This window comes from Lathyrus oleraceus, unplaced genomic scaffold (assembly GCF_024323335.1).
Source record: "Lathyrus oleraceus cultivar Zhongwan6 unplaced genomic scaffold, CAAS_Psat_ZW6_1.0 chrUn0482, whole genome shotgun sequence".
In the NCBI taxonomy this organism is placed as follows: Eukaryota; Viridiplantae; Streptophyta; class Magnoliopsida; order Fabales; family Fabaceae; genus Lathyrus; species Lathyrus oleraceus.
In genome coordinates, this window is record NW_026112873.1 from 1 (window position 1) to 56,099 (window position 56,099).

The window sequence follows — 56,099 nt, forward strand, 5'->3', positions numbered from 1 at the left end:
TGGCTGATGATATTATGAAAACATGTTCCTCTTTTGTGTCTCCAAATTGCTTATGATATTTTGGTTTCTCGGCTTTTCTACTTCGTCCTTAAGCCCCTTCATGTGCCCCTCATTATTGCGCAGGTGTTGGTAAGTATTCATTCATCATATATTTCTTTCTTTCTTTTGCCAGTAATTTGAATCATCAATACACATGATAGTTAGTCACATTGAATTTTCAACATAAAAACATATAAAAGTTTATACATTAAGACTGCCATAAAAACATAAAAGTTCATACATTAAGACTTCCATAAAAACATATAAAGTTCATACATTAAGACTGCGTTTCATAAATGAAGATAAAAAATATAATAATTCCTGAATTTTATATAATGCAGGCTGGTTTACTCTGAGTCCAAGTCTCTTGGGAAATTTTGAATGGGTATTTTCCTTGTTTTATAGTCAATATGGAATCCTAGCCGTTGAAACCTTTGCAAACTTAGGAATAATGTACTATGTGTTCCTAAGTGGTTTAGAAATGAATTCAGACACCATCTTAAGATCAAGGAAGAAAGGTACAAGCATAGCAATTGCCGGCATTGTGACGCCAATGTTATTTGGTGTTGGATTTCTAGCTCTACAACAAAAACTTATAGATAAAAATGAGTGTTTTCGCACAAACACCAAAAGAAAATCAAGGCGAAGCATATTTATTCTGGTGTTTAGCACTTTCTGTAACAGGTTTCCCTGTCCTTGCAAGAATCTTAGCTAATCTTAAACTTTTATATACAAAGCTTGGAAAAGATGCATTGACAGCAGCTATGTTAACCGATGCATATGGTTGGGTTATGTTTACCTTGTTGATTCCTTATTCGACTAGAGGTGGAAAGCCTTATCTCTCAGTAATCTCTACTTTGATGTTCATAGTTTTTTGCTTTGCTGTGGTGAGACCTTACTAAAATATCCTTACTCCAATCATTGAACACAGAACAAGTATGAACACGTGGCGAAAATCACACTTGTTGGACGTGTTGACGGGAGTGTGTATTTGTTCGTACATTACGGATTCTCTCGGTACACATCCTATTGTTGGAGCTTTTGTGTTTGGATTAATTTTGCCTCATGGAAAGTTTGCTGATGTGGTTTTGGAATTGTCGGCCGATTTTGTTTCTGGGATTTGTGTCCTGTTTACTTTGCTGGATTTGGTTTTAGACTCAACTTGCCTTTCCTTTTGAAGCAAAAGAATGCGGGTTTAATGTTTTTGGTTATGCTTTTGTTATGCATACCTAAAGTTTTGAGCTCTGTGATTGTCACTTTCTTCTTCGGTATGCCTGCCCGAGATGGAGTTGCCATTGGATTGCTTCTCAACACCAAGGGTATCATGGCTGTCATACTACTGAATATTGCTTGGGACAAAAGGGTAATTTTAAACTACCATTTTTCTATTATTGCATGATTTAAATCAAACAGCCTTTTAACCAACTTACTTTTTTTTCTTTTTTCTTTACAGATTTTGGATCCATATACTTTCATGGTTATGATGCTTGCTATTATAGTAATGACTGTAATGGTTTCTCCCTTGATCAATGCAATATACAAACCAAAATTCCGATTCATGCAATCGCAATTAAGGACCGTGCAAAAACTGAGGTTCGATGTGGAGCTTCGAATCGTCGCTTGTGTCCACAATGCTAAACATGCCAATAACATGATCCATGTCATTGAAGCCACAAATGCTACTAGACTTTCACCTATACATGTATCAGTAGCTCACTTAGTTCAACTCACTAGACATGGCACAGCTATTCTTGTTTCACAAATGGATAATTCAAACAGCACGATTGGTGGCGCAGAAGCAACCAACTATGGATCACAATTAGAGTTTGAGAGCATAACTAATGCATTTGAAAAACTCGTAGAACAATACAATGCGATTAGGTTTGACATATCAAGTGTTGTCTCGTCCTACACAACTATCCATGAGGACATTTACAATGTTGCCGAAGAGAAACGCGCCAGCCTAATTCTCCTTCCCTTTCACAAAGACTACTCAACAATAGAAGATGCTCCAGAAATAATCCACAATGAACATTGTGAGATAAACAAAAATGTTCTACAAAAAGCACCTTGTTCGGTAGGGATCTTTGTGGATCGCGGTTTAGGATCGTTGTTAGAAATAAAATTACGCATTATAATGATTTTCATCGGTGGACCTGACGACCGTGAAGCCTTGTCTATTGCATGGAGAATGGCGGGGCATCCAGGAACACAATTACATGTTGTGAGGATCAATCTGTTAGGTAAGGCTGCAGAAGAAACAAAACTAAAAATGGAAAAAAGCAAGTCTCGTCATGGAATGTTGTCGACGGTTATAGACAATGTGATGCAAAAAGAGTTGGATGAAGAGTGTATAATTTCCTTTAGGCACAAAGCAGTGAACAATAACGATTCAATTCTTTACTCAGAGAAGGAAGTCCATTCGAATACGGGCGAAGAGATTCCAACGCTTCTTAACGATATTGATAAACCTGGATATGATTTGTACATTGTTGGACAAGGAAGCGGTAAGAACTCGGTGATTTTTTCGAGGTTGTTGGAATGGTGCGACCATCCTGAACTTGGTGTTATAGGTGACATATTGGCTTCAACTAGCTTTGGTACGCAATCTTCTGTGCTTATTGTGCAACAATATTTGGTTGGAAGAAAACGCGTTATGAGAAAATGTCATGAAGTGAAAACTGGTACTGAAAATTTGTAAAAGATCGATCGACGATACAAAGTTTTGGATTAATTAATATTTTGTATAGTTAGAATGATTTGTTTTCATTTTTTTATAAATTAAGTGGTTATAGTTCATCAGGTAAAGCCATTTATTTGTTATACCATATTTCAATTTTTTTTAATAGTTAAATCATGTTATGGTCTCCTAGTACCTGCATTACATGTTTTAATTTTTTAAATGATAATTCATTTAATATAATATATTAAAATAGAATAGTATGGTTTTGAGCCGTACATTTAGAGCTGTTAAAATGACTAGCTCATAAGGATCACTCTGTCTGGCTCGAAAAATCATAGAGTTAAAGCTTTAAAATTAGAGCTTGTATTTTTTTGAAGCATTTAATTCGACACTCCCTCACTTAGACCTGACACCCTCCATCACGTATGAAAAGACGACATTGCCCTTGTAAAATCATTTTCAAAATTTTCACAATTTATAGTGCAAGAGTGTGAATTATATATTTTACTTAAATTAGATATTTAATATATTTTATTAAATTAATATATATATATATATATATATATATATATATATATATATATATATATATATATATATATATATATTATATATATATATATATATATAATTTTTATTAATATGTAATTTTAAATTTAGAGTAATAACAAAAAATTAAATATTTATTATTTTCATTATTGAATTTAATTTGTGAACAACTTTAAATATATTAGTGGTTCTCCAAAAAAGAAAAAAATTAATTGTAGTTTATTGTAAATATTTTATCAAGATTCAGTTTATTTATTAGTATCATAAATAAACATTTTTTTGATAGACTAGATTAATTTTTTATGATTCAAATGAATTTTATTTTAATACTTTAATTAATGGCCTTCATATAGTATAATATATGCTACATGGTGATGCATTATTTTTAATAAATATTGATTATAGTCATCTAATATCTACGTTTATTATTTGTAATTTACCAACAATATGAAGAATATTATTTTGATTATAAAAAGAATAAATATAATTATTTGTAAATATGAATAAAATTTTGTACAAAATGATCTTTTTTATATTGATTATTTCCTATGTTATATTTAAAAAAAATTGATATGAATATTTATAAAATAATAATATTAATAATAATAATAATATAAGTAAACCATGTATATTGATTATAAATTGCAAATTATAATGTAATTGGAATCCAATGAACCGTTAATTATCATAAAATAATTATTAAACGTGTAAAATATGGTTGTCATAATATTAAATGAATATTAACTCTTAATTATGATAAAATTAAATTAGTCAATTACTTAATATATGTAAGTAAACAACCATATCAATCCGTTTTAAACGGTATGAGTTGTGAGTGATAATAAATCTTAAACCATTATAAAATTTTATTATTATATTCACCAAAATGTGTAACTCAGGTCCATCAATTCATCAATTTTCTTTCATGATTTAAAAATAGTCTCTTATATTTATTGTCCTTATTTCATGAGTTTTTTTTAAATGATATAAATGTTTATAATAATGTTAATATCCATCTTTATTAAATTATTTACAAAAATAAAATATTTTGTTTGTGTAACATTTTATTATGTGCTATTAATATTTAAAATAAAATTTTATATGTATTAATTTTGTTAATATTTAGAAATAAAGTAATATATTTATTATTCATATGCATCATTCAGTTAAGAATAATAACGTGAATTATATTTTTTTTAGTTATTTATGATATTCATTATTTAATTTTTAAAATGACATTATATTCATTATTTATACTTTTTGATAAATAATAATATTAATGGTTAAATGAAAATGTAGAGAAATTGTTTTATTATAATTTGATTAAATTTTTTATTAAATTTTTATTGTTAATAAATATTTCAATTTAGTTCACATATGAATGTTATAATTTTATATTGTCATTAGGAAATAAATAGTTGTAAATTTGATGTGAATAAAAATTAAAAATTAAATTAAATTACAGATGATTAGTCAAAAGTAAAATGTAATAGACGTCAATTAGTTTTTCAATTTTTAGTTGTAATGGTAATAATAAAAAATTTAAATATTTTTTATATTCATTACTGCATTTAATTGGGAACAACTTTACATATAATTTTTTATAAATATTCTATCAGCATTCAGTTTTTTTAATGATGACATTAAATTTTATGACATTAATGTTTTGAATAACTTTTTACAGTGATTTATGACGTTTTGTCTTTAAAATAGTTTCCCTTCTTCTATTATTAGTGTCAAATAAAATTTATTTTTTTAAAAGACTAAAATTAACTTTTTTTATTATAGATTAAAATTTAAATTTTGTTGATTTAAATTAAATTGTGATAGATCAATTTAATAACTATTAATTATGAATAATTTCGAGACTAATATTTGTTTTTATTGAATATTTATCTTAGTAACTTTTTTATACCGTGTAATTCTATTAATGTTAGAGACAGTGATTAATATATATAATACATTGTACATATTTCCTATGCCTCTAATTGTAAAGGTGTAAAATTTAATTCTCATAATAATATAAAATGTTCAGTTTTTGTTGAATATAATATAATATATATGTTTACTATTTATAATTTAGTTCTTATAATAATATAAAATTTTATATCTATGTTTATTATTTCTAATTTAAATAAAATTAATTATATTATTAAAAATAATAAATATAATTAACTATTAACATGAATAAAATAATATATAAAAATGACCGCTTTTATTTATTTTCATATTGATTGTATCCTATGTTATATTAAAAAAATTATATGAATATTCATAATAATATTAATATATAAGTAAATGTTGTACTTTGGTAATTTTTTGTTATGCTCCTTTGTAATGCTATTAATATTTGAGATAAAAATCTTATATGTATATTTTTTTAAAATTGAGTAAAGTAAAAATAGTATATTTATTATTTGTACAAAAATAATATTGACCAAAAAATGTATAAAACTATATTTTCCTATAATATTTATAATACAAATTAAATAAATTATGATTCATCATACCAACTAAAAACAATGAGTCAATGACTTTAAAAATACTTAAAAGCGAGTTCTTATTTTAGTTAATAAATTATGATTCAATATTCATTATAATGTGGTATTGGAGAATTAGGGAAAGTGAAAAAGGGGTTTGGGTAGAAAAAGAGTCAAAGAATGGGTGTTGAAAGATAATGGTGTTTTGATTAGTGGTTTAGTAAAAGGTATTCACATAAGCTAATAGGATGATGTGGACTATTTTTTAGGAAGTCAGTGTTAAGTGTTGCAAAATTATTTGAAGCATTAAATTTAATATATATAAATAGATAGAGAAAGAGTCAAAGAATGGGTGTTGGAAGATAATGGTGTTTTGATTAGTGGTTTAGTAGAAGGTATACACATAAGCTAATAGGATGATGTGGACTATTTTTTAGGACTTCAGTGTTAACTGTCGCAAAATTATTTGAAGCATTAGATTTAATATATATAAATAGATTAGTGAAACTAAAATACTTATACAAACGATCAAAGTCATTCCATCCCCTACGGTCCAAAGATTTAAATCTTGTTAATATTCAGAACTATTCATGAACATCACAGCAAATATGATTAAAATGTTAGTAGCTCCCACGTAAATAAGTAGCTATGGCACAGCTACAACATGCGAGTTTGCTAAAATATATAAACCAGAACCAGTCCCAACAAAAAGCAGAAAAAATGGGGTTGGTATGTAATACTACTCCTAAACTTTCTAATATAAGACCTGATCCCACAAAGACTATAAGGAAATCATGCAGCGGTTTAGACAGATCCATTATATGTAATAAAAAAAGACAAAGAAATAGAAATATCATGACCTTATTGATATGACCAAGATTTTTTTTTATATACTTCAATTTTTTTTTTGCATTGAAAAACCTAAGTAGTTTAAATTGTTGTCCAATAATACTTGGTTAGCTCGTAGAATCTGTACTATCAATTTCAGTGATCTCTTTTAGTGATCTAGCTTGCTAGAAGGATCAATTTCAATGTGATAGATATAGCAAGGTGTATAGGAGGACACATAGGAAGAGAGAGTTGGGGAATAATTCCACTCCCACTCAAAATTAATTATGTTAGCAGCACATGGGAGAGGTGGCAGAAGAGAGAGAATCAGGGAATGTTCCCTTGTCAGTATGCATGATTTAAGTCTCAATTCCCTAGGAGAGATAAGGATGGGAGGAAGAAGTGCTAGCAGATCCTAGTAGCCAAACTGGTTTTCAGCTCAAAGGTGGTAGGTTGTATCATGAAGGCAGAATAGTGGTTCCAAAGCAATCACCCAGATTTGCTTGGATCTTACATGAGTTCCATGATACTGTTGTGGAAGGGAACTCAGGATACCTAAGGACTTACAAAAAAAATTCTAGTGTGGTGTATTGGGAGGGTATGAGAAAGAGGATATAAGAGTATGTGCAGGCTTGTGAAGTGTGTCAAAGGAATAAGTATCAAACCTTGAGCCATGGAGGATTGCTACAACATTTGCGTATACCAACACAGACATGGAGTAACATTTCTATGGACTTCATGTGTGAGGGTTGCCTAAGGTGTATGGAGTGGATATTGTGATGATAGTGGTGGATAGATTGACAAAATATGCTCATTTCCTTCATATGAGCCATCCTTATACTGCTAAGAACATTACTGACTTATTCATAAAATAAGTGGTCAGGCTACATGGTTTCCCTATCTCCATAGTCTCTGATAGAGATAAGGTTTTTTTAAAGTAATTTCTGGTCTTAATTGTTTAAACAGGCAGGTAATGGATTGAAGTACAATAGTGCTTACCGTCCTCAGTCAGATGGGAAAATTGAGGTGGCAATAGGTGTTTAGAGACTTATTTGAGATGTGCGACTGAGCTTAAACCAAAATAGTGGCCAAAATGGTTGGCTTGGGCAGTTTAGTACAATACCAATTACCATGCATCCTTGAATGCCACTCCTTTTGAAGTCTTATATGGAAGAACCCCACCAATGTTAGTAAGAGGGGATACTCCATTTTCGGTAGTAGATGAAGTCAACAAGTTGACTGCTGAGAGGAATGTTATGCTCAGAGAGTTGCAGGAGTAGTTGCTGAAGGCACAAGATTTGATTATAAAAAGAATAAATATAATTATTTATAAATATGAATAAAATTTTGTACAAAATGATTTTTTTATATTGATTGTTTCCCATGTTATATTTAAAAAAGTTGATATGAATATTAATAATAATAGTAATAGTAATAATAAGAATATATAAGTAAACCATGTATATTGATTATAAATTGCAAATTATAATGCAATTGGAATCCAATGAACGGTTAATTATAATAAAATTAATTATTAAACATGTAAAACATGCTTGTAATAATAATAAATGAATATTAATTCTTAATTATGATAAAATTAAATTAGTCAATTACTTAATATGTAAGTAAACAACCATATCAATCCGTTTTAAATGGTATAAGTTGTGAGTGATAATAAATCTTAGACCATTATAAAGTTTTATTATTATATTCACCAAAATGTGTAACTCAGGTCCATTAATTCATCCGTTTTCTTTAATGATTTAAAAAATAGTCTATTATATTTATTGTCATTATTTCATGAGTTTTTCTTAAATGATATAAATGTTTATAATAATGTTAATATCCATCTTTATTAAATTATTTATAAAAGTAAAATATTTTGTTTGCGTAACATTTTATTATGTGCTATTAACATTTAGGTACAATATATTAAGTAAAATAGAAATAGAAAAGGGGAAAACAGAATTCTAGGAGGGATAATTTATCTTTTCCTAGAGTGATTCTTTATTGTTTATGTCAAAATAGATACGTAGTGAAGGAATGACCAAATAAAAAAGGGTGGGAATTGAATTCACCAAATACAAGTTTCTTAATTAACTTTAAAAAAAAAGAATTGAATCATGAGTCTATATTAGAAATATATTTCTATTAAGATTATATTTTCATTCACATCCTAAAAAAGGAAATGGAATTTTTTGAAACATAGAATAAAGTTATGTATTGACTCACTTTCAAAAATATTCTGATTATTAAAAACTCAACGGGACCCACTCGAATTCATCAAAGAAAGAGTGGATCACTGTAGAGTTCTTATGCTTTCATTTTGAAAAAGAAATTCATCTCATTATTAGAGGGATGATCCCAATCCGGAATATGAACCTTAAAAGAAAATACCAGTTAAACCAATCACAATAATAGCGGTTATAGTACCTAGTATCCAAAGAGGAATTCTTCCAGTAGTATTGGCCATTTATCCTACTTTCCTCCATATTTGATCAAGTAGTTATTCATACTAGAGACCTAAACAACCATATATATAATTATGAAATGATATCCTTCCGAATAGGATAAGAGAATTCCTAGTATGTATATATATATATATATATATATAATTCTCATTTCTTATATTAATTGATGAATTAATTGAAGAAATAAATTGAGAATAAAAAAGAAAGTACAAAAATGAGTAATAAACCCCAGTAGAGAGTGATACGATTCAATTCAACATTTTGTTCATTTGGGTTTGATTGTGTCATAGTTCTGTAATTCAGATTAGGTTTATCGTTGGATGAATATGGAGGGTATAGTAATGCTATGGCTAACCTAATATCTAATATTGGTAATAATATCAGAAAAAGAACATTCTCATGTGCTTCCAGACATGTGGAGCTCCACATATTCTTATATAGTTAAAAATAAGTGACGATTAGTGACGAGATCAAGTACTACAAAATAGTTTTTCTTTTTTTTTCTGGTTTTTTGTTTCAAGGTACTGAATCAAAAATTCCTCAAAGTTTAAGACTATAGTAAGATTAGGGTTCTTTCCATTGATTATTAGCTTCAGACAAAATCTTGATTTCTATTATTAGTTCTATAAAGATTTCTTACTCGAGAGCTACGACAATTGCACATATCAAAGAAACTAAAATAATTATTGAAATTAGTTCAAATGGAAGAAAAAAATTTGTTGATAAATGAATTCCAATTTGCTGACTAGTACTTATCAAATCTTGCTCAATAATCTGATTTGGTCTTGTAGTCCAAATAACTTTGTACCATGATGTATATGAAATAATAGTTACTAGAATAGGACCCGCGTGATGCACCGGTGGTTTAGAAGACCGTGCGGGTAGTAAATAGAAGTTGTTGAAATAAAATAATACTTTATTTATGGTAGATATTATTTATTATAAAAACTCTATAATATAGATAATAAGATTATCATAACAAAAGAAAATAGTCTAATTTTAATTGAAAACTAATACATTTATAAATAATGGAAATGAAGGCGAAACATGAAATTAAATTTTAAAACATAAAAGGAATCTTCAAAATTGGAATCAATTTTTATGGTTTTTGTTATTTTTTTTCTTGGATGAGATTTTGTTGTTTCTTTGTTTTGCTTTAATAGATTTTCGACTCTTTAATTTGTGTATGAGAAGTGACTCGTCGTCACAGGATAATATATGAAGATCATTGTTGCTATTATTATTTTTAGAATTCCCTTTGATATATGTTTCATCATCTGATGATGTTATGATTAGCCTTCGCTCAGCACTAAGTTGTTGTTGTTGTTGTTCCTCTTCTTCTTATTCTTCTTGGTGATCTTCTTTATTTTAAATCATTGTGGTGATATGGACTCCTATATGTGATAAGTATATTGTTGTATTCATAAAATTAGTAGTATATTTGTATGATTGTAGTACAAATTTAATTACATGTTAAAATGTATTTTCAGAATTGATTCTTGTAAAATAGCGGTTGGTACAAAAGTTCGTGATATTGTGTAAATTTGCAATCCTTCTTTTAAGTTTTTTATAGACAATTTTATTTCAAAAATAAGAGTACAATGACAGAGGTTATGTAGAATTGATGGTGTAAACATGTTAGGTTGTTGTTGCAAGAGCATTTGAGCTGTTGTATTTAGTAGCTTTTGGGTCTCTTGATCAAAAATGTCAAAGTCGCTTTAGCGGTTTCATCGGACATTTTCAGCATTATTTTGAACTTGTGATTACATGCTTTTTTTATATTATATTACTAATAATAATTTTGATAAAATGGTTTATGATTGCAAATGTCTAACCTTGTTTTGGATACTTAGAAGGTGTTTCACACAAAGTAAATTTCAATTTATGGGCTTTTTGTTAAACTTCTTCATACTGTTTGCACATTCAATATAATGCCATCCAAACGTATCATCAATTTCATTTATAGTTGATAAAACTATGAAGAAAACCTCTCATGTTTAGAAGTTTAGAAAAATTTGGAAGTAAAATAACTTTAGAATTGTATTTTCAAAAGAGTTGTTTAAATAAAATTTATAGTGTACTTGTGTATCTGACTCTAGTGTCATTGCCATTATGACAATAAAAGTTGAGTTGATGAAGTATTCATCTGTGGAATAAAAATTTAGATTTATTTATGAAAATGGTAATATTTTGAGTGAATAAAATATCTATAACGTTTAAATATATAGTTACCTCTAAACATATTCACTGTTGTAGAGGTGATTGCAACAATGGCGCTTCTTTCTGGTTGACTTGTCATCAAATTTTCAAAGTTTTACACAATGTGACCTTAACAATTATGTTTAGAATATAAGATTAATTTTAATTTAGTATACTTAATTTATATATGAATATATGAATAGGAAAATATGTGTAGTTGAAATCTTACTCTTGTAGCCTCAATTTAAGTCTGGGAATTTTTGTAGGTTTTTCTTGTAAGTAAACATTTTCTTCATGTCCAAGGGCATGAAGCACTCCATTTATGTCTAAAAAGAAACATAAACGTAGTTGTATAATATAATTTATATTATTGTAGGGTAACTTGTGTATAACACTACCAGAGAGAACATTGTTGTCTCCAACTCTTTTTGAAATTATTTCTATGACAACAAATTCAAAATAATGGTGTGAAATTGTGGATTTTGAGTATTGAATACTTGTTAACAGTAGTCATTTGTAAAAACCATGATGTTTTTAAGTCTTTGACTCTTTTGTATGTTTCATTTTCCCGAACTATTTCTATACTTTTCATGGTATATAAGTTTTCTTCTTGTATCAATTAGTGGTATAAAATATTTGTTTATCATTGCATCTCTGAAGGAAAAAATATATAGCAATAAAATATTGAAATCAATTATTTTTTAAAGAAAAAATAATAATATTTAATATTTAGAATATAAAAGTATATTTTGTTAAGAACAAATACAATATTTGGGATAAAGAGTTAATACCTTCTCATCTAACAAAATCATTTTTATGAATGTTAAGATCTAAGATTAAATTTTCAATTGCTGATTGTATGGTAATATGAATATATAGTGAATCTGATAGTTGTTATGGTGAGGTATTAAAAAAAATTAACAGATTGTTATTTATATAAAACAGTGTGTTTATGACTTTTCTTATGACAGTAACGTATTAAAAATTAAATGCAATTGTGATAATAATAAATGAATATTTTTATTATCATTATTTCATGGTGATGTGATGTCTTCTTCATTCATTCACTAATAAGTATAACAATGGATAGTTTGTTGTAAGCCGACATCAGGGTCGCCCATGTGCATGTGCTGCAGCACAGGGCCATAAATATTAGAGGGCCCAAATTTTTGAAAATTTCAATTTTTTTTAATAAATATCAATAAAAATGAATAAAATGTTATTAAAAAAACTCAATAATCGAAAAAAATATTACGATAAAAACTCAATACATAGAAAAATCAAGATTGATCAAAACTCAAAATAAATATAATTAAATTTATTTTTAATTTATATATAAATGTATTTTTAATATATTTTTTTTAATTATTATAATTATGTTTTAAAAAAATGGGCCCATTTTTGTAATTAAAACGGGGCCTCCGATATAATTGGGTCGACCCTGGCCGTCATCAAACATGAGTTGTATCATCAGAGAATACTGTGTTTTTTACTTTACTAGATCATCAGAGTGTATTGTTATTACACAATGTGATGTTTACAAAACAAAAGACACCCTTATTGCATTCTGAAACCTTTACTGTGTGTTATAGTACCAAATCTTGTGGCATATATTCTAAGTATTATTTCTTGACTTTCTTATTGAAATTCTGAATTTGTTATATACCTCTGGATTTTATGAACATTTGCAGCATCTAGAAAGTGTAAGATTCAGACTCAGTTCGACCAAGGGCTTTATATATATGTGACTATAGAAGCTGACTGAAGGTTTTGTTGACTAAGCCTTATATGTGTTTAAAATAGTTACATATTAATTTAATCAGTTATGTGCTCAACTTTAAAGGTGCTTGAGATAAAAGTTGCATATTTCTATAGTTAAAATATTAATATGCTTATTTTTTGGGTATGTTATATTAAAATTTCTCAATAAATTATTATTTTTATAAATAAAGCGATCTTATTCTTATTATTCTTTATGAACGGTTGATAATTAAATAGACCGAATAATGATTTTATCTTAGATAATGTAAAATAATTTTTTTTTTAAGTTCAGAATTTTAATTTGGTATTTATACATTTCTCTTTTATAATTCTATTTATCTGACTTAATGTCTCATTAGTTTTTTTATACTTTTATTTATCTGACTTAATGTCACATTAGTTTTTTTAAACAATTTTAAAAACAAATTTAATATTTTCAGAAATAAAAGAAGACATTCGGAAAGCGGTAACGAACATTCTGATATCGTCATCAGTTAGTTTTCATCCATTTGAATTTGTTTTAAGTAACTAATAGAGGTTCAATGTCTAAATTTAGTGTATGGCGGAAGCGGATATACGTAATGTTTATTACACAAAAAAACTATCATCAAAAAGCAACCATAATGTCAGCATAGATCATGAAAAATAGAGCATTCTGTAAAATAGTAGCAACAAACAATGTAAACTGCATTTGCCAGCTCTAATACATCATTGTTCATCATAACTTGCATGTTATTCACGTAAAAGAAAAAACATAGTATTTAAATGAGAAGAAAAAAAATACATTAACATAAGAAACTAATCAAGAGAAGAAATAACAGTAAAAGAAAAGATGGAGATGGCAAATTATGCATGTTATAATGTATCATTTAGTCCTTCAAACAATATCTGGATGGCTGATGATATTATGATAAAACATGTTCCTCTTTTGTGTCTCCAAATTGCTTATGATATTTTGGTTTCTCGGCTTTTCTACTTCGTCCTTAAGCCCCTTCATGTGCCCCTCATTATTGCGCAGGTGTTGGTAAGTATTCATTCATCATATATTTCTTTCTTTCTTTTGCCAGTAAATTTGAATCATCAATACACATGATAGTTAGTCACATTGAATTTTCAACATAAAAACATATAAAAGTTTATACATTAAGACTGCCATAAAAACATATAAAAGTTCATACATTAAGACTTCCATAAAAACATATAAAAGTTCATACATTAAGACTGCGTTTCATAAATGAGAGATAAAAAAATATAATAATTCCTGAATTTTATATAATGCAGGCTGGTTTTACTCTGAGTCCAAGTCTCTTGGGAAATTTTGAATGGGTATTTTCCTTGTTTTATAGTCAATATGGAATCCTAGCCGTTGAAACCTTTGCAAACTTAGGAATAATGTACTATGTGTTCCTAAGTGGTTTAGAAATGAATTCAGACACCATCTTAAGATCAAGGAAGAAAGGTACAAGCATAGCAATTGCCGGCATTGTGACGCCAATGTTATTTGGTGTTGGATTTCTAGCTCTACAACAAAAACTTATAGATAAAAATGATGTTTTCGCACAAACACCAAAAGAAAATCAAGGCGAAGCATATTTATTCTGGTGTTTAGCACTTTCTGTAACAGGTTTCCCTGTCCTTGCAAGAATCTTAGCTAATCTTAAACTTTTATATACAAAGCTTGGAAAAGATGCATTGACAGCAGCTATGTTAACCGATGCATATGGTTGGGTTATGTTTACCTTGTTGATTCCTTATTCGACTAGAGGTGGAAAGCCTTATCTCTCAGTAATCTCTACTTTGATGTTCATAGTTTTTTGCTTTGCTGTGGTGAGACCTATCCTTACTCCAATCATTGAACACAAACAAGTATGAACACGTGGCGAAAATCACACCTGTTGGACGTGTTGACGGGAGTGTGTATTTGTTCGTACATTACGGATTCTCTCGGTACACATCCTATTGTTGGAGCTTTTGTGTTTGGATTAATTTTGCCTCATGGAAAGTTTGCTGATGTGGTTTTGGAATTGTCGGCCGATTTTGTTTCTGAGATTCTGTGTCCTGTTTACTTTGCTGGATTTGGTTTTAGACTCAACTTGCCTTTCCTTTTGAAGCAAAAGAATGCGGGTTTAATGTTTTTGGTTATGCTTTTGTTATGCATACCTAAAGTTTTGAGCTCTGTGATTGTCACTTTCTTCTTCGGTATGCCTGCCCGAGATGGAGTTGCCATTGGATTGCTTCTCAACACCAAGGGTATCATGGCTGTCATACTACTGAATATTGCTTGGGACAAAAGGGTAATTTTAAACTACCATTTTTCTATTATTGCATGATTTAAATCAAACAGCCTTTTAACCAACTTACTTTTTTTTCTTTTTTCTTTACAGATTTTGGATCCATATACTTTCATGGTTATGATGCTTGCTATTATAGTAATGACTGTAATGGTTTCTCCCTTGATCAATGCAATATACAAACCAAAATTCCGATTCATGCAATCGCAATTAAGGACCGTGCAAAAACTGAGGTTCGATGTGGAGCTTCGAATCGTCGCTTGTGTCCACAATGCTAAACATGCCAATAACATGATCCATGTCATTGAAGCCACAAATGCTACTAGACTTTCACCTATACATGTATCAGTAGCTCACTTAGTTCAACTCACTAGACATGGCACAGCTATTCTTGTTTCACAAATGGATAATTCAAACAGCACGATTGGTGGCGCAGAAGCAACCAACTATGGATCACAATTAGAGTTTGAGAGCATAACTAATGCATTTGAAAAACTCGTAGAACAATACAATGCGATTAGGTTTGACATATCAAGTGTTGTCTCGTCCTACACAACTATCCATGAGGACATTTACAATGTTGCCGAAGAGAAACGCGCCAGCCTAATTCTCCTTCCCTTTCACAAAGACTACTCAACAATAGAAGATGCTCCAGAAATAATCCACAATGAACATTGTGAGATAAACAAAAATGTTCTACAAAAAGCACCTTGTTCGGTAGGGATCTTTGTGGATCGCGGTTTAGGATCGTTGTTAGAAATAAAATTACGCATTATAATGATTTTCATCGGTGGACCTGACGACCGTGAAGCCTTGTCTATTGCATGGAGAATGGCGGGGCATCCAGGAACACAATTACATGTTGTGAGGATCAATCTGTTAGGTAAGGCTGCAGAAGAAACAAAACTAAAAATGGAAAAAAGCAAGTCTCGTCATGGAATGTTGTCGACGGTTATAGACAATGTGATGCAAAAAGAGTTGGATGAAGAGTGTATAATTTCCTTTAGGCACAAAGCAGTGAACAATAACGATTCAATTCTTTACTCAGAGAAGGAAGTCCATTCGAATACGGGCGAAGAGATTCCAACGCTTCTTAACGATATTGATAAACCTGGATATGATTTGTACATTGTTGGACAAGGAAGCGGTAAGAACTCGGTGATTTTTTCGAGGTTGTTGGAATGGTGCGACCATCCTGAACTTGGTGTTATAGGTGACATATTGGCTTCAACTAGCTTTGGTACGCAATCTTCTGTGCTTATTGTGCAACAATATTTGGTTGGAAGAAAACGCGTTATGAGAAAATGTCATGAAGTGAAAACTGGTACTGAAAATTTGTAAAAGATCGATCGACGATACAAAGTTTTGGATTAATTAATATTTTGTATAGTTAGAATGATTTGTTTTCATTTTTTTATAAATTAAGTGGTTATAGTTCATCAGGTAAAGCCATTTATTTGTTATACCATATTTCAATTTTTTTTAATAGTTAAATCATGTTATGGTCTCCTAGTACCTGCATTACATGTTTTAATTTTTTAAATGATAATTCATTTAATATAATATATTAAAATAGAATAGTATGGTTTTGAGCCGTACATTTAGAGCTGTTAAAATGACTAGCTCATAAGGATCACTCTGTCTGGCTCGAAAAATCATAGAGTTAAAGCTTTAAAATTAGAGCTTGTATTTTTTTGAAGCATTTAATTCGACACTCCCTCACTTAGACCTGACACCCTCCATCACGTATGAAAAGACGACATTGCCCTTGTAAAATCATTTTCAAAATTTTCACAATTTATAGTGCAAGAGTGTGAATTATATATTTTACTTAAATTAGATATTTAATATATTTTATTAAAATTATATATATATATATATATATATAAAAATTTTTATTAATATGTAATTTTAAATTTAGAGTAATAACAAAAAAATTAAATATTTATTATTTTCATTATTGAATTTAATTTGTGAACAACTTTAAATATATTAGTGGTTCTCCAAAAAAGAAAAAAAATTAATTGTAGTTTATTGTAAATATTTTATCAAGATTCAGTTTATTTATTAGTATCATAAATAAACATTTTTTTTGATAGACTAGATTAATTTTTTATGATTCAAATGAATTTTATTTTAATACTTTAATTAATGGCCTTCATATAGTATAATATATGCTACATGGTGATGCATTATTTTTAATAAATATTGATTATAGTCATCTAATATCTACGTTTATTATTTGTAATTTACCAACAATATGAAGAATATTATTTTGATTATAAAAAGAATAAATATAATTATTTGTAAATATGAATAAAATTTTGTACAAAATGATCTTTTTTATATTGATTATTTCCTATGTTATATTTAAAAAAAATTGATATGAATATTTATAAAATAATAATATTAATAATAATAATAATATAAGTAAACCATGTATATTGATTATAAATTGCAAATTATAATGTAATTGGAATCCAATGAACCGTTAATTATCATAAAAATAATTATTAAACGTGTAAAATATGGTTGTCATAATATTAAATGAATATTAACTCTTAATTATGATAAAATTAAATTAGTCAATTACTTAATATATGTAAGTAAACAACCATATCAATCCGTTTTAAACGGTATGAGTTGTGAGTGATAATAAATCTTAAACCATTATAAAATTTTATTATTATATTCACCAAAATGTGTAACTCAGGTCCATCAATTCATCAATTTTCTTTCATGATTTAAAAAATAGTCTCTTATATTTATTGTCCTTATTTCATGAGTTTTTTTTAAATGATATAAATGTTTATAATAATGTTAATATCCATCTTTATTAAATTATTTACAAAAATAAAATATTTTGTTTGTGTAACATTTTATTATGTGCTATTAATATTTAAAATAAAATTTTATATGTATTAATTTTGTTAATATTTAGAAATAAAGTAATATATTTATTATTCATATGCATCATTCAGTTAAGAATAATAACGTGAATTATATTTTTTTTAGTTATTTATGATATTCATTATTTAATTTTTAAAATGACATTATATTCATTATTTATACTTTTTTGATAAATAATAATATTAATGGTTAAATGAAAATGTAGAGAAATTGTTTTATTATAATTTGATTAAATTTTTTATTAAATTTTTATTGTTAATAAATATTTCAATTTAGTTCACATATGAATGTTATAATTTTATATTGTCATTAGGAAATAAATAGTTGTAAATTTGATGTGAATAAAAATTAAAAATTAAATTAAATTACAGATGATTAGTCAAAAGTAAAATGTAATAGACGTCAATTAGTTTTTCAATTTTTAGTTGTAATGGTAATAATAAAAAATTTAAATATTTTTTATATTCATTACTGCATTTAATTGGGAACAACTTTACATATAATTTTTTATAAATATTCTATCAGCATTCAGTTTTTTTAATGATGACATTAAATTTTATGACATTAATGTTTTGAATAACTTTTTACAGTGATTTATGACGTTTTGTCTTTAAAATAGTTTCCCTTCTTCTATTATTAGTGTCAAATAAAATTTATTTTTTTAAAAGACTAAAATTAACTTTTTTTATTATAGATTAAAATTTAAATTTTGTTGATTTAAATTAAATTGTGATAGATCAATTTAATAACTATTAATTATGAATAATTTCGAGACTAATATTTGTTTTTATTGAATATTTATCTTAGTAACTTTTTTATACCGTGTAATTCTATTAATGTTAGAGACAGTGATTAATATATATAATACATTGTACATATTTCCTATGCCTCTAATTGTAAAGGTGTAAAATTTAATTCTCATAATAATATAAAATGTTCAGTTTTTGTTGAATATAATATAATATATATGTTTACTATTTATAATTTAGTTCTTATAATAATATAAAATTTTATATCTATGTTTATTATTTCTAATTTAAATAAAATTAATTATATTATTAAAAATAATAAATATAATTAACTATTAACATGAATAAAATAATATATAAAAATGACCGCTTTTATTTATTTTCATATTGATTGTATCCTATGTTATATTAAAAAAAATTATATGAATATTCATAATAATATTAATATATAAGTAAATGTTGTACTTTGGTAATTTTTTGTTATGCTCCTTTGTAATGCTATTAATATTTGAGATAAAAATCTTATATGTATATTTTTTTAAAATTGAGTAAAGTAAAAATAGTATATTTATTATTTGTACAAAAATAATATTGACCAAAAAATGTATAAAACTATATTTTCCTATAATATTTATAATACAAATTAAATAAATTATGATTCATCATACCAACTAAAAACAATGAGTCAATGACTTTAAAAATACTTAAAAGCGAGTTCTTATTTTAGTTAATAAATTATGATTCAATATTCATTATAATGTGGTATTGGAGAATTAGGGAAAGTGAAAAAGGGGTTTGGGTAGAAAAAGAGTCAAAGAATGGGTGTTGAAAGATAATGGTGTTTTGATTAGTGGTTTAGTAAAAGGTATTCACATAAGCTAATAGGATGATGTGGACTATTTTTTAGGAAGTCAGTGTTAAGTGTTGCAAAATTATTTGAAGCATTAAATTTAATATATATAAATAGATAGAGAAAGAGTCAAAGAATGGGTGTTGGAAGATAATGGTGTTTTGATTAGTGGTTTAGTAGAAGGTATACACATAAGCTAATAGGATGATGTGGACTATTTTTTAGGAATTCAGTGTTAACTGTCGCAAAATTATTTGAAGCATTAGATTTAATATATATAAATAGATTAGTGAAACTAAAATACTTATACAAACGATCAAAGTCATTCCATCCCCTACGGTCCAAAGATTTAAATCTTGTTAATATTCAGAACTATTCATGAACATCACAGCAAATATGATTAAAATGTTAGTAGCTCCCACGTAAATAAGTAGCTATGGCACAGCTACAACATGCGAGTTTGCTAAAATATATAAACCAGAACCAGTCCCAACAAAAAGCAGAAAAAATGGGGTTGGTATGTAATACTACTCCTAAACTTTCTAATATAAGACCTGATCCCACAAAGACTATAAGGAAATCATGCAGCGGTTTAGACAGATCCATTATATGTAATAAAAAAAGACAAAGAAATAGAAATATCATGACCTTATTGATATGACCAAGATTTTTTTTTATATACTTCAATTTTTTTTTTGCATTGAAAAACCTAAGTAGTTTAAATTGTTGTCCAATAATACTTGGTTAGCTCGTAGAATCTGTACTATCAATTTCAGTGATCTCTTTTAGTGATCTAGCTTGCTAGAAGGATCAATTTCAATGTGATAGATATAGCAAGGTGTATAGGAGGACACATAGGAAGAGAGAGTTGGGGAATAATTCCACTCCCACTCAAAATTAATTATGTTAGCAGCACATGGGAGAGGTGGCAGAAGAGAGAGAATCAGGGAATGTTCCCTTGTCAGTATGCATGATTTAAGTCTCAATTCCCTAGGAGAGATAAGGATGGGAGGAAGAAGTACAAGGTGATGAAAAATTAAAGGCTATAGTGCAGGTCCTGCTAGCAGATCCTAGTAGCCAAACTGGTTTTCAGCTCAAAGGTGGTAGGTTGTATCATGAAGGCAGAATAGTGGTTCCAAAGCAATCACCCAGATTTGCTTGGATCTTACATGAGTTCCATGATACTGTTGTGGAAGGGAACTCAGGATACCTAAGGACTTACAAAAAAAATTCTAGTGTGGTGTATTGGGAGGGTATGAGAAAGAGGATATAAGAGTATGTGCAGGCTTGTGAAGTGTGTCAAAGGAATAAGTATCAAACCTTGAGCCATGGAGGATTGCTACAACATTTGCGTATACCAACACAGACATGGAGTAACATTTCTATGGACTTCATGTGTGAGGGTTGCCTAAGGTGTATGGAGTGGATATTGTGATGATAGTGGTGGATAGATTGACAAAATATGCTCATTTCCTTCATATGAGCCATCCTTATACTGCTAAGAACATTACTGACTTATTCATAAAATAAGTGGTCAGGCTACATGGTTTCCCTATCTCCATAGTCTCTGATAGAGATAAGGTTTTTTTAAAGTAATTTCTGGTCTTAATTGTTTAAACAGGCAGGTAATGGATTGAAGTACAATAGTGCTTACCGTCCTCAGTCAGATGGGAAAATTGAGGTGGCAATAGGTGTTTAGAGACTTATTTGAGATGTGCGACTGAGCTTAAACCAAAATAGTGGCCAAAATGGTTGGCTTGGGCAGTTTAGTACAATACCAATTACCATGCATCCTTGAATGCCACTCCTTTTGAAGTCTTATATGGAAGAACCCCACCAATGTTAGTAAGAGGGGATACTCCATTTTCGGTAGTAGATGAAGTCAACAAGTTGACTGCTGAGAGGAATGTTATGCTCAGAGAGTTGCAGGAGTAGTTGCTGAAGGCACAAGATTTGATTATAAAAAGAATAAATATAATTATTTATAAATATGAATAAAATTTTGTACAAAATGATTTTTTTATATTGATTGTTTCCCATGTTATATTTAAAAAAGTTGATATGAATATTAATAATAATAGTAATAGTAATAATAAGAATATATAAGTAAACCATGTATATTGATTATAAATTGCAAATTATAATGCAATTGGAATCCAATGAACGGTTAATTATAATAAAATTAATTATTAAACATGTAAAACATGCTTGTAATAATAATAAATGAATATTAATTCTTAATTATGATAAAATTAAATTAGTCAATTACTTAATATGTAAGTAAACAACCATATCAATCCGTTTTAAATGGTATAAGTTGTGAGTGATAATAAATCTTAGACCATTATAAAGTTTTATTATTATATTCACCAAAATGTGTAACTCAGGTCCATTAATTCATCCGTTTTCTTTAATGATTTAAAAAATAGTCTATTATATTTATTGTCATTATTTCATGAGTTTTTCTTAAATGATATAAATGTTTATAATAATGTTAATATCCATCTTTATTAAATTATTTATAAAAGTAAAATATTTTGTTTGCGTAACATTTTATTATGTGCTATTAACATTTAGGTACAATATATTAAGTAAAATAGAAATAGAAAAGGGGAAAACAGAATTCTAGGAGGGATAATTTATCTTTTCCTAGAGTGATTCTTTATTGTTTATGTCAAAATAGATACGTAGTGAAGGAATGACCAAATAAAAAAGGTGGGAATTGAATTCACCAAATACAAGTTTCTTAATTAACTTTAAAAAAAAAGAATTGAATCATGAGTCTATATTAGAAATATATTTCTATTAAGATTATATTTTCATTCACATCCTAAAAAAGGAAATGGAATTTTTTGAAACATAGAATAAAGTTATGTATTGACTCACTTTCAAAAATATTCTGATTATTAAAAACTCAACGGGACCCACTCGAATTCATCAAAGAAAGAGTGGATCACTGTAGAGTTCTTATGCTTTCATTTTGAAAAAGAAATTCATCTCATTATTAGAGGGATGATCCCAATCCGGAATATGAACCTTAAAAGAAAATACCAGTTAAACCAATCACAATAATAGCGGTTATAGTACCTACTATCCAAAGAGGAATTCTTCCAGTAGTATTGGCCATTTATCCTACTTTCCTCCATATTTGATCAAGTAGTTATTCATACTAGAGACCTAAACAATCATATATATAATTATGAAATGATATCCTTCCGAATAGGATAAGAGAATTCCTAGTATATATATATATATATATATATATATATATATATATATATTTCTTATATTAATTGATGAATTAATTGAAGAAATAAATTGAGAATAAAAAAGAAAGTACAAAAATGAGTAATAAACCCCAGTAGAGAGTGATACGATTCAATTCAACATTTTGTTCATTTGGGTTTGATTGTGTCATAGTTCTGTAATTCAGATTAGGTTTATCGTTGGATGAATATGGAGGGTATAGTAATGCTATGGCTAACCTAATATCTAATATTGGTAATAATATCAGAAAAAGAACATTCTCATGTGCTTCCAGACATGTGGAGCTCCACATATTCTTATATAGTTAAAAATAAGTGACGATTAGTGACGAGATCAAGTACTACAAAATAGTTTTTCTTTTTTTTTTCTGGTTTTTTGTTTCAAGGTACTGAATCAAAAATTCCTCAAAGTTTAAGACTATAGTAAGATTAGGGTTCTTTCCATTGATTATTAGCTTCAGACAAAATCTTGATTTCTATTATTAGTTCTATAAAGATTTCTTACTCGAGAGCTACGACAATTGCACATATCAAAGAAACTAAAATAATTATTGAAATTAGTTCAAATGGAAGAAAAAAATTTGTTGATAAATGAATTCCAATTTGCTGACTAGTACTTATCAAATCTTGCTCAATAATCTGATTTGGTCTTGTAGTCCAAATAACTTTGTACCATGATGTATATGAAATAATAGTTACTAGAATAGGACCCGCGTGATGCACCGGTGGTTTAGAAGACCGTGCGGGTAGTAAATAGAAGTTGTTGAAATAAAATAATACTTTATTTATGGTAGATATTATTTATTATAAAAACTCTATAATATAGATAATAAGATTATCATAACAAAAGAAAATAGTCTAATTTTAATTGAAAACTAATACATTTATAAATAATGGAAATGAAGGCGAAACATGAAATTAAATTTTAAAACATAAAAGGAATCTTCAAAATTGGAATCAATTTTTATGGTTTTTGTTATTTTTTTTCTTGGATGAGATTTTGTTGTTTCTTTGTTTTGCTTTAATAGATTTTCGACTCTTTAATTTGTGTATGAGAAGTGACTCGTCGTCACAGGATAATATATGAAGATCATTGTTGCTATTATTATTTTTAGAATTCCCTTTGATATATGTTTCATCATCTGATGATGTTATGATTAGCCTTCGCTCAGCACTAAGTTGTTGTTGTTGTTGTTCCTCTTCTTCTTATTCTTCTTGGTGATCTTCTTTATTTTAAATCATTGTGGTGATATGGACTCCTATATGTGATAAGTATATTGTGTGTATTCATAAAATTAGTAGTATATTTGTATGATTGTAGTACAAATTTAATTACATGTTAAAATGTATTTTCAGAATTGATTCTTGTAAAATAGCGGTTGGTACAAAAGTTCGTGATATTGTGTAAATTTGCAATCCTTCTTTTAAGTTTTTTATAGACAATTTTATTTCAAAAATAAGAGTACAATGACAGAGGTTATGTAGAATTGATGGTGTAAACATGTTAGGTTGTTGTTGCAAGAGCATTTGAGCTGTTGTATTTAGTAGCTTTTGGGTCTCTTGATCAAAAATGTCAAAGTCGCTTTAGCGGTTTCATCGGACATTTTCAGCATTATTTTGAACTTGTGATTACATGCTTTTTTTATATTATATTACTAATAATAATTTTGATAAAATGGTTTATGATTGCAAATGTCTAACCTTGTTTTGGATACTTAGAAGGTGTTTCACACAAAGTAAATTTCAATTTATGGGCTTTTTGTTAAACTTCTTCATACTGTTTGCACATTCAATATAATGCCATCCAAACGTATCATCAATTTCATTTATAGTTGATAAAACTATGAAGAAAACCTCTCATGTTTAGAAGTTTAGAAAAATTTGGAAGTAAAATAACTTTAGAATTGTATTTTCAAAAGAGTTGTTTAAATAAAATTTATAGTGTACTTGTGTATCTGACTCTAGTGTCATTGCCATTATGACAATAAAAGTTGAGTTGATGAAGTATTCATCTGTGGAATAAAAATTTAGATTTATTTATGAAAATGGTAATATTTTGAGTGAATAAAATATCTATAACGTTTAAATATATAGTTACCTCTAAACATATTCACTGTTGTAGAGGTGATTGCAACAATGGCGCTTCTTTCTGGTTGACTTGTCATCAAATTTTCAAAGTTTTACACAATGTGACCTTAACAATTATGTTTAGAATATAAGATTAATTTTAATTTAGTATACTTAATTTATATATGAATATATGAATAGGAAAATATGTGTAGTTGAAATCTTACTCTTGTAGCCTCAATTTAAGTCTGGGAATTTTTGTAGGTTTTTCTTGTAAGTAAACATTTTCTTCATGTCCAAGGGCATGAAGCACTCCATTTATGTCTAAAAAGAAACATAAACGTAGTTGTATAATATAATTTATATTATTGTAGGGTAACTTGTGTATAACACTACCAGAGAGAACATTGTTGTCTCCAACTCTTTTTGAAATTATTTCTATGACAACAAATTCAAAATAATGGTGTGAAATTGTGGATTTTGAGTATTGAATACTTGTTAACAGTAGTCATTTGTAAAAACCATGATGTTTTTAAGTCTTTGACTCTTTTGTATGTTTCATTTTCCCGAACTATTTCTATACTTTTCATGGTATATAAGTTTTCTTCTTGTATCAATTAGTGGTATAAAATATTTGTTTATCATTGCATCTCTGAAGGAAAAAATATATAGCAATAAAATATTGAAATCAATTATTTTTTAAAGAAAAAATAATAATATTTAATATTTAGAATATAAAAGTATATTTTGTTAAGAACAAATACAATATTTGGGATAAAGAGTTAATACCTTCTCATCTAACAAAATCATTTTTATGAATGTTAAGATCTAAGATTAAATTTTCAATTGCTGATTGTATGGTAATATGAATATATAGTGAATCTGATAGTTGTTATGGTGAGGTATTAAAAAAAATTAACAGATTGTTATTTATATAAAACAGTGTGTTTATGACTTTTCTTATGACAGTAACGTATTAAAAATTAAATGCAATTGTGATAATAATAAATGAATATTTTTATTATCATTATTTCATGGTGATGTGATGTCTTCTTCATTCATTCACTAATAAGTATAACAATGGATAGTTTGTTGTAAGCCGACATCAGGGTCGCCCATGTGCATGTGCTGCAGCACAGGGCCATAAATATTAGAGGGCCCAAATTTTTGAAAATTTCAATTTTTTTTAATAAATATCAATAAAAATGAATAAAATGTTATTAAAAAAACTCAATAATCGAAAAAAATATTACGATAAAAACTCAATACATAGAAAAATCAAGATTGATCAAAACTCAAAATAAATATAATTAAATGTATTTTTAATATAGTTTTTTTAATTATTATAATTATGTTTTAAAAAAATGGGCCCATTTTTGTAATTAAAACGGGGCCTCCGATATAATTGGGTCGACCCTGGCCGTCATCAAACATGAGTTGTATCATCAGAGAATACTGTGTTTTTTACTTTACTAGATCATCAGAGTGTATTGTTATTACACAATGTGATGTTTACAAAACAAAAGACACCCTTATTGCATTCTGAAACCTTTACTGTGTGTTATAGTACCAAATCTTGTGGCATATATTCTAAGTATTATTTCTTGACTTTCTTATTGAAATTCTGAATTTGTTATATACCTCTGGATTTTATGAACATTTGCAGCATCTAGAAAGTGTAAGATTCAGACTCAGTTCGACCAAGGGCTTTATATATATGTGACTATAGAAGCTGACTGAAGGTTTTGTTGACTAAGCCTTATATGTGTTTAAAATAGTTACATATTAATTTAATCAGTTATGTGCTCAACTTTAAAGGTGCTTGAGATAAAAGTTGCATATTTCTATAGTTAAAATATTAATATGCTTATTTTTTGGGTATGTTATATTAAAATTTCTCAATAAATTATTATTTTTATAAATAAAGCGATCTTATTCTTATTATTCTTTATGAACGGTTGATAATTAAATAGACCGAATAATGATTTTATCTTAGATAATGTAAAATAATTTTTTTTTTAAGTTCAGAATTTTAATTTGGTATTTATACATTTCTCTTTTATAATTCTATTTATCTGACTTAATGTCTCATTAGTTTTTTTTATACTTTTATTTATCTGACTTAATGTCACATTAGTTTTTTTAAACAATTTTAAAAACAAATTTAATATTTTCAGAAATAAAAGAAGACATTCGGAAAGCGGTAACGAACATTCTGATATCGTCATCAGTTAGTTTTCATCCATTTGAATTTGTTTTAAGTAACTAATAGAGGTTCAATGTCTAAATTTAGTGTATGGCGGAAGCGGATATACGTAATGTTTATTACACAAAAAAACTATCATCAAAAAGCAACCATAATGTCAGCATAGATCATGAAAAATAGAGCATTCTGTAAAATAGTAGCAACAAACAATGTAAACTGCATTTGCCAGCTCTAATACATCATTGTTCATCATAACTTGCATGTTATTCACGTAAAAGAAAAAACATAGTATTTAAATGAGAAGAAAAAAAATACATTAACATAAGAAACTAATCAAGAGAAGAAATAACAGTAAAAGAAAAGATGGAGATGGCAAATTATGCATGTTATAATGTATCATTTAGTCCTTCAAACAATATCTGGATGGCTGATGATATTATGATAAAACATGTTCCTCTTTTGTGTCTCCAAATTGCTTATGATATTTTGGTTTCTCGGCTTTTCTACTTCGTCCTTAAGCCCCTTCATGTGCCCCTCATTATTGCGCAGGTGTTGGTAAGTATTCATTCATCATATATTTCTTTCTTTCTTTTGCCAGTAAATTTGAATCATCAATACACATGATAGTTAGTCACATTGAATTTTCAACATAAAAACATATAAAAGTTTATACATTAAGACTGCCATAAAAACATATAAAAGTTCATACATTAAGACTTCCATAAAAACATATAAAAGTTCATACATTAAGACTGCGTTTCATAAATGAGAGATAAAAAAATATAATAATTCCTGAATTTTATATAATGCAGGCTGGTTTTACTCTGAGTCCAAGTCTCTTGGGAAATTTTGAATGGGTATTTTCCTTGTTTTATAGTCAATATGGAATCCTAGCCGTTGAAACCTTTGCAAACTTAGGAATAATGTACTATGTGTTCCTAAGTGGTTTAGAAATGAATTCAGACACCATCTTAAGATCAAGGAAGAAAGGTACAAGCATAGCAATTGCCGGCATTGTGACGCCAATGTTATTTGGTGTTGGATTTCTAGCTCTACAACAAAAACTTATAGATAAAAATGATGTTTTCGCACAAACACCAAAAGAAAATCAAGGCGAAGCATATTTATTCTGGTGTTTAGCACTTTCTGTAACAGGTTTCCCTGTCCTTGCAAGAATCTTAGCTAATCTTAAACTTTTATATACAAAGCTTGGAAAAGATGCATTGACAGCAGCTATGTTAACCGATGCATATGGTTGGGTTATGTTTACCTTGTTGATTCCTTATTCGACTAGAGGTGGAAAGCCTTATCTCTCAGTAATCTCTACTTTGATGTTCATAGTTTTTTGCTTTGCTGTGGTGAGACCTATCCTTACTCCAATCATTGAACACAAAACAAGTATGAACACGTGGCGAAAATCACACCTGTTGGACGTGTTGACGGGAGTGTGTATTTGTTCGTACATTACGGATTCTCTCGGTACACATCCTATTGTTGGAGCTTTTGTGTTTGGATTAATTTTGCCTCATGGAAAGTTTGCTGATGTGGTTTTGGAATTGTCGGCCGATTTTGTTTCTGAGATTCTGTGTCCTGTTTACTTTGCTGGATTTGGTTTTAGACTCAACTTGCCTTTCCTTTTGAAGCAAAAGAATGCGGGTTTAATGTTTTTGGTTATGCTTTTGTTATGCATACCTAAAGTTTTGAGCTCTGTGATTGTCACTTTCTTCTTCGGTATGCCTGCCCGAGATGGAGTTGCCATTGGATTGCTTCTCAACACCAAGGGTATCATGGCTGTCATACTACTGAATATTGCTTGGGACAAAAGGGTAATTTTAAACTACCATTTTTCTATTATTGCATGATTTAAATCAAACAGCCTTTTAACCAACTTACTTTTTTTTCTTTTTTCTTTACAGATTTTGGATCCATATACTTTCATGGTTATGATGCTTGCTATTATAGTAATGACTGTAATGGTTTCTCCCTTGATCAATGCAATATACAAACCAAAATTCCGATTCATGCAATCGCAATTAAGGACCGTGCAAAAACTGAGGTTCGATGTGGAGCTTCGAATCGTCGCTTGTGTCCACAATGCTAAACATGCCAATAACATGATCCATGTCATTGAAGCCACAAATGCTACTAGACTTTCACCTATACATGTATCAGTAGCTCACTTAGTTCAACTCACTAGACATGGCACAGCTATTCTTGTTTCACAAATGGATAATTCAAACAGCACGATTGGTGGCGCAGAAGCAACCAACTATGGATCACAATTAGAGTTTGAGAGCATAACTAATGCATTTGAAAAACTCGTAGAACAATACAATGCGATTAGGTTTGACATATCAAGTGTTGTCTCGTCCTACACAACTATCCATGAGGACATTTACAATGTTGCCGAAGAGAAACGCGCCAGCCTAATTCTCCTTCCCTTTCACAAAGACTACTCAACAATAGAAGATGCTCCAGAAATAATCCACAATGAACATTGTGAGATAAACAAAAATGTTCTACAAAAAGCACCTTGTTCGGTAGGGATCTTTGTGGATCGCGGTTTAGGATCGTTGTTAGAAATAAAATTACGCATTATAATGATTTTCATCGGTGGACCTGACGACCGTGAAGCCTTGTCTATTGCATGGAGAATGGCGGGGCATCCAGGAACACAATTACATGTTGTGAGGATCAATCTGTTAGGTAAGGCTGCAGAAGAAACAAAACTAAAAATGGAAAAAAGCAAGTCTCGTCATGGAATGTTGTCGACGGTTATAGACAATGTGATGCAAAAAGAGTTGGATGAAGAGTGTATAATTTCCTTTAGGCACAAAGCAGTGAACAATAACGATTCAATTCTTTACTCAGAGAAGGAAGTCCATTCGAATACGGGCGAAGAGATTCCAACGCTTCTTAACGATATTGATAAACCTGGATATGATTTGTACATTGTTGGACAAGGAAGCGGTAAGAACTCGGTGATTTTTTCGAGGTTGTTGGAATGGTGCGACCATCCTGAACTTGGTGTTATAGGTGACATATTGGCTTCAACTAGCTTTGGTACGCAATCTTCTGTGCTTATTGTGCAACAATATTTGGTTGGAAGAAAACGCGTTATGAGAAAATGTCATGAAGTGAAAACTGGTACTGAAAATTTGTAAAAGATCGATCGACGATACAAAGTTTTGGATTAATTAATATTTTGTATAGTTAGAATGATTTGTTTTCATTTTTTTATAAATTAAGTGGTTATAGTTCATCAGGTAAAGCCATTTATTTGTTATACCATATTTCAATTTTTTTTAATAGTTAAATCATGTTATGGTCTCCTAGTACCTGCATTACATGTTTTAATTTTTTAAATGATAATTCATTTAATATAATATATTAAAATAGAATAGTATGGTTTTGAGCCGTACATTTAGAGCTGTTAAAATGACTAGCTCATAAGGATCACTCTGTCTGGCTCGAAAAATCATAGAGTTAAAGCTTTAAAATTAGAGCTTGTATTTTTTTGAAGCATTTAATTCGACACTCCCTCACTTAGACCTGACACCCTCCATCACGTATGAAAAGACGACATTGCCCTTGTAAAATCATTTTCAAAATTTTCACAATTTATAGTGCAAGAGTGTGAATTATATATTTTACTTAAATTAGATATTTAATATATTTTATTAAAATTATATATATATATATATATATATATATATATATATATATATATATATATATATATATATAAATTTTTATTAATATGTAATTTTAAATTTAGAGTAATAACAAAAAAATTAAATATTTATTATTTTCATTATTGAATTTAATTTGTGAACAACTTTAAATATATTAGTGGTTCTCCAAAAAAGAAAAAAAATTAATTGTAGTTTATTGTAAATATTTTATCAAGATTCAGTTTATTTATTAGTATCATAAATAAACATTTTTTTTGATAGACTAGATTAATTTTTTATGATTCAAATGAATTTTATTTTAATACTTTAATTAATGGCCTTCATATAGTATAATATATGCTACATGGTGATGCATTATTTTTAATAAATATTGATTATAGTCATCTAATATCTACGTTTATTATTTGTAATTTACCAACAATATGAAGAATATTATTTTGATTATAAAAAGAATAAATATAATTATTTGTAAATATGAATAAAATTTTGTACAAAATGATCTTTTTTATATTGATTATTTCCTATGTTATATTTAAAAAAAATTGATATGAATATTTATAAAATAATAATATTAATAATAATAATAATATAAGTAAACCATGTATATTGATTATAAATTGCAAATTATAATGTAATTGGAATCCAATGAACCGTTAATTATCATAAAAATAATTATTAAACGTGTAAAATATGGTTGTCATAATATTAAATGAATATTAACTCTTAATTATGATAAAATTAAATTAGTCAATTACTTAATATATGTAAGTAAACAACCATATCAATCCGTTTTAAACGGTATGAGTTGTGAGTGATAATAAATCTTAAACCATTATAAAATTTTATTATTATATTCACCAAAATGTGTAACTCAGGTCCATCAATTCATCAATTTTCTTTCATGATTTAAAAAATAGTCTCTTATATTTATTGTCCTTATTTCATGAGTTTTTTTTAAATGATATAAATGTTTATAATAATGTTAATATCCATCTTTATTAAATTATTTACAAAAATAAAATATTTTGTTTGTGTAACATTTTATTATGTGCTATTAATATTTAAAATAAAATTTTATATGTATTAATTTTGTTAATATTTAGAAATAAAGTAATATATTTATTATTCATATGCATCATTCAGTTAAGAATAATAACGTGAATTATATTTTTTTTAGTTATTTATGATATTCATTATTTAATTTTTAAAATGACATTATATTCATTATTTATACTTTTTTGATAAATAATAATATTAATGGTTAAATGAAAATGTAGAGAAATTGTTTTATTATAATTTGATTAAATTTTTTATTAAATTTTTATTGTTAATAAATATTTCAATTTAGTTCACATATGAATGTTATAATTTTATATTGTCATTAGGAAATAAATAGTTGTAAATTTGATGTGAATAAAAATTAAAAATTAAATTAAATTACAGATGATTAGTCAAAAGTAAAATGTAATAGACGTCAATTAGTTTTTCAATTTTTAGTTGTAATGGTAATAATAAAAAATTTAAATATTTTTTATATTCATTACTGCATTTAATTGGGAACAACTTTACATATAATTTTTTATAAATATTCTATCAGCATTCAGTTTTTTTAATGATGACATTAAATTTTATGACATTAATGTTTTGAATAACTTTTTACAGTGATTTATGACGTTTTGTCTTTAAAATAGTTTCCCTTCTTCTATTATTAGTGTCAAATAAAATTTATTTTTTTAAAAGACTAAAATTAACTTTTTTTATTATAGATTAAAATTTAAATTTTGTTGATTTAAATTAAATTGTGATAGATCAATTTAATAACTATTAATTATGAATAATTTCGAGACTAATATTTGTTTTTATTGAATATTTATCTTAGTAACTTTTTTATACCGTGTAATTCTATTAATGTTAGAGACAGTGATTAATATATATAATACATTGTACATATTTCCTATGCCTCTAATTGTAAAGGTGTAAAATTTAATTCTCATAATAATATAAAATGTTCAGTTTTTGTTGAATATAATATAATATATATGTTTACTATTTATAATTTAGTTCTTATAATAATATAAAATTTTATATCTATGTTTATTATTTCTAATTTAAATAAAATTAATTATATTATTAAAAATAATAAATATAATTAACTATTAACATGAATAAAATAATATATAAAAATGACCGCTTTTATTTATTTTCATATTGATTGTATCCTATGTTATATTAAAAAAATTATATGAATATTCATAATAATATTAATATATAAGTAAATGTTGTACTTTGGTAATTTTTTGTTATGCTCCTTTGTAATGCTATTAATATTTGAGATAAAAATCTTATATGTATATTTTTTTAAAATTGAGTAAAGTAAAAATAGTATATTTATTATTTGTACAAAAATAATATTGACCAAAAAATGTATAAAACTATATTTTCCTATAATATTTATAATACAAATTAAATAAATTATGATTCATCATACCAACTAAAAACAATGAGTCAATGACTTTAAAAATACTTAAAAGCGAGTTCTTATTTTAGTTAATAAATTATGATTCAATATTCATTATAATGTGGTATTGGAGAATTAGGGAAAGTGAAAAAGGGGTTTGGGTAGAAAAAGAGTCAAAGAATGGGTGTTGAAAGATAATGGTGTTTTGATTAGTGGTTTAGTAAAAGGTATTCACATAAGCTAATAGGATGATGTGGACTATTTTTTAGGAAGTCAGTGTTAAGTGTTGCAAAATTATTTGAAGCATTAAATTTAATATATATAAATAGATAGAGAAAGAGTCAAAGAATGGGTGTTGGAAGATAATGGTGTTTTGATTAGTGGTTTAGTAGAAGGTATACACATAAGCTAATAGGATGATGTGGACTATTTTTTAGGAATTCAGTGTTAACTGTCGCAAAATTATTTGAAGCATTAGATTTAATATATATAAATAGATTAGTGAAACTAAAATACTTATACAAACGATCAAAGTCATTCCATCCCCTACGGTCCAAAGATTTAAATCTTGTTAATATTCAGAACTATTCATGAACATCACAGCAAATATGATTAAAATGTTAGTAGCTCCCACGTAAATAAGTAGCTATGGCACAGCTACAACATGCGAGTTTGCTAAAATATATAAACCAGAACCAGTCCCAACAAAAAGCAGAAAAAATGGGGTTGGTATGTAATACTACTCCTAAACTTTCTAATATAAGACCTGATCCCACAAAGACTATAAGGAAATCATGCAGCGGTTTAGACAGATCCATTATATGTAATAAAAAAAGACAAAGAAATAGAAATATCATGACCTTATTGATATGACCAAGATTTTTTTTTATATACTTCAATTTTTTTTTTGCATTGAAAAACCTAAGTAGTTTAAATTGTTGTCCAATAATACTTGGTTAGCTCGTAGAATCTGTACTATCAATTTCAGTGATCTCTTTTAGTGATCTAGCTTGCTAGAAGGATCAATTTCAATGTGATAGATATAGCAAGGTGTATAGGAGGACACATAGGAAGAGAGAGTTGGGGAATAATTCCACTCCCACTCAAAATTAATTATGTTAGCAGCACATGGGAGAGGTGGCAGAAGAGAGAGAATCAGGGAATGTTCCCTTGTCAGTATGCATGATTTAAGTCTCAATTCCCTAGGAGAGATAAGGATGGGAGGAAGAAGTACAAGGTGATGAAAAATTAAAGGCTATAGTGCAGGTCCTGCTAGCAGATCCTAGTAGCCAAACTGGTTTTCAGCTCAAAGGTGGTAGGTTGTATCATGAAGGCAGAATAGTGGTTCCAAAGCAATCACCCAGATTTGCTTGGATCTTACATGAGTTCCATGATACTGTTGTGGAAGGGAACTCAGGATACCTAAGGACTTACAAAAAAAATTCTAGTGTGGTGTATTGGGAGGGTATGAGAAAGAGGATATAAGAGTATGTGCAGGCTTGTGAAGTGTGTCAAAGGAATAAGTATCAAACCTTGAGCCATGGAGGATTGCTACAACATTTGCGTATACCAACACAGACATGGAGTAACATTTCTATGGACTTCATGTGTGAGGGTTGCCTAAGGTGTATGGAGTGGATATTGTGATGATAGTGGTGGATAGATTGACAAAATATGCTCATTTCCTTCATATGAGCCATCCTTATACTGCTAAGAACATTACTGACTTATTCATAAAATAAGTGGTCAGGCTACATGGTTTCCCTATCTCCATAGTCTCTGATAGAGATAAGGTTTTTTTAAAGTAATTTCTGGTCTTAATTGTTTAAACAGGCAGGTAATGGATTGAAGTACAATAGTGCTTACCGTCCTCAGTCAGATGGGAAAATTGAGGTGGCAATAGGTGTTTAGAGACTTATTTGAGATGTGCGACTGAGCTTAAACCAAAATAGTGGCCAAAATGGTTGGCTTGGGCAGTTTAGTACAATACCAATTACCATGCATCCTTGAATGCCACTCCTTTTGAAGTCTTATATGGAAGAACCCCACCAATGTTAGTAAGAGGGGATACTCCATTTTCGGTAGTAGATGAAGTCAACAAGTTGACTGCTGAGAGGAATGTTATGCTCAGAGAGTTGCAGGAGTAGTTGCTGAAGGCACAAGATTTGATTATAAAAAGAATAAATATAATTATTTATAAATATGAATAAAATTTTGTACAAAATGATTTTTTTATATTGATTGTTTCCCATGTTATATTTAAAAAAGTTGATATGAATATTAATAATAATAGTAATAGTAATAATAAGAATATATAAGTAAACCATGTATATTGATTATAAATTGCAAATTATAATGCAATTGGAATCCAATGAACGGTTAATTATAATAAAATTAATTATTAAACATGTAAAACATGCTTGTAATAATAATAAATGAATATTAATTCTTAATTATGATAAAATTAAATTAGTCAATTACTTAATATGTAAGTAAACAACCATATCAATCCGTTTTAAATGGTATAAGTTGTGAGTGATAATAAATCTTAGACCATTATAAAGTTTTATTATTATATTCACCAAAATGTGTAACTCAGGTCCATTAATTCATCCGTTTTCTTTAATGATTTAAAAAATAGTCTATTATATTTATTGTCATTATTTCATGAGTTTTTCTTAAATGATATAAATGTTTATAATAATGTTAATATCCATCTTTATTAAATTATTTATAAAAGTAAAATATTTTGTTTGCGTAACATTTTATTATGTGCTATTAACATTTAGGTACAATATATTAAGTAAAATAGAAATAGAAAAGGGGAAAACAGAATTCTAGGAGGGATAATTTATCTTTTCCTAGAGTGATTCTTTATTGTTTATGTCAAAATAGATACGTAGTGAAGGAATGACCAAATAAAAAAGAGTGGGAATTGAATTCACCAAATACAAGTTTCTTAATTAACTTTAAAAAAAAAGAATTGAATCATGAGTCTATATTAGAAATATATTTCTATTAAGATTATATTTTCATTCACATCCTAAAAAAGGAAATGGAATTTTTTGAAACATAGAATAAAGTTATGTATTGACTCACTTTCAAAAATATTCTGATTATTAAAAACTCAACGGGACCCACTCGAATTCATCAAAGAAAGAGTGGATCACTGTAGAGTTCTTATGCTTTCATTTTGAAAAAGAAATTCATCTCATTATTAGAGGGATGATCCCAATCCGGAATATGAACCTTAAAAGAAAATACCAGTTAAACCAATCACAATAATAGCGGTTATAGTACCTACTATCCAAAGAGGAATTCTTCCAGTAGTATTGGCCATTTATCCTACTTTCCTCCATATTTGATCAAGTAGTTATTCATACTAGAGACCTAAACAATCATATATATAATTATGAAATGATATCCTTCCGAATAGGATAAGAGAATTCCTAGTATATATATATATATATATATATATATATATATATATATATATATATCATTTCTTATATTAATTGATGAATTAATTGAAGAAATAAATTGAGAATAAAAAAGAAAGTACAAAAATGAGTAATAAACCCCAGTAGAGACTGATACGATTGAATTCAACATTTTGTTCATTTGTGTTTGATTGTGTCATAGTTCTGTAATTCAGATTAGGTTTATCGTTGGATGAACTGCATTGCTCATATTGATCCCAAAAAAGAAACGGTGGATACCGTTAGTGAACAGCCAACCATCGGACTCTAAAAAATTGATAGGTCCTATCTATGGTCATTGGAGCCTCCTAAAAAGATTAACTAAATTCATCGAGTTGTTCCAAAATCAAAATGGCCAATTATTAAAGGAATTCCTTGTCGGGTTTCTATAAAATACTCGTCTGGATGGAGGCTTCCAAATATATCGTAAGTTCAACCCAAGCTGACAAATAACCATACCGCAATGAATATGGAGGGTATAGTAATGCTATGGCTAACCTAATATCTAATATTGGTAATAATATCAGAAAAAGAACATTCTCATGTGCTTCCAGACATGTCGAGCTCCACATATTCTTATATAGTTAAAAATAAGTGACGATTAGTGACGAGATCAAGTACTACAAAATAATTTTTCTTTTTTTTTCTGGTTTTTTGTTTCAAGGTACTGAATCAAAAATTCCTCAAAGTTTAAGACTATAGTAAGATTAGGGTTCTTTCCATTGATTATTAGCTTCAGACAAAATCTTGATTTCTATTATTAGTTCTATAAAGATTTCTTACTCGAGAGCTACGACAATTGCACATATCAAAGAAACTAAAATAATTATTGAAATTAGTTCAAATGGAAGAAAAAAAATTGTTGATAAATGAATTCCAATTTGCTGACTAGTACTTATCAAATCTTGCTCAATAATCTGATTTGGTCTTGTAGTCCAAATAACTTTGTACCATGATGTATATGAAATAATAGTTACTAGAATAGGACCCGCGTGATGCACCGGTGGTTTAGAAGACCGTGCGGGTAGTAAATAGAAGTTGTTGAAATAAAATAATACTTTATTTATGGTAGATATTATTTATTATAAAAACTCTATAATATAGATAATAAGATTATCATAACAAAAGAAAATAGTCTAATTTTAATTGAAAACTAATACATTTATAAATAATGGAAATGAAGGCGAAACATGAAATTAAATTTTAAAACATAAAAGGAATCTTCAAAATTGGAATCAATTTTTATGGTTTTTGTTATTGTTTTTCTTGGATGAGATTTTGTTGTTTCTTTGTTTTGCTTTAATGGATTTTCGACTCTTTAATTTGTGTATGAGAAGTGACTCGTCGTCACAGGATAATATATGAAGATCATTGTTGCTATTATTATTTTTAGAATTCCCTTTGATATATGTTTCATCATCTGATGATGTTATGATTAGCCTTCGCTCAGCACTAAGTTGTTGTTGTTGTTGTTCCTCTTCTTCTTATTCTTCTTGGTGATCTTCTTTATTTTAAATCATTGTGGTGATATGGACTCCTATATGTGATAAGTATATTGTGTGTATTCATAAAATTAGTAGTATATTTGTATGATTGTAGTACAAATTTAATTACATGTTAAAATGTATTTTCAGAATTGATTCTTGTAAAATAGCGGTTGGTACAAAAGTTCGTGATATTGTGTAAATTTGCAATCCTTCTTTTAAGTTTTTTATAGACAATTTTATTTCAAAAATAAGAGTACAATGACAGAGGTTATGTAGAATTGATGGTGTAAACATGTTAGGTTGTTGTTGCAAGAGCATTTGAGCTGTTGTATTTAGTAGCTTTTGGGTCTCTTGATCAAAAATGTCAAAGTCGCTTTAGCGGTTTCATCGGACATTTTCAGCATTATTTTGAACTTGTGATTACATGCTTTTTTTATATTATATTACTAATAATATTTTGATAAAATGGTTTATGATTGCAAATGTCTAACCTTGTTTTGGATACTTAGAAGGTGTTTCACACGAAGTAAATTTCAATTTATGGGCTTTTTGTTAAACTTCTTCATACTGTTTGCACATTCAATATAATGCCATCCAAACGTATCATCAATTTCATTTATAGTTGATAAAACTATGAAGAAAACCTCTCATGTTTAGAAGTTTAGAAAAATTGGGAAGTAAAATAACTTTAGAATTGTATTTTCAAAAGAGTTGTTTAAATAAAATTTATAGTGTACTTGTGTATCTGACTCTAGTGTCATTGCCATTATGACAATAAAAGTTGAGTTGATGAAGTATTCATCTGTGGAATAAAAATTTAGATTTATTTATGAAAATGGTAATATTTTGAGTGAATAAAATATCTATAACGTTTAAATATATAGTTACCTCTAAACATATTCACTGTTGTAGAGGTGATTGCAACAATGGCGCTTCTTTCTGGTTGACTTGTCATCAAATTTTCAAAGTTTTACACAATGTGACCTTAACAATTATGTTTAGAATGTAAGATTAATTTTAATTTAGTATACTTAATTTATATATGAATATATGAATAGGAAAATATGTGTAGTTGAAATCTTACTCTTGTAGCCTCAATTTAAGTCTGGGAATTTTTGTAGGTTTTTCTTGTAAGTAAACATTTTCTTCATGTCCAAGGGCATGAAGCACTCCATTTATGTCTAAAAAGAAACATAAACGTAGTTGTATAATATAATTTATATTATTGTAGGGTAACTTGTGTATAACACTACCAGAGAGAACATTGTTGTCTCCAACTCTTTTTGAAATTATTTCTATGACAACAAATTCAAAATAATGGTGTGAAATTGTGGATTTTGAGTATTGAATACTTGTTAACAGTAGTCATTTGTAAAAACCATGATGTTTTTAAGTCTTTGACTCTTTTGTATGTTTCATTTTCCCGAACTATTTCTATACTTTTCATGGTATATAAGTTTTCTTCTTGTATCAATTAGTGGTATAAAATATTTGTTTATCATTGCATCTCTGAAGGAAAAAATATATAGCAATAAAATATTGAAATCAATTATTTTTTAAAGAAAAAATAATAATATTTAATATTTAGAATATAAAAGTATATTTTGTTAAGAACAAATACAATATTTGGGATAAAGAGTTAATACCTTCTCATCTAACAAAATCATTTCTATGAATGTTAAGATCTAAGATTAAATTTTCAATTGCTGATTGTATGGTAATATGAATATATAGTGAATCTGATAGTTGTTATGGTGAGGTATTAAAAAAAATTAACAGATTGTTATTTATATAAAACAGTGTGTTTATGACTTTTCTTATGACAGTAACGTATTAAAAATTAAATGCAATTGTGATAATAATAAATGAATATTTTTATTATCATTATTTCATGGTGATGTGATGTCTTCTTCATTCATTCACTAATAAGTATAACAATGGATAGTTTGTTGTAAGCCGACATCAGGGTCGCCCATGTGCATGTGCTGCAGCACAGGGCCATAAATATTAGAGGGCCCAAATTTTTGAAAATTTCAATTTTTTTTAATAAATATCAATAAAAATGAATAAAATGTTATTAAAAAAACTCAATAATCGAAAAAAATATTACGATAAAAACTCAATACATAGAAAAATCAAGATTGATCAAAACTCAAAATAAATATAATTAAATTTATTTTTAATTTATATATAAATGTATTTTTAATATATTTTTTTTAATTATTATAATTATGTTTTAAAAAAATGGGCCCATTTTTGTAATTAAAACGGGGCCTCCGATATAATTGGGTCGACCCTGGCCGTCATCAAACATGAGTTGTATCATCAGAGAATACTGTGTTTTTTACTTTACTAGATCATCAGAGTGTATTGTTATTACACAATGTGATGTTTACAAAACAAAAGACACCCTTATTGCATTCTGAAACCTTTACTGTGTGTTATAGTACCAAATCTTGTGGCATATATTCTAAGTATTATTTCTTGACTTTCTTATTGAAATTCTGAATTTGTTATATACCTCTGGATTTTATGAACATTTGCAGCATCTAGAAAGTGTAAGATTCAGACTCAGTTCGACCAAGGGCTTTATATATATGTGACTATAGAAGCTGACTGAAGGTTTTGTTGACTAAGCCTTATATGTGTTTAAAATAGTTACATATTAATTTAATCAGTTATGTGCTCAACTTTAAAGGTGCTTGAGATAAAAGTTGCATATTTCTATAGTTAAAATATTAATATGCTTATTTTTTGGGTATGTTATATTAAAATTTCTCAATAAATTATTATTTTTATAAATAAAGCGATCTTATTCTTATTATTCTTTATGAACGGTTGATAATTAAATAGACCGAATAATGATTTTATCTTAGATAATGTAAAATAATTTTTTTTTTAAGTTCAGAATTTTAATTTGGTATTTATACATTTCTCTTTTATAATTCTATTTATCTGACTTAATGTCTCATTAGTTTTTTTTATACTTTTATTTATCTGACTTAATGTCACATTAGTTTTTTTAAACAATTTTAAAAACAAATTTAATATTTTCAGAAATAAAAGAAGACATTCGGAAAGCGGTAACGAACATTCTGATATCGTCATCAGTTAGTTTTCATCCATTTGAATTTGTTTTAAGTAACTAATAGAGGTTCAATGTCTAAATTTAGTGTATGGCGGAAGCGGATATACGTAATGTTTATTACACAAAAAAACTATCATCAAAAAGCAACCATAATGTCAGCATAGATCATGAAAAATAGAGCATTCTGTAAAATAGTAGCAACAAACAATGTAAACTGCATTTGCCAGCTCTAATACATCATTGTTCATCATAACTTGCATGTTATTCACGTAAAAGAAAAAACATAGTATTTAAATGAGAAGAAAAAAAATACATTAACATAAGAAACTAATCAAGAGAAGAAATAACAGTAAAAGAAAAGATGGAGATGGCAAATTATGCATGTTATAATGTATCATTTAGTCCTTCAAACAATATCTGGATGGCTGATGATATTATGATAAAACATGTTCCTCTTTTGTGTCTCCAAATTGCTTATGATATTTTGGTTTCTCGGCTTTTCTACTTCGTCCTTAAGCCCCTTCATGTGCCCCTCATTATTGCGCAGGTGTTGGTAAGTATTCATTCATCATATATTTCTTTCTTTCTTTTGCCAGTAAATTTGAATCATCAATACACATGATAGTTAGTCACATTGAATTTTCAACATAAAAACATATAAAAGTTTATACATTAAGACTGCCATAAAAACATATAAAAGTTCATACATTAAGACTTCCATAAAAACATATAAAAGTTCATACATTAAGACTGCGTTTCATAAATGAGAGATAAAAAAATATAATAATTCCTGAATTTTATATAATGCAGGCTGGTTTTACTCTGAGTCCAAGTCTCTTGGGAAATTTTGAATGGGTATTTTCCTTGTTTTATAGTCAATATGGAATCCTAGCCGTTGAAACCTTTGCAAACTTAGGAATAATGTACTATGTGTTCCTAAGTGGTTTAGAAATGAATTCAGACACCATCTTAAGATCAAGGAAGAAAGGTACAAGCATAGCAATTGCCGGCATTGTGACGCCAATGTTATTTGGTGTTGGATTTCTAGCTCTACAACAAAAACTTATAGATAAAAATGATGTTTTCGCACAAACACCAAAAGAAAATCAAGGCGAAGCATATTTATTCTGGTGTTTAGCACTTTCTGTAACAGGTTTCCCTGTCCTTGCAAGAATCTTAGCTAATCTTAAACTTTTATATACAAAGCTTGGAAAAGATGCATTGACAGCAGCTATGTTAACCGATGCATATGGTTGGGTTATGTTTACCTTGTTGATTCCTTATTCGACTAGAGGTGGAAAGCCTTATCTCTCAGTAATCTCTACTTTGATGTTCATAGTTTTTTGCTTTGCTGTGGTGAGACCTATCCTTACTCCAATCATTGAACACAGAACAAGTATGAACACGTGGCGAAAATCACACCTGTTGGACGTGTTGACGGGAGTGTGTATTTGTTCGTACATTACGGATTCTCTCGGTACACATCCTATTGTTGGAGCTTTTGTGTTTGGATTAATTTTGCCTCATGGAAAGTTTGCTGATGTGGTTTTGGAATTGTCGGCCGATTTTGTTTCTGAGATTCTGTGTCCTGTTTACTTTGCTGGATTTGGTTTTAGACTCAACTTGCCTTTCCTTTTGAAGCAAAAGAATGCGGGTTTAATGTTTTTGGTTATGCTTTTGTTATGCATACCTAAAGTTTTGAGCTCTGTGATTGTCACTTTCTTCTTCGGTATGCCTGCCCGAGATGGAGTTGCCATTGGATTGCTTCTCAACACCAAGGGTATCATGGCTGTCATACTACTGAATATTGCTTGGGACAAAAGGGTAATTTTAAACTACCATTTTTCTATTATTGCATGATTTAAATCAAACAGCCTTTTAACCAACTTACTTTTTTTTCTTTTTTCTTTACAGATTTTGGATCCATATACTTTCATGGTTATGATGCTTGCTATTATAGTAATGACTGTAATGGTTTCTCCCTTGATCAATGCAATATACAAACCAAAATTCCGATTCATGCAATCGCAATTAAGGACCGTGCAAAAACTGAGGTTCGATGTGGAGCTTCGAATCGTCGCTTGTGTCCACAATGCTAAACATGCCAATAACATGATCCATGTCATTGAAGCCACAAATGCTACTAGACTTTCACCTATACATGTATCAGTAGCTCACTTAGTTCAACTCACTAGACATGGCACAGCTATTCTTGTTTCACAAATGGATAATTCAAACAGCACGATTGGTGGCGCAGAAGCAACCAACTATGGATCACAATTAGAGTTTGAGAGCATAACTAATGCATTTGAAAAACTCGTAGAACAATACAATGCGATTAGGTTTGACATATCAAGTGTTGTCTCGTCCTACACAACTATCCATGAGGACATTTACAATGTTGCCGAAGAGAAACGCGCCAGCCTAATTCTCCTTCCCTTTCACAAAGACTACTCAACAATAGAAGATGCTCCAGAAATAATCCACAATGAACATTGTGAGATAAACAAAAATGTTCTACAAAAAGCACCTTGTTCGGTAGGGATCTTTGTGGATCGCGGTTTAGGATCGTTGTTAGAAATAAAATTACGCATTATAATGATTTTCATCGGTGGACCTGACGACCGTGAAGCCTTGTCTATTGCATGGAGAATGGCGGGGCATCCAGGAACACAATTACATGTTGTGAGGATCAATCTGTTAGGTAAGGCTGCAGAAGAAACAAAACTAAAAATGGAAAAAAGCAAGTCTCGTCATGGAATGTTGTCGACGGTTATAGACAATGTGATGCAAAAAGAGTTGGATGAAGAGTGTATAATTTCCTTTAGGCACAAAGCAGTGAACAATAACGATTCAATTCTTTACTCAGAGAAGGAAGTCCATTCGAATACGGGCGAAGAGATTCCAACGCTTCTTAACGATATTGATAAACCTGGATATGATTTGTACATTGTTGGACAAGGAAGCGGTAAGAACTCGGTGATTTTTTCGAGGTTGTTGGAATGGTGCGACCATCCTGAACTTGGTGTTATAGGTGACATATTGGCTTCAACTAGCTTTGGTACGCAATCTTCTGTGCTTATTGTGCAACAATATTTGGTTGGAAGAAAACGCGTTATGAGAAAATGTCATGAAGTGAAAACTGGTACTGAAAATTTGTAAAAGATCGATCGACGATACAAAGTTTTGGATTAATTAATATTTTGTATAGTTAGAATGATTTGTTTTCATTTTTTTATAAATTAAGTGGTTATAGTTCATCAGGTAAAGCCATTTATTTGTTATACCATATTTCAATTTTTTTTAATAGTTAAATCATGTTATGGTCTCCTAGTACCTGCATTACATGTTTTAATTTTTTAAATGATAATTCATTTAATATAATATATTAAAATAGAATAGTATGGTTTTGAGCCGTACATTTAGAGCTGTTAAAATGACTAGCTCATAAGGATCACTCTGTCTGGCTCGAAAAATCATAGAGTTAAAGCTTTAAAATTAGAGCTTGTATTTTTTTGAAGCATTTAATTCGACACTCCCTCACTTAGACCTGACACCCTCCATCACGTATGAAAAGACGACATTGCCCTTGTAAAATCATTTTCAAAATTTTCACAATTTATAGTGCAAGAGTGTGAATTATATATTTTACTTAAATTAGATATTTAATATATTTTATTAAAATATATATATATATATATATATATATATATATATATATATATATATATATATATATTTATTAATATGTAATTTTAAATTTAGAGTAATAACAAAAAAATTAAATATTTATTATTTTCATTATTGAATTTAATTTGTGAACAACTTTAAATATATTAGTGGTTCTCCAAAAAAGAAAAAAAATTAATTGTAGTTTATTGTAAATATTTTATCAAGATTCAGTTTATTTATTAGTATCATAAATAAACATTTTTTTTGATAGACTAGATTAATTTTTTATGATTCAAATGAATTTTATTTTAATACTTTAATTAATGGCCTTCATATAGTATAATATATGCTACATGGTGATGCATTATTTTTAATAAATATTGATTATAGTCATCTAATATCTACGTTTATTATTTGTAATTTACCAACAATATGAAGAATATTATTTTGATTATAAAAAGAATAAATATAATTATTTGTAAATATGAATAAAATTTTGTACAAAATGATCTTTTTTATATTGATTATTTCCTATGTTATATTTAAAAAAAATTGATATGAATATTTATAAAATAATAATATTAATAATAATAATAATATAAGTAAACCATGTATATTGATTATAAATTGCAAATTATAATGTAATTGGAATCCAATGAACCGTTAATTATCATAAAAATAATTATTAAACGTGTAAAATATGGTTGTCATAATATTAAATGAATATTAACTCTTAATTATGATAAAATTAAATTAGTCAATTACTTAATATATGTAAGTAAACAACCATATCAATCCGTTTTAAACGGTATGAGTTGTGAGTGATAATAAATCTTAAACCATTATAAAATTTTATTATTATATTCACCAAAATGTGTAACTCAGGTCCATCAATTCATCAATTTTCTTTCATGATTTAAAAAATAGTCTCTTATATTTATTGTCCTTATTTCATGAGTTTTTTTTAAATGATATAAATGTTTATAATAATGTTAATATCCATCTTTATTAAATTATTTACAAAAATAAAATATTTTGTTTGTGTAACATTTTATTATGTGCTATTAATATTTAAAATAAAATTTTATATGTATTAATTTTGTTAATATTTAGAAATAAAGTAATATATTTATTATTCATATGCATCATTCAGTTAAGAATAATAACGTGAATTATATTTTTTTTAGTTATTTATGATATTCATTATTTAATTTTTAAAATGACATTATATTCATTATTTATACTTTTTTGATAAATAATAATATTAATGGTTAAATGAAAATGTAGAGAAATTGTTTTATTATAATTTGATTAAATTTTTATTAAATTTTTATTGTTAATAAATATTTCAATTTAGTTCACATATGAATGTTATAATTTTATATTGTCATTAGGAAATAAATAGTTGTAAATTTGATGTGAATAAAAATTAAAAATTAAATTAAATTACAGATGATTAGTCAAAAGTAAAATGTAATAGACGTCAATTAGTTTTTCAATTTTTAGTTGTAATGGTAATAATAAAAAATTTAAATATTTTTTATATTCATTACTGCATTTAATTGGGAACAACTTTACATATAATTTTTTATAAATATTCTATCAGCATTCAGTTTTTTTAATGATGACATTAAATTTTATGACATTAATGTTTTGAATAACTTTTTACAGTGATTTATGACGTTTTGTCTTTAAAATAGTTTCCCTTCTTCTATTATTAGTGTCAAATAAAATTTATTTTTTTAAAAGACTAAAATTAACTTTTTTTATTATAGATTAAAATTTAAATTTTGTTGATTTAAATTAAATTGTGATAGATCAATTTAATAACTATTAATTATGAATAATTTCGAGACTAATATTTGTTTTTATTGAATATTTATCTTAGTAACTTTTTTATACCGTGTAATTCTATTAATGTTAGAGACAGTGATTAATATATATAATACATTGTACATATTTCCTATGCCTCTAATTGTAAAGGTGTAAAATTTAATTCTCATAATAATATAAAATGTTCAGTTTTTGTTGAATATAATATAATATATATGTTTACTATTTATAATTTAGTTCTTATAATAATATAAAATTTTATATCTATGTTTATTATTTCTAATTTAAATAAAATTAATTATATTATTAAAAATAATAAATATAATTAACTATTAACATGAATAAAATAATATATAAAAATGACCGCTTTTATTTATTTTCATATTGATTGTATCCTATGTTATATTAAAAAAATTATATGAATATTCATAATAATATTAATATATAAGTAAATGTTGTACTTTGGTAATTTTTTGTTATGCTCCTTTGTAATGCTATTAATATTTGAGATAAAAATCTTATATGTATATTTTTTTAAAATTGAGTAAAGTAAAAATAGTATATTTATTATTTGTACAAAAATAATATTGACCAAAAAATGTATAAAACTATATTTTCCTATAATATTTATAATACAAATTAAATAAATTATGATTCATCATACCAACTAAAAACAATGAGTCAATGACTTTAAAAATACTTAAAAGCGAGTTCTTATTTTAGTTAATAAATTATGATTCAATATTCATTATAATGTGGTATTGGAGAATTAGGGAAAGTGAAAAAGGGGTTTGGGTAGAAAAAGAGTCAAAGAATGGGTGTTGAAAGATAATGGTGTTTTGATTAGTGGTTTAGTAAAAGGTATTCACATAAGCTAATAGGATGATGTGGACTATTTTTTAGGAAGTCAGTGTTAAGTGTTGCAAAATTATTTGAAGCATTAAATTTAATATATATAAATAGATAGAGAAAGAGTCAAAGAATGGGTGTTGGAAGATAATGGTGTTTTGATTAGTGGTTTAGTAGAAGGTATACACATAAGCTAATAGGATGATGTGGACTATTTTTTAGGAATTCAGTGTTAACTGTCGCAAAATTATTTGAAGCATTAGATTTAATATATATAAATAGATTAGTGAAACTAAAATACTTATACAAACGATCAAAGTCATTCCATCCCCTACGGTCCAAAGATTTAAATCTTGTTAATATTCAGAACTATTCATGAACATCACAGCAAATATGATTAAAATGTTAGTAGCTCCCACGTAAATAAGTAGCTATGGCACAGCTACAACATGCGAGTTTGCTAAAATATATAAACCAGAACCAGTCCCAACAAAAAGCAGAAAAAATGGGGTTGGTATGTAATACTACTCCTAAACTTTCTAATATAAGACCTGATCCCACAAAGACTATAAGGAAATCATGCAGCGGTTTAGACAGATCCATTATATGTAATAAAAAAAGACAAAGAAATAGAAATATCATGACCTTATTGATATGACCAAGATTTTTTTTTATATACTTCAATTTTTTTTTTGCATTGAAAAACCTAAGTAGTTTAAATTGTTGTCCAATAATACTTGGTTAGCTCGTAGAATCTGTACTATCAATTTCAGTGATCTCTTTTAGTGATCTAGCTTGCTAGAAGGATCAATTTCAATGTGATAGATATAGCAAGGTGTATAGGAGGACACATAGGAAGAGAGAGTTGGGGAATAATTCCACTCCCACTCAAAATTAATTATGTTAGCAGCACATGGGAGAGGTGGCAGAAGAGAGAGAATCAGGGAATGTTCCCTTGTCAGTATGCATGATTTAAGTCTCAATTCCCTAGGAGAGATAAGGATGGGAGGAAGAAGTACAAGGTGATGAAAAATTAAAGGCTATAGTGCAGGTCCTGCTAGCAGATCCTAGTAGCCAAACTGGTTTTCAGCTCAAAGGTGGTAGGTTGTATCATGAAGGCAGAATAGTGGTTCCAAAGCAATCACCCAGATTTGCTTGGATCTTACATGAGTTCCATGATACTGTTGTGGAAGGGAACTCAGGATACCTAAGGACTTACAAAAAAAATTCTAGTGTGGTGTATTGGGAGGGTATGAGAAAGAGGATATAAGAGTATGTGCAGGCTTGTGAAGTGTGTCAAAGGAATAAGTATCAAACCTTGAGCCATGGAGGATTGCTACAACATTTGCGTATACCAACACAGACATGGAGTAACATTTCTATGGACTTCATGTGTGAGGGTTGCCTAAGGTGTATGGAGTGGATATTGTGATGATAGTGGTGGATAGATTGACAAAATATGCTCATTTCCTTCATATGAGCCATCCTTATACTGCTAAGAACATTACTGACTTATTCATAAAATAAGTGGTCAGGCTACATGGTTTCCCTATCTCCATAGTCTCTGATAGAGATAAGGTTTTTTTAAAGTAATTTCTGGTCTTAATTGTTTAAACAGGCAGGTAATGGATTGAAGTACAATAGTGCTTACCGTCCTCAGTCAGATGGGAAAATTGAGGTGGCAATAGGTGTTTAGAGACTTATTTGAGATGTGCGACTGAGCTTAAACCAAAATAGTGGCCAAAATGGTTGGCTTGGGCAGTTTAGTACAATACCAATTACCATGCATCCTTGAATGCCACTCCTTTTGAAGTCTTATATGGAAGAACCCCACCAATGTTAGTAAGAGGGGATACTCCATTTTCGGTAGTAGATGAAGTCAACAAGTTGACTGCTGAGAGGAATGTTATGCTCAGAGAGTTGCAGGAGTAGTTGCTGAAGGCACAAGATTTGATTATAAAAAGAATAAATATAATTATTTATAAATATGAATAAAATTTTGTACAAAATGATTTTTTTATATTGATTGTTTCCCATGTTATATTTAAAAAAGTTGATATGAATATTAATAATAATAGTAATAGTAATAATAAGAATATATAAGTAAACCATGTATATTGATTATAAATTGCAAATTATAATGCAATTGGAATCCAATGAACGGTTAATTATAATAAAATTAATTATTAAACATGTAAAACATGCTTGTAATAATAATAAATGAATATTAATTCTTAATTATGATAAAATTAAATTAGTCAATTACTTAATATGTAAGTAAACAACCATATCAATCCGTTTTAAATGGTATAAGTTGTGAGTGATAATAAATCTTAGACCATTATAAAGTTTTATTATTATATTCACCAAAATGTGTAACTCAGGTCCATTAATTCATCCGTTTTCTTTAATGATTTAAAAAATAGTCTATTATATTTATTGTCATTATTTCATGAGTTTTTCTTAAATGATATAAATGTTTATAATAATGTTAATATCCATCTTTATTAAATTATTTATAAAAGTAAAATATTTTGTTTGCGTAACATTTTATTATGTGCTATTAACATTTAGGTACAATATATTAAGTAAAATAGAAATAGAAAAGGGGAAAACAGAATTCTAGGAGGGATAATTTATCTTTTCCTAGAGTGATTCTTTATTGTTTATGTCAAAATAGATACGTAGTGAAGGAATGACCAAATAAAAAAGAGTGGGAATTGAATTCACCAAATACAAGTTTCTTAATTAACTTTAAAAAAAAGAATTGAATCATGAGTCTATATTAGAAATATATTTCTATTAAGATTATATTTTCATTCACATCCTAAAAAAGGAAATGGAATTTTTTGAAACATAGAATAAAGTTATGTATTGACTCACTTTCAAAAATATTCTGATTATTAAAAACTCAACGGGACCCACTCGAATTCATCAAAGAAAGAGTGGATCACTGTAGAGTTCTTATGCTTTCATTTTGAAAAAGAAATTCATCTCATTATTAGAGGGATGATCCCAATCCGGAATATGAACCTTAAAAGAAAATACCAGTTAAACCAATCACAATAATAGCGGTTATAGTACCTACTATCCAAAGAGGAATTCTTCCAGTAGTATTGGCCATTTATCCTACTTTCCTCCATATTTGATCAAGTAGTTATTCATACTAGAGACCTAAACAATCATATATATAATTATGAAATGATATCCTTCCGAATAGGATAAGAGAATTCTAGTATATATATATATATATATATATATATATATATATATATATATATATATTCTCATTTCTTATATTATTGATGAATTAATTGAAGAAATAAATTGAGAATAAAAAAGAAAGTACAAAAATGAGTAATAAACCCCAGTAGAGACTGATACGATTGAATTCAACATTTTGTTCATTTGTGTTTGATTGTGTCATAGTTCTGTAATTCAGATTAGGTTTATCGTTGGATGAACTGCATTGCTCATATTGATCCCAAAAAAGAAACGGTGGATACCGTTAGTGAACAGCCAACCATCGGACTCTAAAAAATTGATAGGTCCTATCTATGGTCATTGGAGCCTCCTAAAAAGATTAACTAAATTCATCGAGTTGTTCCAAAATCAAAATGGCCAATTATTAAAGGAATTCCTTGTCGGGTTTCTATAAAATACTCGTCTGGATGGAGGCTTCCAAATATATCGTAAGTTCAACCCAAGCTGACAAATAACCATACCGCAATGAATATGGAGGGTATAGTAATGCTATGGCTAACCTAATATCTAATATTGGTAATAATATCAGAAAAAGAACATTCTCATGTGCTTCCAGACATGTCGAGCTCCACATATTCTTATATAGTTAAAAATAAGTGACGATTAGTGACGAGATCAAGTACTACAAAATAATTTTTTTTTTTTTTTTTGGTTTTTTGTTTCAAGGTACTGAATCAAAAATTCCTTAAAGTTTAAGACTATAGTAAGATTAGGGTTCTTTCCATTGATTATTAGCTTCAGACAAAATCTTGATTTCTATTATTAGTTCTATAAAGATTTCTTACTCGAGAGCTACGACAATTGCACATATCAAAGAAACTAAATAATTATTGAAATTAGTTCAAATGGAAGAAAAAAAATTTGTTGATAAATGAATTCCAATTTGCTGACTAGTACTTATCAAATCTTGCTCAATAATCTGATTTGGTCTTGTAGTCCAAATAACTTTGTACCATGATGTATATGAAATAATAGTTACTAGAATAGGACCCGCGTGATGCACGGTGGTTAAGAAGACCGTGCGGGTAGTAAATAGAAGTTGTTGAAATAAAATAATACTTTATTTATGGTAGATATTATTTATTATAAAAACTCTATAATATAGATAATAAGATTATCATAACAAAAGAAAATAGTCTAATTTTAATTGAAAACTAATACATTTATAAATAATGGAAATGAAGGCGAAACATGAAATTAAATTTTAAAACATAAAAGGAATCTTCAAAATTGGAATCAATTTTTATGGTTTTTGTTATTGTTTTTCTTGGATGAGATTTTGTTGTTTCTTTGTTTTGCTTTAATAGATTTTCGACTCTTTAATTTGTGTATGAGAAGTGACTCGTCGTCACAGGATAATATATGAAGATCATTGTTGCTATTATTATTTTTAGAATTCCCTTTGATATATGTTTCATCATCTGATGATGTTATGATTAGCCTTCGCTCAGCACTAAGTTGTTGTTGTTGTTGTTGTTCCTCTTCTCTTATTCTTCTTGGTGATCTTCTTTATTTTAAATCATTGTGGTGATATGGACTCCTATATGTGATAAGTATATTGTTTGTATTCATAAAATTAGTAGTATATTTGTATGATTGTAGTACAAATTTAATTACATGTTAAAATGTATTTTCAGAATTGATTCTTGTAAAATAGCGGTTGGTACAAAAGTTCGTGATATTGTGTAAATTTGCAATCCTTCTTTTAAGTTTTTTATAGATAATTTTATTTCAAAAATAAGAGTACAATGACAGAGGTTATGTAGAATTGATGGTGTAAACATGTTAGGTTGTTGTTGCAAGAGCATTTGAGCTGTTGTATTTAGTAGCTTTTGGGTCTCTTGATCAAAAATGTCAAAGTCGCTTTAGCGGTTTCATCGGACATTTTCAGCATTATTTTGAACTTGTGATTACATGCTTTTTTTATATTATATTAATAATAATTTTGATAAAATGGTTTATGATTGCAAATGTCTAACCTTGTTTTGGATACTTAGAAGGTGTTTCACACAAAGTAAATTTCAATTTATGGGCTTTTTGTTAAACTTCTTCATACTGTTTGCACATTCAATATAATGCCATCCAAACGTATCATCAATTTCATTTATAGTTGATAAAACTATGAAGAAAACCTCTCATGTTTAGAAGTTTAGAAAAATTGGGAAGTAAAATAACTTTAGAATTGTATTTTCAAAAGAGTTGTTTAAATAAAATTTATAGTGTACTTGTGTATCTGACTCTAGTGTCATTGCCATTATGACAATAAAAGTTGAGTTGATGAAGTATTCATCTGTGGAATAAAAATTTAGATTTATTTATGAAAATGGTAATATTTTGAGTGAATAAAATATCTATAACGTTAAATATATAGTTACCTCTAAACATATTCACTGTTGTAGAGGTGATTGCAACAATGGCGCTTCTTTCTGGTTGACTTGTCATCAAATTTTCAAAGTTTTACACAATGTGACCTTAACAATTATGTTTAGAATGTAAGATTAATTTTAATTTAGTATACTTAATTTATATATGAATATATGAATAGGAAAATATGTGTAGTTGAAATCTTACTCTTGTAGCCTCAATTTAAGTCTGGGAATTTTTGTAGGTTTTTCTTGTAAGTAAACATTTTCTTCATGTCCAAGGGCATGAAGCACTCCATTTATGTCTAAAAAGAAACATAACGTAGTTGTATAATATAATTTATATTATTGTAGGGTAACTTGTGTATAACACTACCAGAGAGAACATTGTTGTCTCCAACTCTTTTTGAAATTATTTCTATGACAACAAATTCAAAATAATGGTGTGAAATGTGGATTTTGAGTATTGAATACTTGTTAACAGTAGTCATTTGTAAAAACCATGATGTTTTTAAGTCTTGACTCTTTTGTATGTTTCATTTTCCCGAACTATTTCTATACTTTTCATGGTATATAAGTTTTCTTCTTGTATCAATTAGTGGTATAAATATTTGTTTATCATTGCATCTCTGAAGGAAAAAATATATAGCAATAAAATATTGAAATCAATTATTTTTTAAAGAAAAAATAATAATATTAATATTTAGAATATAAAAGTATATTTTGTTAAGAACAAATACAATATTTGGGATAAAGAGTTAATACCTTCTCATCTAACAAATCATTTTATGAATGTTAAGATCTAAGATTAAATTTTCAATTGCTGATTGTATGGTAATATGAATATATAGTGAATCTGATAGTTGTTATGGTGAGGTATTAAAAAAAATTAACAGATTGTTATTTATATAAAACAGTGTGTTTATGACTTTTCTTATGACAGTAACGTATTAAAAATTAAATGCAATTGTGATAATAATAAATGAATATTTTATTATCATTATTTCATGGTGATGTGATGTCTTCTTCATTCATTCACTAATAAGTATAACAATGGATAGTTTGTTGTAAGCGACATCAGGGTCGCCCATGTGCATGTGCTGCAGCACAGGGCCATAAATATTAGAGGGCCCAAATTTTTGAAAATTTCAATTTTTTTTAATAAATATCAATAAAAATGAATAAAATTGTTTAAAAAAACTCAATAATCGAAAAAAATATTACGAATAAAAACTCAATACATAGAAAAATCAAGATTGATCAAAATTCAAATAAATATAATTAAATTTATTTTAATTTATATATAATGTATTTTTAATATTTTTTTAATTATTATAATTATGTTTTAAAAAAATGGGCCCATTTTTGTAATTAAAACGGGGCTCCGATATAATTGGGTCGACCCTGGCCGTCATCAAACATGAGTTGTATCATCAGAGAATACTGTGTTTTTTACTTTACTAGATCATCAGAGTGTATTGTTATTACACAATGTGATTTTTACAAACAAAAGACACCCTTATTGCATTCTGAAACCTTTACTGTGTGTTATAGTACCAAATCTTGTGGCATATATTCTAAGTATTATTTCTTGACTTTCTTATTGAAATTCTGAATTTGTATATACCTTTGGATTTTATGAACATTTGCAGCATCTAGAAAGTGTAAGATTCAGACTCAGTTCGACCAAGGGCTTTATATATGTGACTATAGAAGCTGACTGAAGGTGTTGACTAAGCCTTATGTGTTTTAAAATAGTTACATATTAATTTAATCAGTTATGTGCTCAACTTTAAAGTGCTTGAGATAAAAGTTGCATATTCTATAGTTAAAATATTAATATGCTTATTTTTTGGTATGTTATATTAAAATTTCTCAATAAATTATTATTTTTATAAATAAAGCGATCTTATTCTTATATTCTTTATGAACGGTTGATAATTAAATAGACCGAATAATGGATTTTTATCACTTAGATAATGTAATAATTTTTTTTTTTAAGTTCAGAATTTAATTTGGTATTTATATATTTCTCTTTTTATATTCTATTTATCTGACTTAATGTCTCATTAGTTTTTTTTATACTTTATTTATCTGATTAATGTCACATTAGTTTTTTAAACAATTTTAAAAAAAATTTAATATTTTCAGAAATAAAAGAAGACATTCGGAAAGCCGGTACGAACATTCTGATATCGTCATCAGTTAGTTTTCATCCATTTGAATTTGTTTTAAGTAACTAATAGGGTTCAATGTCTAAATTTAGGGTATGGCGGAAGCGGATATACGTAATGTTTATTACACAAAAAAACTATCATCAAAAAGCAACCATAATGTCAGCATAGATCATGAAAAATAGAGCATCCTGTAAATAGTAGCACAAAAATGTAAACTGCATTTGCCAGCTCTAATACATCATTGTTCATCATAATTGCATGTTATTCACGTAAAAGAAAAACATAGTATTTAAATGAGAAGAAAAAAAAAAGAAAAGATGGAGATGGCAAATTATGCATGTTATAATGTATCATTTAGTCCTTCAAACAATATCTGGATGGCTGA

General features: G+C 27.7%; 3 protein-coding genes and 1 pseudogene across 3 annotated transcripts; all 4 read left to right on the plus strand.

Moving 5' to 3' along the window:
* Positions 1–644: 644 nt before the first annotated feature.
* On the plus strand, positions 645–2,740 carry LOC127114267 (cation/H(+) antiporter 15). Its single transcript, XM_051046574.1, has 4 exons — positions 645–884; positions 971–1,056; positions 1,195–1,402; positions 1,493–2,740. The coding sequence occupies exons 1-4, from the start codon at positions 645–647 to the stop codon at positions 2,738–2,740; spliced, it is 1,782 nt and encodes a 593-aa protein (XP_050902531.1).
* An 11,102-nt stretch (positions 2,741–13,842) lies between these two features.
* On the plus strand, positions 13,843–16,642 carry LOC127114268 (cation/H(+) antiporter 15-like; annotated as a pseudogene).
* Positions 16,643–27,712: 11,070 nt separating this feature from the next.
* On the plus strand, positions 27,713–30,513 carry LOC127114271 (cation/H(+) antiporter 15). The gene is made up of 3 exons (XM_051046575.1): positions 27,713–27,904; positions 28,162–29,175; positions 29,266–30,513. The coding sequence occupies exons 1-3, from the start codon at positions 27,713–27,715 to the stop codon at positions 30,511–30,513; spliced, it is 2,454 nt and encodes an 817-aa protein (XP_050902532.1).
* Positions 30,514–41,917: 11,404 nt separating this feature from the next.
* LOC127114272 (cation/H(+) antiporter 15) lies at positions 41,918–44,718 on the plus strand. Its single transcript, XM_051046576.1, has 3 exons — positions 41,918–42,109; positions 42,367–43,380; positions 43,471–44,718. Exons 1-3 carry the CDS (start codon positions 41,918–41,920, stop codon positions 44,716–44,718), a joined length of 2,454 nt encoding a protein of 817 aa, XP_050902533.1.
* Positions 44,719–56,099: the final 11,381 nt, after the last annotated feature.

Excerpts from the sequence above, each read along its gene's own strand:
- LOC127114271 (XM_051046575.1), top strand. The coding sequence starts at position 27,713 with ATGGAGATGGCAAATTATGCATGTTATAATGTATCATTTAGTCCTTCA. Across the intron at positions 27,905-28,161 it reads TCATTATTGCGCAGGTGTTG|GCTGGTTTTACTCTGAGTCC; the intron begins GTAAGTATTCAT and ends TATATAATGCAG. Across the intron at positions 29,176-29,265 it reads ATATTGCTTGGGACAAAAGG|ATTTTGGATCCATATACTTT; the intron begins GTAATTTTAAAC and ends TTTTCTTTACAG.
- LOC127114272 (XM_051046576.1), top strand. The coding sequence starts at position 41,918 with ATGGAGATGGCAAATTATGCATGTTATAATGTATCATTTAGTCCTTCA. Across the intron at positions 42,110-42,366 it reads TCATTATTGCGCAGGTGTTG|GCTGGTTTTACTCTGAGTCC; the intron begins GTAAGTATTCAT and ends TATATAATGCAG. Across the intron at positions 43,381-43,470 it reads ATATTGCTTGGGACAAAAGG|ATTTTGGATCCATATACTTT; the intron begins GTAATTTTAAAC and ends TTTTCTTTACAG.
- LOC127114267 (XM_051046574.1), top strand. The coding sequence starts at position 645 with ATGAGTGTTTTCGCACAAACACCAAAAGAAAATCAAGGCGAAGCATAT. Across the intron at positions 885-970 it reads GTGGAAAGCCTTATCTCTCA|AACAAGTATGAACACGTGGC; the intron begins GTAATCTCTACT and ends CATTGAACACAG. Across the intron at positions 1,057-1,194 it reads GTACATTACGGATTCTCTCG|ACTCAACTTGCCTTTCCTTT; the intron begins GTACACATCCTA and ends ATTTGGTTTTAG.